Source organism: Quercus lobata, chromosome 2, assembly GCF_001633185.2.
Source record: "Quercus lobata isolate SW786 chromosome 2, ValleyOak3.0 Primary Assembly, whole genome shotgun sequence".
In the NCBI taxonomy this organism is placed as follows: Eukaryota; Viridiplantae; Streptophyta; class Magnoliopsida; order Fagales; family Fagaceae; genus Quercus; species Quercus lobata.
Window position 1 is genome coordinate 102,988,919 of NC_044905.1, and position 71,596 is coordinate 103,060,514.

The window sequence follows — 71,596 nt, forward strand, 5'->3', positions numbered from 1 at the left end:
CGAGAGTGTGCTGGTTTGCCGCTCTTAATAGATAGGGTAGCAAGCACCTTCAGAAGAAAGGATAACTTCCACCTGTGGCATGATGGATTAATGCGTTTGCAAAGATGGCGTAGTATCAAAGTCCAAGGCATGGATGAATTGATTGAGTTTTTAAAGTTTTGTTATGAAGATTTAGATGCTGACAATAAAAAATTTTGCTTTTTGTACACTGCATTATATCCTGAAGACTATGACATATATATAGATTATTTGTTGGAATGTTGGAAAGCTGAAGGTTTTATTCATGATGCTGATGATTTTAAAGTTGCACGTGGGAAAGGGCATACCATATTGGATGAACTTATCAAAGTATCTTTGCTAGAGAGGAGCAAGAAGATGAATCATGTATGTATGAACAAAGTGTTGCGGAATATGGCCCTTAAAATTTCTTCCCAAAGCGAAGATTTTAAGATTTTGATGAAAACCCAAGAGGAGCTACAAGAGCCCCACAATGAGGAAGAATGGCAGCAGGTAAATCGAATCTCTTTGATGGATAGCAAATTGTGCATTTTACCAGAATTGCCAGATTGCAACAATCTTAAAACATTGCTGCTACAAAAAAATAATGACCTGAAAGTGATTCCTAATGGATTCTTTAGATACATGCAAAATCTACTAGTTCTAGACTTACACGGCACTGGAATTGCGTCATTACCATCATCTGTGTCTTGCTTGACGTATTTAAGAGCATTGTATCTGAATTCTTGCATCAATTTAATGGGGCTTAAGTACTTAGAAGAACTAAAGCATCTTGAGGTGCTTGATATTCGACGAACTGGGATTAATCATTTACCAATTCAAATTGGATATTTGATTCAGTTGAAGTGTTTACGTATGTCCCTGTCAAATTTTGGCTTGGGAAAATCAGGGGATGTTGAATGTCATCAAAATGTCTTTTCAAATCTTTCTTTATTGGAAGAACTAAGAATTGATGTAGATCCGAACAATCGAAGGTGGGAGGGAGTTGTAAAGTCTATTACAGAGGAGGTGGCTACCTTGAAATGTTTGACTTCTCTTTCAATTTACTTTCCCGATGTGGACTGCCTTAAGAGTTTTATCTCGACAAGCCCATTGTGGAAGGAAATGCACTTCACATTCCACTTTTCTGTTGGTTATCATGGCTCATCAAGTTATCATATTCAAGATTGTTTTGAATACCAAATAAGGAAGTGTTTCAAGCTTGCAAATGGTGAAGGTGTAAATCCTGCAATTTCAGAGGTTCTTGCAAATTCTGAAACATTAGAATTGATTGGTCATAAAGGAGCTTCAAGATTATCAGATTTTGGTATTGAAAATATCAATAAAATGCGAGGTTGTTTAATTGAAGGCTGCGATGATATTGAAACAATTATTGATGGTGATAGTGAAAGAAGAAGTGCATTAGAAAACTTGGAAAAGATGTACATAAATAATGTCCCAAAATTAGAAAGCATATGGGAAGGTCCAGTACATAGTGGAAGCCTAGCTAACCTAACAAGTTTAATCTTAATGAAATGTCCGAAGTTGAAAAAAATATTCTCCAATGGTATGATTAAAGAACTCTGTAGACTTCAACACTTAAGAATTGAAGGAAGTCTTGAAATCAAAGAGATAATTACAAAATTTGAGAATAATGAGTTTGAACCCAAGGTGCTTCCCAAACTGAAAACGCTTGAGCTCTATGATCTTCCAAAAGTGAAAAGCATTTGTACTGATGACTCATTGGAGTGGCCATCTTTAGAGAATATTAAGATATCCATGTGCCAGTCGTTGACAAGATTGCCTTTCAACTGTGAGAACGCAGTCAATTTGAGATGTATTGAATGCCAACAATTATGGTGGAGTGCGTTGGTATGGAATGAAGATACTATTGAACAAAGATTACGGTCTATATGCATTTTCAACTAGTCTTTTCGGCTTCAGATTTCTTCACGGTAACTCTTTTGTGTAAGGTAATGGTAGAAATGTTTGTTCCATCAATTTTTTGGTTTGTGAGATTTAAAATTTTTATGTTCTTCCTTTTCAAGATATCATATGAATATGAGTCTATCAATTATCTTGACATGTGTGATTGTTTAGTATATGTGATACAAGAATGTTAGAAAGAAACCTTTGTTATGGGTGGTCATGATTGTCTCAAATTTGTAATGAAAACTTTTGAACTTTTAAATTATACTATTAAAGGGATAGCCAAAACTACCTTAGGTATTTTATCAATGATGATATTGTGAATAATGGAAAATTTTCTCTTATGGAAAATGTTGCTTCCATAAAGCATTTAAGGTCATGTATGTTGGATTTGGAAGCATGGTTTGACTAACAACTTTAACTTTATGCAGATGTCCAAAGTTGATTGAATAGCTTGAATTGAATGATGTCCTGAAATCTGAGAGAATACTGTGGGTTGGAACCTGGTGTGCTTTCAAGTTTAAAGATGCTTGTGCTTTCTCATCTTCTAAGAGCAAAAAGCGCTTGGATCAATGACTCATTGAAGTTGCCAACTTTAGAGAGAATTACGATATCCGTATGCTAGTTATTGATAAGATTGTGCTTCAACAATGAGAATCCAATCAATTTGAGATGTGCTGAAGGCCATCAGTCATGGTGGAGTGCGTTGGTTGGCAAGAGATGCCATTGAACAAAGACTATGGTTTATATGCATGTTCAACTAACCATTCTTCTTCGCAGCATTTCTTCTATGCTAGCTAGCGGTATAAATGTTTTCTCCATCAGCTTTTGGTTTGCTAGATTTAAAATTTTTATTATGTCCTTTTCGAGATAACATATGATTGTGAGTTAGTTTTTTATCTTAATATGTGTAATTATATCTTAATATGTGTAATTATTTAGTATTTATGATACATGAATGTTAGATTCAAACCTTCCTTATTGGAGTTAATGATTGTCTCAAATCTTTTGTGATTTTTTTTTTTTAACATTTTAAATTATGCCATTTAGATGGTAATCTGCCTTTACTTAAGTTTTGGGTAGCCGTTAGCAAAAAAGAAAAAAGGTTTGGGCAGCCAAACCTACTCTTTTCGCATATTTCTAAGCTGTTTAGAAAAGAACGAAATTTTGATAGTTCATGATCGCCTGATTTTGCCACAACTTCGACTTGCCTAAAATGTTAAGAGTATTATTTACACTAGTCGCAAATCCACGCGATACTTGGGAAAATATGATATGATTATTTTTTATTGGATAATTATTGAATTAATATATTAGATTGTATATTTTTAAAAATTCAATATATGTTATTTGAAATTATGTTTTAAATTAGAAGTTTTTTGTAGTGTAACAAAATATATTTTGTAGTTAGGTATTATATATAGTGAGATATTTATGAAAACACAATGCAATAAATTAAAAAAAAAAAAAAAAATTGATAGTGTGAGAACTATTAGACCAAGTTATAACTATATCGTCCTTCAAAAAAGTTATAACTATGTCTATTTTGTTTATTACTATACAGATGTATGTGATTCAACTCTTATAAATATATTTTTCTCCAAAACATAGATCAACATCTCTTTCTTCCTCACAATTGAAATCAGTGAAAAAGAAAATAAAGATAACTATGCAATAGATCATTATCAATACATCATATATCATAAAGTGGAAATTAAAATAAAATAAAATGCAAAAAGAAAAAGTTCCTTAAAGTATATATACATAAAAACATTAATATGTGAATGGAGAAAGGAAAGGAAAGGGTTTTGGAGAGGGTGGAAGGGTACCTTTTCTTTCTTTATTTATTTATTTCGTATGGTACCTTTTCCTTTTTATTTTTATTTTATTTTTTTAATTTTTGATAAAAACCTTTTCCTTCTTGAAGTTGAGTACTGTGTAATGTTTTTAAAAAATGTAAATTTGATATTATTAGATGGAATCGAATTAGACTAAATAGTTTCTGTATAATTTTTTTGTGGGGGAGGATTTTGTTCCACGCCCCGCAAGCTTATTGTCCTCTTTGGGGAGCCAAGCCCGCAAGGTTTTGTTTCTCGGCCCCGAGTATGGAAGTCCAGGATTTTCACCTCAGGCCAAGGGCTTTGCCTTGTAGCCATGTGTGGTATACCACACATGGTTGCTCCAAGGGCTTATAAGCCATGAGTGGGGCGCATCTCCAACCGATGTGGGACAAAGGTGTCAAGCCAAAATGGCTACAAGGCAAAGCCCTTGGCCTGAGGTGAAAATCCTGGACTTCCATACTCGGGGCCGAGAAACAAAACCTTGCGGGCTTGGCTCCCCAAAGAGGACAATAAGCTTGCAGGGCGTGGAACAATATCCTCCCCCACATTTTTATTTTAGAGAATGTGTATATTTTTTTTATTGATTCAATGAGCTATCTCTCCTTTTGGAATTTTATTTTTGGTAATTATTAGTTACTCTATTGTCAAAGGAATATTATTATTATTTGTAATTCTTAGTTGTTAAGCATTTAATGATAATTAATTACCAAGCGGTATTATTGAAGGAAATTAATGCCTATGTATTATTATGATAATAAATTTTTTTAATTATAAGTTCAATCTTCTTTGATTTTTTTTTTTAATGATTAGTCCATTGAAAGGACCGAATTGGATCAAATGAAGAGAATAGGACCGAATAGAAACAAGGAGGACCGAATAGGACCAAATAAGAACGAATAGACAGGCCAAAGTAGATAGAATGGACCGAACGAGACTATATTGGACCGAATAGGACTGAATTAGACAGACTGGACCTAAGTAGACCGAATAAGAGCTATTTGAACTAAATAGGACCAAAGTGGACAAAATGAACCGAATAGAACCAAAGTGGACAAAATGGACCAAATAATACCAAAGCAAACCGAATAGGATTGAAGTAGATCAAAATGGACAGAATGGACTGAATAGGACGAATAAGGACCGAATAGTACCAAATAGAACCAAAGTAGACATAATAGACCAAATAGGACCAAAGTGGACAAAATGGACGAAATACAACCGAAGTGGACAGAATAGGACGAATGTGGACCGAATAGGGCCAATATGGACTGAATAGACCGAAGTAGACTAAATAAGACTGAATGGGCCGAATTGGACTGAATAAACTTTAGTGGAAGGAATGGACTAAATAGGACCGAATGGACTAAATTGGACCAAAGATGATGGAATGGACCGAGTAGAACCAATGTGGACTGAATAAGACATTTGAATATTTATTATTTTTATTGCATTTTTGGGGCTCATATTTCTAATTTATAATGTCTATTTTCTTTGTATTTTTTAATGCAAAACTAAAGAGTTTAGCCCAAGTATAATAAAAGTTCATACTTTTCAACCCAAAAAATGAAGAAAAAAAAAAAGAAATTTTGAGTTAAACTTGAAAAGAAAACCTACAAAAAGAATCAATTTAAGGTTCAATTAGTTTAAAATGTACTGAAGGGGGACAGAAATTGACTAAGTGGACTGAACTGGACTGAAGTAGACTTAATTGGACCGAATTAAAATTGTTTAATTTTTAGGGAGAAAAATTAAATTATCTTCAAAAAATTTTAGAGAAAAAATTATACATTATATTATAATACAAAATAATTATTTATTCACAAGCATCGCATGGGTCTGCGACTAGTTTAATTATAACGAATAAGCCCAAGGGACACTTATAATTATAGGATTTTTTTTTTTTTTTTTTATAGAGTTTCAACCTATGACGTTCACTTTTGATAATTGTATCTTTTATCGTTAGACTAAGATACCATTATACCATTTAGTTTTTGGTGTCGATGAGAATTGAACCCCAAATCTCTTATTTAATCATCAGACTTTACTAGTTGAACAAATCGGAACCCACAACTATAGAATACATGGAATCATTAAACTGGCAATTATAAAATAATATCATAAAAAAAAAATATGATAGAGAAACCGTATGAAACAATCATGGGCAAGGCAAATTAAAGCTTTAATCTCTTCATAATATGGCCAGTGTGTAGTTAACTTTTGGTGAGACAAATTATAACTCTGGCTTTGTGTGCCTTTTCCTTTTACAAGTAAGAACTTGTTAAGTGCAGCAGCTCTATGATTGGCATTTTTCTCATTCAAGATTATTATTATTATTATCCAGTGCCAGTGGATTCCTAGTGCACTTTGGGTTTATGGTTGTATTTGTTACAAGCATATACGTAAGGGTATAGTTGCAAGATCCACCAGCTACTTATCAAAATTACTAATATTAAAAAGTTGCATGTACAACAATTTTGCTGTCACCAGGTCTAGTAGTAGTCAGTGATTCAGTGAATGGCAATGGCAGAAAAAATTAATTGGGAAGAGTGAAAGAAGATTATAGGAGAAAATGGGCAAATGCCCTTTTCTCCCAAACTAAGCAGCGTTTTGCCCCATTTTCCAAACTAATTAGGGAAATGTTCATCTTTTGTAGCTCGATTTGAGATAAATCGAGTTTAAAAAAATTAAAAAAAAAATTCTAGAGCCCTATAGCGGCGTTTTAAAGGACCTATAGTAACGTTTTCAGGACCTACAGTGGCGTTTTGTAATTCGACCTCTATGAAATCGAGTTATAGGTAAAAAATAAAAAAAAATTGCCTATAACTCGATTTCATAGAGGTCGAGTTATAAAACATCACTATAGGTCCTAAAAACGTCACTCTAGGCTCCTTAAAAACGCCGCTATAGGGCCTTACTCAATTTATCACAAATCGAGTTTCAAAAGAGAGACTTTTCCCTAATTAGTTTGGAAAATGGGACAAAGAGCTGCTATTTTTGCCCAAAAAGGGCATTTGGCAATTTTTTCCGAAGATTATAAGTTTCATTGGATTTTCCAACATCTAAGCTATTAGGACACCCCGTATATTTGTGCACAAGAGAGGGAGACTTGGAGCAAAAAAACGAAAATAAGAAGAAGAAAAATTGGATACTTAAATATATATATATATATATATATGTGTGTGTGTGTGTGTGTGTGTGAGAGAGAGAAGTTCAAGTTACACATGAGGTAACTCTTTAGACTTACACATTTGTTAAACTATTGGATTTAAGTAAATCCAACTGTTAAAAAAAGTCACTTATTAATGTTGATATTCTAATTAGAATTTCATTTATTATGTTTTATTTATGACAGTCCATACTTATCTCTAAACCCGAAAATAAGTATACATTTATCTGTGCTCTCTCTTTCCCATCCACGGCCACAAGTTGGGTAGCCAGCAGCCAAAAAAGCCATAGTCGGACACTGATATTAGAGGTCTTTGGTTGCATGAATTAATCCTATACATCCATTAGTGATTAGTAAAACTTTATCAGGAAAATAATTTTAGAAGATATCATGTATAATTAACAGGACATCCATTTTCGAGAGGAACATATATCCTCAAAATTTTCATCATTTTCAATTGTATCCTAGCAATAACTTTGATTCTTGTTGTGAACTAGGCCTGGAGTGACGATTCTATATCCTCCGCAAGTAGAGTACATCCATCCCCAGTATTTTACATATACCAGAAAACTAACTAAAAGGACGATAATGTATGACCACTACGATTTCGACATATATATGAGAGCAATTGAGAGTCCTATAACTCTAGACGATCAACAATTGCAATCTGAGTTTTCCTTTCTTTTCTAGTTGTGCGTGCACTTTTTTGCATTATCAGTTTGTTGTTCCAGAATAACTTGCTATTGGTTGTTTTTATATACAATAATAGATATAATGTATCAAAATTAACTGCTACATGCTTCAGTTCTAATGAATCAGTAGTTGTCACTAGACTTTGTTGTGTCAGATTTTTTGTATCAGATTCTATGTGGCTGTGGAGGTGGAACCCTATGACAAGGGAGGTGGAAGAGCAATGGAGAAGAGTGAAACGTACAATGGATGAGAAAGAGAGAGTAGAGAGAAAAGTTTACCTATTTTTGGGATTAAAAATAGATATGAAATGTCATAAATAAGATAATAAATGAGATCCTAATCAGAATATTAATATTAATGAAGAGATTAAATTCTATAAGGATGGGTTGTAAAACTCATGTTTTACACCATCTAATAAGTGATTGCCACATCAACATTTTACTTAAAATTCAATACATCATACCACATCTAATAATATCTCGATAGATTCTCAATTTGATTGGATTTATATATGAGTATTAGAATTGATTGAATGTGATTGTGTTTATTCTTAAATATGTGATAAGATGATGTGGCATGTTGGGATTGGAGGGGTAAAACATAGGTTTTACAACAAGTCCTTATAGAATTTAATTTCATTAATAAATGCATTTTTTTAACCGTTGGATTTACTTAAATCCAATAGTTTAGAAAATGTGTAACTCTTTTTTAGAATTACACCAGGTGTAACTTGAAAATCTCTCTCTCTCTCTCTCTCTCTCTCTCTCTCTATATATATATATATATATATATTAGTTGTAGACCTGCTCGACATGTGGAAAATTTGATGGTTTCTTTTTTTGTTAAGTGAAAAATAAAAATAGCAAATGAGATTTATAAGTGTTAATCTCAAATCCTTCTTAAAATGATGTGATTATTATCTAACAAAGTATAGTTGATGCAATATATTAGATTTTCTAAATTATTCTATCCATATTTTTGTTATTTGAAAGTGTTTAAATTTTGTAAGTAGTTTTTTTTTTTTTTTTTTTCTTTCTCAAGAAAACATAATGTATTTTACATTCAATAATTATATAAAGCGAGATATTTTGAAAATAATGTAATGTATGGTTAGAATTTGTTTTTAGTATTCTTTACAAATAGACCGAAATGTTATGCTAATGTGGCTCAATAGGAGCATATCAACTTTTAGATAAATATAAATGTATGGGTACTTTGTTAGAATTGAACTTCCTTTAATTCAACTTATGTTTTCTTAATCGAATTGGATGTAACAATTTATTGAAATCAAAAAATGAGGGAGGAATCATTCTCAATTTGTAGTTTCTTGGAAGGAACAAAGCTGACAGATTGGGGCACCATGGGTTCTTAGGTAAAATGGACAACTCATTGTCCATCTAGAAAATCTCTTTGGCATTCTCCCAATCCACATCCTTTGGCAGCTTGGTTAATCCTAAACTACCCTTCACAACGATGTGCATGGGTCGGGTTGGATTGGGTTGAAGAGAGCTTTCAACCCAATCCACTGTGGTAGGTTAAAAAAAATCCAACACAACCTAACTCAACCCAACACAACCTTATCACAAGGATCCAAACCAACCCACGTTGATCAGGTTAGGTCAGGTTAGACGCATGGGTTGGACAGTTTTTTTTAATTACTGTTATTATTATTATTATTATTATTATTAAATTGAGCATTAGAACAACACCACCACAAATAATAGCAAATTTATAACCAAATAATCATAAACATAGTACCAAATAAACACAAACTATATGAGGAGAACATGGTTTGGGTTTTATTTAGGAAAAGGGGTAAAAAAGTAAATAATAAACTTATATAATATATATATTTAATATATTTTAAAAATTTTAAATATATATTAAATTAGGTGGGTCAAGTCAAGTTAGGCAAATTTGTGAATCTTATAACCTAGACCCAACTCTACCCACTATAAAAAAAAAATAATAATAATAATAAATAAAATAAAAAAATGTAACCCAACCCAACCTACGAACTTTTAAAAACTGACTCAACCCAGCAAGTTGAGTGGTATTAGGTCGGTTTTGGTGGGTTGACAGCTTCACTGCACACCCTTTAGGTTAAGTTAGAACTACAAAGTTCTTGACCATGTTAGATTCAAACCTTCCTTATAGGTGATAATGATTGTTTCAAATCTTTTATGATTTTTTTTTTTTTTTTGAAATTTTAAGTTATACCATTTAAGATGACAATCTTACTTTACTTAAGGCATGTTTGGTAGACTGTAATAGGCGCTGTAATATAACAGTTATTCCTATGGTTTAGTTATTCTTTAGTTTGGTTATGTTTTTATTATAAGGAATAATCATTCCTTATGAATAGCTATTTTTCAAAATGAGGAATAACTATTCATCTTTAAAAAGTTGTATTAGCTATTCCTTAGTAAGAGCAATCATTTCAAAATTTAATATATTTCCAAATAAACAAACTTTCCATATACATCTAACAATTATAAAAATAAAAATAAAAATATCATAAAAAATAACACATATCTCTCTGAAATTTAAAAATAACAATTTTTAAGGAGATATAATTGTATGACTAAGAAATTTCCTAAAATAAATGTTAAATTTTATTCTAATGTTATAACTCACAACCAAACTAATGAATATGTTTAGTTATTACATTACAATACATTTTATTCCTAGTAATAAAGATTACAATTCCTATCGTAATTCTCATTCAGTATACCAAACATACCCTTAAGTTTTGGATATCTAAACCTACTTTTTTTCTTGTACTTCCAGTATGTTAGGAAAATCTTTAAAGCAGGAAGGTTCATGATCACATGATTTTGCCACAGTTTCATCTTGCCAGAAATGATATGAATATTATTTAATCTAATATGAAACACATAAAAGTTTAAGAAAATATGATATTTTTTCTCTTAGTTTTTTTTTAGATAGGAAATTTTATAGTTTTGGTAAATTATTAATAAGCATTTTATTCAACCTACCTCCTTCTTCTAGCTTCAATTTCTTGTAACCTATAATTTCATATATGGAATTATCTATTTTACTATTTAAAGAAAAATATGACATGGCAAGATTACAATTGAAGGTGTATATATATATATTTGATTTGATTTAATATATTTTATAAATTATAAATAATAGACGTATGGGTATTGGACTTCAATTAATGGAGGTAGGATCCACCACTGGTGGGGTTGGTTTAGGGTGACTCTCTCTTTTTGGGTTTAGTTTTGAATTGGGGAAGAACCCTTTTTTAACGGTCTGGGTTTGGGTCTTTGTTGGGTAATGGGTTTTTTTTATGTGACAATATTGATGTGAATTTTTTTAATATTAAAAAAATAATGACATGACACCTAAAAAAAAAAGAAGTAATATCAATAGTGCTCATATTTTATACTTTAATGACTAATAACGCTCAATCGCTCGTTTGAAAATTTTAAAACTAAAAAAACTCTCAATTACAAGGACCAACTGCCTATTTTGGGCACAAAATAAAGCACACTGAGAGTAAAATGAAGTATTCTATAACTATTAGTATCGTACAATACAGATACATATCGTATCATGTACAAAAAAATTTGTATTGTAAGGATTTATTGTAAGTGCTTTTGAATTACATAATAGTAACATATCGTAAAATCATTTATACCTTACGATACACAAACAGTTTAAAATGAGATTTTTTTGTTAAAATCTGTGATTTTATTTGAGTTCGACAAATTGTTAAACTTGTTTTAACACAAAATTATTCGGTTACTTAATTGAGCTTAATAAAATACCATGTTCATGAGTTTCTTTTTTCCTCTCTTTCTCCTGCAAAATTTTGACTTCACTTTTGACCCTTCACTTTTTTATTTGCAAATTTCTTTTGTATGCTAGGAAGAAATACGAAGAAAAAAATATGTTAAAATAAAAGAACAAAGAAAAAATATAGTAAATGTTGATGATAACGAAAGAAATATAATTGAAAGATGATGAATATGCCGAGCAATTCACATCTTAAACCCGCCACTTCTTACCCACCAAACTTCCAAAATCTCTGGTAAGATTAGAACAGAGCGATTTTGCTTTACATTTATGTTTGCAAAGAGACCCAAACCCCTCCTTTCGTTCCCAAAACAACAACTCTCAAATCCTCACTTCTTCTTCTCAGCACATACTACACTTCACTCACCTCTGTCTTCTCTCCCACCACGCCCTTCCATCAACCAAACCAAGCAAGCCCACGCTCAAATCATCGTTTCCGGCCTCGCCGCCAATGCCAGCTTCACGGGTCACCTCCTCGCCTCTCTTGCTCTCTCCTCATCAACCCCATTTGCCTATTCACTCTCCATTTTTCAAACGATTCAATACCCATCTCTTTTCGCCTCCAATAACATGATCCGGTGCCTCGCCAAGAGCGAGTCGCCTCGTGAGTCGGTTGTACTTTACTCGTGTATTCTGGGAAGGAATTTGATACCCAATAACCATACTTATACGTTTTTGTTGCAAGCTTGTAGTAAAGCTTTGGCTATATGTGAAGGGGCTCAGGTTCATACCCATGTGGTGAAACTTGGTTTTTGTGAGGATGTGTTTGTTAGGAATGCTTTGATTCATTTGTATTCTGCTTGTTGTAGGGTAGAATGTTCGAAACGGGTGTTCGAGGAGAATGGCCATTGTCGAGATGTTGTTACTTGGAATTCAATGTTAGCGGGGTTTGTAAGAGATGGGCGTATTGGTGATGCGGAGAAAGTGTTTGATGAAATGCCTGAAAGAGATGTTATCTCGTGGAGTACAATGATTATGGGTTATGTGCAGAATGGACAGTTGGAAGAAGGGTTGGAGTGCTTTAAGGAGATGAGAGAGAAGGGGTTGAGGCCGAATGAGGCCATATTGGTCACGGTGCTATCGGCATCAGCCCAAATGGGTTTGCTTGAAAATGGTAGATTAGCTCATTCCATTGTAGATTCGTTGAATTTTCCGATGACCATTTCCCTTGGTACAGCGCTAGTTGACATGTATGCAAAATGTGGGTGCATTGAACAATCTAAACTCTTGTTCCACAATATGCCCCAGAGAGATATTTCGTCATGGAATGCCATGATTTGTGGGTTGGCCTCGCATGGCCTTGGAAAGGAAGCACTTGCACTTTTTGAAAGGTTCATAGATGAAGGTTTTCATCCAGTGAGTGTGACTTTTATTGGGGTCTTGAATGCCTGTAGTAGAGCAGGTTTGGTCAATGAGGGCAGGCATTATTTCAAGCTAATGACAGAAAAGTATGATATTGAGCTGGAGATGGAGCATTATGGGTGCATGGTTGATCTATTGAGCCGTGCTGGTTTTGTTGATGAAGCTGTGGAATTGATTGAGAAGATGCAAGCTCCACCAGATCCAGTACTGTGGGCAACATTGCTTGGTGCTTGTAAGATTCATGGATCAGTAGAACTGGGTGAAAAGATTGGAAATAAGTTAATACAATTGGATCCAACCTATGATGGGCATTATGTACAATTAGCCAGTATATATGCCAAAGCAAGGAAATGGGAAGACGTGGTTCGAGTTCGGAGATTAATGGTGGAGCAAAACACTAACAAAGTTGCAGGTTGGAGTTTGATTGAAGCACAGGGCAGAGTTCATCAATTTGTTGCAGGGGATAGAGAGCATGAGCGTTCTTTGGAGATCTACAACATGCTTGAAACAATTGGAACGCGAATAGCAGAAGCTGGTTACTCTCCAAAGATCTCATCTGTATTGCATGATATTGGGGAAGAAGAAAAAGAGAATGTAGTTAAAGAGCATAGTGAGAGGCTAGCAATTGCTTATGGTATGTTAGTAACAAAGGTAGGGGATTGCATTCGAATAGTGAAGAATTTGAGGGTTTGTGAGGATTGTCACGAGGCGAGCAAGATGATTTCCAAGGTGTTTGACAGAGAAATTATAGTGAGGGATTATAGCAGATTTCATCATTTCAAGGAGGGAAAATGTTCTTGCCTTGATTATTGGTAATGCTTAATTTTAAACCATCAAGAGATCTTTTTGATCTTCCGATTCTTCTGGAAGCTTTCACTGATAAATTACTGATGCTGAGCTGGATAATCATCCAGCTCTATTAGCTGCTGCTGTTGTTGCTGATGCAAGGAGCACTTTGTGTCCACCTTCCTTGCAAACTCTTCTGGAGGATGTGCCTGAGTTGGGGATTCTGATAAAAGTTCCAGAAGTAGGAAGCCGAAGCATGATGTAACTCTGGAGGTAAATGAACTCATTCATGATATTGCCACTTGCCTTGAAGAGACTACCGAGCAAGAAGTAGAGCACATTCATCAAAATGAGGTAATATTAACTTTAGGAAGTTCAAGAACAGTCTTGGAATTTCTTTGCATTGCAAAGGTGAAAAAGAAATCATCTCGGATGTTTGTTGCAGAGGGTGCTCCAAGGTATCATTAGGGACATCTTCCTGCAAAAGAATTGGTCACAAGAGATCTACAAACCACACTAATTACTGAATCTGAAGTTTTTGCCATGATTTCCATGCAAACACGGTTATATTTGCAGCACTTGCTGTCATGGCCAGTGGCAGTATTACAGCATATTAGCACCTATTGGGTTCAAGCATTTAGAACTAGAAGCGAAGGTACATTGGACTCGGGGCAAGACAAGGAATTCGATTTAGATGGATTGTCCATTTGCATGGATGACCAATGACTACACCAATGAGTAGTACATGATTTCTAGAGAATTTCCCTACATATAAGTCGTTAACTGACCTGCATTTGTGATTTTTTGGCATAAAGAGATGTGAAATGTTAGTGCTGATTTATTAATCTCTTTCATTAAAGGTATGCTCATCATTCATCGAGTGAGCAATGAAATCATATATATATATATATATATAAATTTAAGTATCCAAGTTTTCTTTTCTTTTTTTTCGTTTTTTTGCTCCAACTCTCCCTCTCGTGCACAAATATACGGCGTGTCCTAGTAGCTTAGATGTTGGAAAATCCAATGAAACTTATAATCTTCTTTCACTCTTCCCAACTAATTTTTTCTGCCATTGCTATTCACTGAATCACTGACTACTACTATACCTGGTGACAGCAAAATTGTTGTACATGCAACTTTTTAATATTAGTAATTTTGACTAGTACCTGGTGGATCTTGCAACTATACCCTTACGTATATGCTTTTAACAAATACAACCATAAACCCAAAGTGCACTAGGAATCCACTGGCACTGGATAATAATAATAATATTCTTGAATGAGAAAAATGCTGATCATAGAGCTGCTGCACTTAACAAGTTCTTACTTGTAAAAGGAAAAGGCACACAAAGCCAGAGTTATAATTTGTCTCACCAAAAGTTAACTACACATTGGCCATATTATGAAGAGACTAAAGCTTTAATTTGCCTTGCCCATGATTGTTTCATACGGTTTCTCTGTCATTTTTCTTTTAATGATATTATTTTATAATTGCTAGTTTAATGATTCCATGTATTCTATAGTTGTGGCTTCCAATTAGTTCAACTGGCAAAATCTCTGATGATTAAATAAGAAATTTGAGGTTCAATCCTTGTCTACACCAAAAACAAATTGGTATCTTAATCTAATAATAAAATACACAATTATCAAAAGTAGATGTCATAAATTGAAATTCTATTTTTTTTTTTTTTAAATTATCCTACAGTTATAAGTGTCCCTTGGGCTTATTCATTATAATTAAACTAGTTGCAGACCCACGTGATGCTTGGAAATAAATAATTATTTTGTATCGTAATATTATTTATAATTTTTTCTCTAAATTTTTTTGAAGATAATTTAATTGTTCTCCCTAAAAATTAAATAATTTTTATTCGGTCCAATTAGGTCTACTTCAATCCAATTCAGTCCACTCAATCAATTTCGATCCCCGTTCAGTACATTTTAAACTAATTGAGCCTTAAATTGATTCTTTTGTAGGTTTTCTTTTCAAGTTTAGCTTAAAATTTCTTTTTCTTTTTTTCTTCATTTTTGGGTTGAAAAGTATGAAATTTTATTACATTTGAGCTAAACTCTTTAGTTTTGCGCTAAAAAATACAAAGAAAATAAACATTATAAATTAGAAATATGAGCCCAAAAAATGCAATAAAAATGATAAATATTCAAATGTCTTATTCGGTCCAAATTGGTTCTACTCGGTCCATTTTGTTGTCTTCGATCCAATTTAATCCATTCTATCCTATTTAGTCCATTCTTTCCACTAAAGTTTTATTCAGTTCAATTCGGCTGATTCAGTCTTATTTAGTCCACTTTGATCCATTCAGTCCACATTGGCCCTATTCAATCTACATCGGTCCTATTCTATCCACTTCGGTTCTATTTAGTCCATTTTGTCCACTTTGGTCCTATTCGGTCCATTATGTCTACTTTGGTTTTATTTGGTCCTATTCGGTCCTCCTTCGTCCTATTCAATCCATTATGTCCACTGTGTTCCACTTCATTCCTATTCGGGCTATTCGGTCTTCTTTGGTCTTATTTGGTCCATTTTGTGTACTTTGGTTCTATTCGGTTCATGCTGTCCACTTCGGTCCTATTCAGTCCAAATTTCTCTTATTTGGTCTACTTAGGTCCAATCTATCCACTTCAGTCTACTCGGTCCAATATAGTCCTTTTCAGTCCATTCTGTCTACTTCGGTCTATTTGTTCTTATTCAGTCCTATTCGGTCTACCTTGTTTCTATTCAGTCCTATTCTCTCTATTTGGTCCAATTCGGTCCTTTCAATTGACTAATCATTTTAAAAAATCAAAGAAGATGGAACTAATAATTAAAAAAAAAAAAACTACCAAAAAAAATTTAGTATCATAATAATACATAGGCATTAATTTCCTTCAATAATACCACTTGGTAATTAATTATCATTAAATGCATAACAACTAAGAATTACAAATAATAATAATATTCCTTTGACAATAGAGTTATTAATGATTAGCAAAAATAAAATTCCAAAAGGAGGGATAGCTCATTGAATCAATAAAAAAAAATATACAAAAACTCTTTAGTCTAATTTGATCCTATTCGGTCTAATTTGGTCCATCTAATAATATCAAATTTACATTTTTTTTTTTAAACATTACACAGTACTCGACTTCAAGAAAAGGAAAAGGTTTTTATTAAAAATTTAAAAAAAGAAAAAAAAAAAAAAGGAAAAGTTACCATACGAAATAAAAAATAAAAAAAGGTACGTACCTTTTCTAAATGTGAAATCTGCAACAATGTTAGTTGTTTCTTGCATGTTTTCTAACTATGTAGGAAATATTTTAAGAAAAAAAAAAACTATGTAGGAAATATAAACTTTATTCTTTCAATAACAGAGATTGTATACGTTACCAATTTGGTGCTGTTGCATTTAAGTAGTTCTACTTTTTTTTTTTTTTTTTTTTTTCACAAGATAGAAACTCAACTTTAATTAGCCTGATCTAAATGTATAAGTGTGTGAAACTTTCTCTTGGAGATTTGAACCTCGATCCTTACACCCCACATCCACAAGCACTTATACTTATAGAGTGATCATTGTATCAAGAGTGTACGATAGTAAGTAGTTCTACTTCTACCTAAGGTTGATGTAGAGCTTTTCTTTTTTTTGTGGATAGGATGATGTAGAGCATTTAACAACATGAAGATGCATGTAATTACACAAAGTCCAAGCGAAAGTCTCAAAGACAATAAGAAAACCAACTTGTTTACTACATTTCATAATTAGTTATTAACAATGGATAAGTGGCATTGGTTAAAGTTTTTTTTTTTTTGGGGTGAAAATACTTGCTTCACGGCCTTGACCACCACCTAGGAAATTAAGTATAGTAATTATGCTTATTTATTATGTTTATTTTTTCTATAATTTGTTTCTATAAATTTGGGAATGTAATAGTATATTGGATTATAAATAGATCTAATACAGAATGTTCTTGATGATCCATAACCAATCCTAAAAAATTTGGGAGTAAAAAGCTTTCTTGCTAGTTGTACTAGCATGTTGGACCAACCCAACCATATATATATTTTAAGCTTGAGTTGCACTTTTTTTTCTTGGTTTTCTTATTAAAAATTATCATGGAAGTGAGTTTAATTGATTTGTTTTATCCCTCTTCTTCGCATATTTCAATTAGGTGTGTTGTTGATGATGAATTTCAGGACTGCATCACAAGTTGGCAAATTGCCTCCATATCAACATTGACACCTGAAAGGGATTTACCCAGTCGGAGAGCATCTTTAGAATTCTTTTAGAGCCCATAGAGTTTTTAAAATATTCTATCAATTCATTTAAAAATAAGTTGGTTAAATTTTACCACATCATCAATAATTTAATAATTAAATAAATACCAAAATTGTGACGGACAATCTTTTTCTAAATATTATTAATGTGATAAAACTCAATTCACTTATTTCATAAGAAATAAAATTTTATAAACTGTGCAACGAAGTTACCTAAAAACTCTCTACCATAGAATTATCTTAAATACTGTAAAAGATCTTAATTAAGTAGTTGAATCCCCTTAATGAATTTGACTTACTTGCCAAGATTGGAAAGTAACAAATAAAAGAAGAAGAAATGTAGTCTGTCAGTGAGTCTTATTGCACTATTAAAACCCTATAATGAATCTTGGATGTCTTGAAAATATTAGGAGGTATCAATCAGCTAAATTACAGGACACTTGATGTAGCATTTTAAACTTTATTTGTTAAAGGTGGTATAAGATGATAGAATTTATGTGAAGTACTCATTAGCCACTTCGAGAGGATATATAATAAACCTGACATCGTAAGTAAAATCAAAATATTGGGAGGTGAAGTGAATTGAAAATAATTATTTTTTTTATAGAAATTTTTTTTTTTTAATTCAAATGTGTCTTTTTTAGTGTGGGCATTAATGATTCTCTAACCAAAAAGAGCGTTAATTTTTCCATAATTGTGCTTTGTAATACATTATAGCAAGTTTACAAGATGTGTTGAAACTGATTTCATGCATATAGATTCACCCCTTGTGTCCTTTGCAAGCTTTGACAATGCATGAGCCATTGATTTCCTTCTCATCTTTTACTTGGCAAGCTAAAACGATACCATCTCATGGTTTATGGCTTTCTGTTTATCACGCCAATTGTAATGCATGCATTACAGTCAGAGCCTCGATTTCTTTAAAATAGAATTATTATATTGTGTAACTGACTAACGTTTACTCCTCTTATATGATCATGGGCTCACAATAAGAGTGACGTTACATACAATTTGTTATGCAAAATGCCACCTCAAACGACAATTAATAGTCTATTTGGAAAAGAAATTTACTTACTTTAAATTTTAATTAATGTTTCTCTTTTTTTACCTTTTAAAAAAAAAAAAATTTCTAGTTTTATGCTAAAAATTTACAAAATTTCCAAAACATGAAATCTTTATAAAGTTATTTTTTTAACATGTCTTGCTTTAAAAAATTTACCATATGAAACATAATGTATTATCTCATTTATTTCGATCATACTTATCAAAATTATACTCAATTTTCAAAGTTAAAAAGTGAAAATAGTTTAAGATGAGTGAAAATATAATCATCAAAATCTTGATTTATCATGATCAACATTTTTTTAATGAGACATGTATTGTACTCATTGTATCTCTAAGTATTCGTATGACACAATTTATTACTTTTTTGTTCACTTAAGGTTTTTTTATTTATTAAGTTAGCATGTTATGACTTGTGTATAATTAAAATAGTGTGTTAATAGGGAAACATGAAGAAATGATGTTACATTAATCACAATTTGTCACTTAAGTTATGACCAAAAATTGTAAAATTCATTTGTACATGTATCCCTAACATTGTTCAATAAATAACTAGATGAGTTAGATGTTGTTTATTACAAATACAATAGAGCAAGTTTACAAGATGTGTTGAAACTGATTCCATGCAGATAGATTCACCCTCGATGTCCTTTGCAAGATTTGTCAATGCATGAGCAATTGATTTCCTTCTCATTTTTTACATGGCTAAAACGATACCATCTCATGGTTTTTGCTTATTGCGCCAATTGTAATTCATGCATTATTGTTAGAGCCTCAATTTCTTCAAAATAGAATTATTATATTGTGTAACTGACTAACGGTTACTCATCTTATGTGTTTATGGACCTCACAAGGGGAATGGCGTTACATGCAATTTGTTACGTAAGATGCCACCTCAGACGTCACTTAGTTTCTCAAAAAAAAAAAAAAAAAAATTACCTACTTTAAATTTTAATTAATGTTTATCTCTTTTTTTACCTTTAAACAAAAAAAAAAAAAAAAAAACTCTTTTTTCTCTTGTTTTACATTAAAAGATTGCAAAATTTCCAAAACATGAAATTTTTAAAAAGTTATTTTACCCTGTCTTGTTTTTAAAATAAAAAATTACGAAGTTCTTTTTACCAGATGTACATAATGTATCATCTCATTTATTTCTATCATACTTGTCAAAATTATACTCGATTTTCAAAGTTAAAAGGTGAAAATGGTATATATTGAGTGAAAATATAATCATCAAAATCTTGATTTATGGTGATCAACTTTTTTTTAATGAGACATATATTGTACTCATTGTATCTCTAACTACTCTTATGATACAATTTATTTTTTTAATTTTTAAGTGATTTATTATAAAAGAAGGACTTAGAAACCAATATAAAAAATTAGGAGAAATTTTTTACTTTTTTGCTCACTTAAATCTTTTTTCACTTAAGTTAGCATATTATGATTTGTATATAATTTAAAAAGTGTTAATAGTGAACATGCAGAAATGACATTAGATTAATCACAATTTGCTATTTAAATTGTGAAAAAAAATTGTAAAATTCTTTTTGTAGGGACAAGGGGCCCAAAAATATATGTTGGGCCTTGGGCTTGGCTAAGGAGGCTCAGTGGTTCGAGGACAGATCAACAGTAAGGAAGATATAAGACTTTGAACTTCACGAGCAAATTATGACTGTGAAAGGTGGGGGAAGTATGCCGAGGAGGTGAATCTCCTTAATTAACGAAGTGGAGGTCAGAAAATGTGTTCTGCCATCCAAGGTGACGTTCTAAGAAGTTCTATTGATGAGGATATGCTTTGTGAACTTACAGGACAAATAGAAGCTGGGAAATATCTAAGGGAAGTTGCTACCATTGCATTGAATACTCTGCAGTTAACTCTCTAGCCGCATTAATGTGGAGGTGATACCTGAACTGTAATTTTCAGCCTTACAGCTACTACCATAAATTTCAAGAAGGTGCTGATAGGACAAGTATCAAGATCAACAATTTGCCCTACATGTGGAGAAAAAAGAGGAAAGAAGGAATGTAGTATAAAACAGAAAGGAGACCCTGAAGAGAGAGGATCGAGAAATTAAAAGAAAAATACTGTAGCAATCAAGAGTTGAACTTGTAATCAAACTTGAGAAGAAATATATAAAAACTGTTCTCCTCGGATTGTGCTGAGGATGATTTTCTTTAGGTTAAACTAGTCTATCTTCATTTTCTTGTCATTTGAATCCGCTTTGCTTGTGGTCTGATTCATTAAAACCCAGTTTTCCAACCCACTCTCTACAAATTTATTGTATCGGGCTCTTTGGGTCTAAGTTCATACATCCTTTGGGCTTGGGAATCAAATTGAGTCCTTACACTTTTGTATACCTAACATTATTCAATAAATAACTAAAAAAGATATACAATTTATTCTTTAGTTTTGTTTCAAAGTGAGTTATTTGAAAATTTGGACTTTGAACCAAATTAAAAAATAATAATAATAATAATAATTAGTTTAGGAGAAAATTTTCAGGTTTTTATCTTAAGTTAGCATTTTATGATTTTTTTTAAAATTAAAATAGTATCAATAGTGAACTATGTGAAAATGATTTTGCATTAATCACAACTTTCCACATAAGAAATTGTTACAAAATGTTGACTTTGTAAACAATTTTTTTTTTTTAGATGAGGTAGACGTTGTTTATTACGAAAACACCAGAGCAAGTTTAGAAGATGTGCTAAAACTGATTCCATGCACATAGATTCACCCTCCTCTTCTATTAAAAATAAATCCATAAATAAATGATTCACCCTCTGCCTCTTTTGCTAGCGTTGCCAATGCATGAGCCATTGATTTCCTTCTCATCTTTTGCAAGGCTAAACAAATACCATCCCATGGTTTCTGCTTGTTACACCTATTGAATCGCAAGCATTATTGCTAGAGCCTCGACTTCTTCAAAATAGATTTATTATATCGTGTAACTGTTAGTCCTCTTCTATACTACTATTTAAGAGCATTTCCAACAAGAGAGTTAAACACAAAATCTTCTCTACTATAGAGAGTAAACCCATAAAATAGGTTTTCAATGGACTCTTTATATTCAGAATTTTTTTTGGTTCATGAACAGTAGCTCATCAAGTCTGATGGGCTACTGTTCATTCTTCAAATGTTTTTTTCCTATTATAATAATCAAGTATTGAATAAAAAAATGTTAGAAGATGTATAGTTATTAAAAAAAGAATAAATAATGAATAAAAAAATAATATTTAAATGAGATAGAGAATCTGTTGGAAAGTATATTTGAAAAAGTGAGTAGTCAAAAGGTAAAAGTCACTGTTCATGACTTCATTATCCAAACAGTATAAAAATTTGCCACATCTGCTAGAGATGCTCTAAAGGGCTTCCCTGTTTAGATTCCTCATTTTTTATGTCTAAAATACCCTCATCATACCCACTTACAAGTTTTCAACTAACGAGGATAAATATGTAAATTAAAACTCTTACAGTTTAAGACCCACAAACTCACACACTTTGCAGTTTCTATCTCACTTTCTATCTCTCATTCTTCTTCAAATTGAAGATATTTAGTTTAGCTCTACATCTTCATTTCTTTTTCTTTAGATTAAAGACATTTACTATCAGAAACTTCAACAAATTTTTAGGTTCTATCTTTTGCAAGTTCCTCTTTGTTTTCTTTTCTTTTTGTTTATGATTGACTCTCTTTAAGTTTTATTTTTATTTTTTATTTTTTATGTGTATCACGTTAACTCCTTTTTTTTTTCTTTTTCTTTTTTTTTTTAAATGTAATTTTGAAATGAATGGTTCCTTCATATACTCTACCACTGTACTTCTTAATGAATTGTCATTTCATGTTGTAGCTATTGTGATCCAAAGACAGAGCTGTTTTATACTACAAAAGAAGTATTCAAAATCATTCGTAAATAGTTAAACAGTATGGCTTCCCTTACCTGCTTTAGTAGCCTTTGTTTACATTTTATTTAAAATTTTGGAATTGAAATAAAAATAGTTACCACAATTAATACTCCTTGATTAATGATCAAAATATAAATGATCAATTACTATTTCCTTCTCCTTCCTCAAATTTTTTTTTCTTTTTAAGGAAGTTTTTTTTTACCATCATTGTATATGTTTTTGGCGTTAAATTTTTTTATTTTTTTATTTAGGTATGTAGCAACCTTGAGTTCTAATTTTTTTTTTTTTTATATATATATGTATCACGTTAACTCCCTTTTTTTCTTTTTCTTTTTTTTTTAAATGTAATTTTGAAATGTTAACTCCTTTTTTTTTTTTTAGATCTCCATTAGTTATTTATTTAAATAGTTGATGATGTGGTGATAAGATTTTAAATTCTAAAAAATCTTTATCTTTATTCTAAACAATTTTAATAGGATTTTCAGGAAAAATGATCTCATCAAAATTTAAATCAAACACAAACTCTAACAAACTTATGCTATTATCTTTAATAACACGCATGCTAACTTTGGTTTTTGATTAAAGTTTTTTTTTTTTTTTTTTTTAAAAAATACTTGATTTAACCCTAATTCTTTTATCTCTCTCAGGTTTACGTACGCACAAATTTTTTGGATTGCATTGAGGAGTCATTGGAATGGAATATTAGATAAGTTCGGATGAGAGATTTTACAAAAATTATTATATGTATTAAACCTCACATAAAGTGGTTGTTATCTAAGAAATTGTTGTAAAAAAATTTCTTTTGTAATAGAAACTATATTTATCATTTGTATAATTCTATGTCAAATTCAATTTAAATTTTTTATCATTTAAATTTCCGTAAAATTTAGCCTTTTATTTTCTTTCAAAATCAGATATGTTAGTGCCTAAATATAAGATGTAAGGACTGAATTTGGATTGGACCCAATATAGGATTGGGTTTTAGCCCAATAAGCCCAAACAATGAATTTGTAGAGCGTAGGAAAAAGAACTAGTTCTACTCCAGAATAAAGACAATAAAAGTTGCTGGTTTAAGACTATTAAACACAAATAGGATAAGAAAATTTGTCATTGGCACGGCCTGAGGAACTTATGTTATAATGTCTTGGATATGAACAAAGTTACAAGAGTTCACAGTATTCTTACAAAGATTTCTTGATTTTTTCCCCTCCTGCGCCTTTAGGCCACCTTCCCATGCTATATACTGCAATCTTGGTGTCATCTCCACCATACATGTGTAGGTTAGATGCAAGGAACTCTTTCTTATCCCATCCAACACCTCCCAGAACAATCAACTAGTAGCTATAAGGCTGCTTGGCCACTGTTCAGATATCACCTTCACATTAATGCGGCTAGAGAGTTAGTTGGGAGGCAATGTGGAGGTAGCAGCTTTTGAAGATATTTGTTTCTTCCCTTTACTCATCCCTTGTCCAACGTCCAACGTCCAACTCCTTGTTGTGATGCAACCTTGAAGAATGTTTGAGATGATAGGACATTCTTACTGACCTTGGATCCCCGTTTCCAAGATAACTTTTCTCCTCGAACGTGTGTTGGACTTATCACATACTATCTTTAATTTTCTTCTTATACCATTTCCATTATAACCTTATTTGACTATCCTCGGATTGGTTAATATCCTCAGATTGGGCCATAGGCCCAATTCGTACAGTTTTAATAATACCTCCTGACTAACTGACCCCCACAATAGCCCCTCAAAATCCTCATTTCCTCCCGAGGAGTCGAAAAGCAAGTTTTTTTTTTTTCCAAAATATGGAAGAGATTTGCCAAAAAAAACAAAAAGAGGAAAACGTGAATTTGGGTTAAAAAAAGGGTGGTTGGGTAGTTTTTAAATGTGGGATAGAAAGTGGGATTTTTTTAAAATAGTTCATGGATAGAACATGGGATTTTTTTTTAAAACCTATAGTTTTTCTTTTCTTTTTTTGATAAACTTTTAAATGAGGATAGCGTCACACCAATTCCCCACCTTAATCTTTTAAATTTCCCTAAAATTTAGCCTTTTATTTTCTTTCAAAATCAGATATATTAGTGTCTAAATATAAGGATATGGATGGAGAAGTTATAGTAGTGGTTTTATAGTAGAAGTCTTTTTTTTTCCCCCAAAATATGGAAGAGATTAAAAAAATAAAATAAAAGGAAAACGTGAATTTTAACTTAAACGTGAATATGGATGTTGTTCCTGTTGCTATGAACTTAAACTACATTTAGTGTACTTTTGTTCAATAAAAAATTTAGAAGAACAGCATTGATGAATTAAAATAAAAGTTCATTATTATATTGGGTTTTTGTTAAACCACCTTTAATAATACTTTATGGTTTTTTTTTTTCTTCTCAACAAACAATCATGAAGTTTTTATACAATTTTTTTTCTAGATACTTCTAATCATTAATTCCCAATTGTATTAGCCTTTTGTTAAGGTTAAAGCACCATTTAATACTTTATTAAAAATAAAAAATCTCAAAATACAATTGTGGTTTTATACAATTAATGTGTATCTCTTGCCATAAAATTTTCAATTTAAGGTTTTATTTACTTATGTTATGGATGTGTAGTAAATGGCTAAATTTTAGGATTAAAAAAAAAAAAACTACATTTTAGGATTAGACAAAAAATGACAACTGTCATACATAAAATTTGAAAAAAAGAACAACATCAACAACACCAAAAAGGAAAAAACACACAAAAAAAAAAAAAAAAAAAACGTGGATGGGTAGTTACTAAATTTTAGGATATTTTTAGGAGCATTTCCTTTAACAAAAATCTTATTAATTTATTACTCCATAGAAAATGTTATGTACCTTATAAAATATAATATAAGTATTGACTAGCCTCTGAGCATGCGCATGAGAACGTGCTCAAAGGCTCTTCTATTTTTTGGGTAAGGGTTAATTTAGGGCATTTATTATAATTTAGGATTACTATATTTCTAATTACAAAAAAAATCTAGGGGTGTGATGAAAAATTATTTTTCCACACATAATACTCATCACACCCCTAAGTTTTTTTGGTAATTGAAAAATGTAGTAATCCCAAATTATTATAAATGCTCTAAATTAACCCTTATCCAAAAGATAGAAGAGCCTCTGAGCACACGCATGAGTGCGTCATGCGCGTCTCAGAGGCTAGTATATGGTTATGGACCTCACAACGAAAATGGTGTTACATGTAATTTGTTACGTAAGATGCTCCCTTGGACGACACTTAATGGTCTATTTGAAAAAGAAAAATTACCTACTTTAAATTTTAATTAATGTTTATCTCTTCTTTTAAATGAGACATATATTGTACTCATTATATCTCCAAGTGTTCGTGTGATACAATTTTTTTTTTTTTTTTTTTGCTTTTTTAAGTGGTTTATTTTTTTGAAAAAAATGACTTAGAAATATAAAAAAAAAAAAAGTTTATGGGACAATTTTTTACTTTTTTGTTCACTTAAATTTTTCTTTCCAATTAATTAGCATGTTATAATTTGAGTATAATTACAATAGTGTTAATAGTGAACTATGCAAACCTGATATGGTATTAATCACAATTTGCCAATTAATAAGTTGCGACAAAAAAAATTATAAAATTCTTTTGTACCCCTAACACGTAACATTGATTGTTCAATAAAAGGTTGATTTTGAAAGTAAAATTTCTTTTTTAGACGAAGATATAAGTTGTTTATCACAAATACACTTAAGCAAGTTTACAAAATGTGTAGGAACCAATTCCATTCAAAATTGATTCACCCTCTATTTCCTTTGCAAGCTTTGTCAATGCATCAGCTATTGAATTTTCTACTAATCTTGCATGACTAAATCGATACCATCCCATAGTTTTTGTGCAATCCATTGTGGTTATTTACGATCATAGATGATAAGATGAGCCTCCTTCAAATTCACAAATCCCAAAGTCCAATCTTGCATGCAAGTTTCACCACACGTCTTGCTGCTAGAGCCTCGATTTCTTCAAAACAGATTTATTATATTATGTAACAGTTACTTTTCGTATATGGTTATGGACTCATAATGAAAATGGCGTTACATGCAATTTGTTACAAAAAAAACCCATCTCAGACGACGTTACATAGTCTAAGTGCCTACGAAAGATGTCATCTCAAACGACGTTAAATAGTCTAAATTCCATTTAGGAAAGAAAAAATCACCTACTTAAATCTTAATTTATCAACATTATATTTTTTTACCTTGAGATTTATATTGAAAAGGTCAAAATTTATTTGGCCTATTTTTTGGCAATAGAGTACTACTATTACAGATTCTCAAAAAAAAAAAAAAAAGAGTACTACTATTACTAATTTACTATGTAAAAACAAAACGAAAAAAGAAAATGCAGATTTTTCAGAACATGAAATTTTTTTTTATTTTAATAATCCAGAACCTGGATAATGATATTAACGTCTGACACTTGACGCAAATCCTCTGACATAAACGCTGAAAAGTGAAAACCCACTATAAATACAATCCCAATGCCACGGTTGCCACCCAACATTGTTGTGTTTTCTCGCTGGCTCAAGTCTCAAACACAATCTTTTTAGCTCTTCATTACACAAGGGTCTTCTACCCAAGCTTCATTGCAACATTTTTAGCTGTTTGGTTTGCAAATTTGAAAGGTAAAGGTCTGTGCTTTATTCTATTTTTTTGGTCTTTTTTCTCAGATGGGTCTTCATAGAATTACCCAAATTAAAAAAAGGTCATTTCTGTGATGACCAAGTTTTAGAGAGACAAAAAAAGCGTCAACTTTCAGAGAAGGAACATCTTAAATTACTTTTCTGATTTTATAAGGTCTATCTCTCACAAGTTGGTTTTTTTTAATGTATAATAAAGAATTTCATATATTGCCCAGAATGCTGTTCTAGTATTTGGTTTAATATATCTTTTGTTTTGTTTTATATTATTGTGTTATACATATATTTTTAGGCTTTCATTCAATATTACTTTTTATGATTAATTCTCTTTTCCCTTAGATTTGCAAATTTATTGTTACATTCTTTGCTTCTTTTTTGCAAATGGGACTGTGATAATTTAGCATAAGTTTAGTTTAACTTGATCGTGGTGGGGAGAGAGAGAGATGGTGTATGTATATCTGATATTTCTTGTTTATTTGACAGGGTTTCTCAGCTTTTGAGTTTCAAGGATTTGGGTTGCCCTGCGATTAATTTTGGAAGTTAGATAGTGTTTGGTTCAAAGATTATGGCAAGGAAGAATAGGAGAAATAAGGAAGAGATTGCAGAAGATTACTGCTTCATCTGCAAAGATGGAGGGTTGCTCATGGTCTGTGAGTACAAGTGAGTTCTCAAAAAAACCACAACTTTTTTCATTTGGGCATGCCAATTATTTATTTTAAAAAATTCAAAAGTTGGTCCTCTCAATCTTTAGTAATAAGGGCAGTTTTGTCATTTACAATGCTATGGAAGAGAGAGTTGGATAAAATAAAATAATGGGGTGTCCAAATCAGTATCAAACATGTTTGTTTGTTGGATTTTGTTGCACGTGCCATGCATATGATTGAGTGAGGAATTTAAGGCACCTGTGGTGGAGGGTAGCTCATTGGCTTTGGAATTATTATTATAACTGTGATATAAAGCAAGGGTGTGGTGCCTGGATTGAATGAACAGTAAATTTGGATGAAATATTTTGGTCCTTTTATTTTATATGGTCACTTTTGTTTTTGTGGTATTAGAATGATGTTTAAATAATCTGCCCAAAATTTGGATAAATTAACTTGTCATTACCTGATTACCAACCCTTTCTGATGGTGGGTTGCTGCAGCTTAATGACTTCTGCTGCTAAGTGTTTACTGCTGCTGGTTTTCCACCTCTACAATCTGATCCATATGTCTAAAATAAAACTTAAAATGCTAGGTTAAGTCATCAAAGATATTGTAGGTGTAATATTGGTTTCAGAATTAAGAAACTTGTAATTTAATACATTTGCTTTGTGGTAAACAGTATTTAGATACAAGCTTGGCATTTAGGCACACGAGTATTACTATGATATATTACTAATGGCACCGGATGATTTGAAAGTCTGTTCAAATTTATGATTTTGCTAATATCTTACATGTTTGATCAAAGGAATTATATATCTACTTTTAGTTTTCAGAATTAAGAAACTTGTCATGGTGCATATTTGATTTCTGGTTACCAGTTCCCTGCTACAAACTTGGTCTTTGCTAGCACAAGCATGCTATGTTTCTAACGGGCTAGGTGATTAGTGATGCTGGTCAGATGTATAAATTCCTATATATCCTATATAACTGGATACTGATACATCTCTTTCTCCTAAGAACTTTCAAATATAATTGGAAATTATTATGTCTCTCTCCTAAGAACTTTCATATAAAATATACTTTTTGGTGTGGTGTCAAAAGACATTTTCAATTTTTTTTTTATAGCATATTCATTTCTTTCAGGGATTGTCTTAAAGCGTATCATCCTCATTGTGTGGGAAGAGATGATTCTTTTGTGAAGACTGTAGATCGCTGGACCTGCGGTTAGCTACTAAATTTTATCTATGATGATACTTCTGTGTAATATTCTGTCATTTTGAATGAATTCTACTGTTCAAGCATCATGCAGATTAGGTATATGTGAAATACATGGAGCCTGACAACACATCCCTTTTTTATGTATGATACATATGATATGCGTGCCACAACCTTTTCCCCATTTTGATTATCCTAGATGTCACACCTGCCACATTATCTTAATGGTTTAGGGAAATAGCACCATTTAAATCTGGACCAGATTTTTGCCTATTGGATATTGAATTAAGTAATATTACTATGATTTTTTACCTCAAATAATGAAAAATGCATACCCAACTTTGCAATTGATGGAGAAAATATGTTCCATCATATTATGTCAATGTTTTTTTCATCCTAAATTTGTGCAGTTACAGAAGATAGATCATCTTTCAGCTCCACTTCATCGGCAAATTACTTTACTTTCTAAATAAACTAAGCCTTTCTATAGTACTTTGTGGTGCTTTCTTAGTATTTTTTATTAGCCCCTCTATTTTATGCTTGCATCATTGTAGTTGTACCTGCTTATAAAAAGCTTAAGTTTTATATTTTAGGTTGGCATTCTTGCTTCATTTGCCAGAAAAACTCAAAATTTCAGTGCTTTTGTTGCCCAAATGCTGTTTGTGGACGCTGCATCTGTGATGCTGAGTTTGCATGTGTTAGAGGGAAGAAAGGATTTTGCAATCACTGCTTGATTCTTGCACAACTTATAGAAGAAAACATCGATGTCGACTTTGATGGGGTATGGTTGTCTGACTCTGGAAATACATCTCTAATTTGAATTTTTTTTTTTTTTATATAGGTAATATACTCGGTGTTCACAATGATGAACACACTGTACTTGAAACAATATTAACAAATCAATAAGAAATGCTAACAGATTGTAAGAAATCAAAAATAGAAATACATTGCGTAAAACCCCAAATACAAGACCACTCAAACAAAGTCCCTACTAGCAGAGACTTTACCAGATCTAAGGGCCTCTCAATATCTTCAAAAGTTCATTTTTTACATTCCTGCCAAATTAACCACATTAGACATACCAGTACCATATAAAACATCTCTAATTCGTTCTTTCTTGTATTCAGGATTTGTTGCTTCTTCAACTATCTTCTTATATTGTTTTTCCTTTTTTTTAATTCAACTAAAAGTCTAAAAGCCACCAAGAATCCGCTTTTTTAGTCCATAAGTATACAAGAGAGGAGCAACATAGAGTCTTAGACAAAGAAAAATGCTGAGAGAGAGAGAGAGAGCGAGAATGGCTGTCTTGACATAATGCTATCTTATCTCCTTTGTTTGATTGTTTCCATTTTTGTTACATTCAGAATTTTTCAAAATAATTTTTTTAAGGAAGTTCTCCCAATCATTCACAGAACTAGTGATTTAATAACAAAAGAAAATAGCTCTTCAGCCTATAGCTTGCCACAGTTCATTACAAGGATAAGTGGCTTGTAAGTGAAATGAAAAGATGAGAATTTAATGCTGATCTTTAGATTATGAAGGTTAAGTCTCAGGTGAACAAAAGGCATAATTATATTTTGCAAATAACCTAAACCTTATTTTCATCAATGGATTCAAATAATCAGTTTTCCTACTTTTGTTTCAGCTTCTTGAGGGTTCTTTTTCTTCTTTCAATAAGTGTCTTATTGGTTTGGCCAAATAAATTTAAGCCTTGTTACTTTTTTTCCCATTAGCTATCTGGTTATGATACAGGGCAAGATAGACTTCAAAGATAGAGATACATATGAGGGCCTTTTCAAGGAATATTGGGAGATAATCAAAGAAAAGGAAGGGTTAACTTCAAAGCATGTCCATTCCGCAGATAAATTACTGAAGAAGAATAAGAACTACAGGGCTGGCTATGATTCAAATGAAACTTGTGAAGGGGAAGAAGATGAAGACGATGATCAATTTGACGAAGAAAGTCACCTTATAGTATCTGATTATGAGGACCTGGATGATATAGTAGAAAACAAGGCTGTGGGAAAAAGGAAGAGATCCAAGGGAGATAAAAGTGCAATGAAAAAGAAGGCAAAATCAAAGAAAAAGGAGTTCATTGGATGGGGCTCAAGACCTCTCATAGAATTTCTTTCTTCTATCGGTAAAGATTCAACCAAAGAATTATCACAAAATGATGTTACGACTATCATTACTGATTATTGTAGAGAGAACAAGCTTTTTGACCCAGAAAAAAAGAAGAGAGTTCTTTGTGATGAGAGGCTACAATCTCTCTTAGGAAGAAAGTCGGTGATTAAAAATAGTATACATAACCTCCTGAAAGCTCACTTTGCTGTGAACCTTGAGCAATGGGAGGAATCTGAGTTTGGGTGTAGTTCAGAAGAAAGGGATGAAGGTGTTTTGTTCCCCTCTAAAAGGCAAAGAAAGTTGAGCTCAGATGGAATATCTCTGAAGGAATCAACTCCAATTGTAACTCCAGTTGTACAGCGAAGCTGTTTTGCATCCATAGTTGTTGAAAACATCAAGCTTGTCTATTTGAAGAGGAGTTTAGTGGAAGAGCTGTTGAAGCAGCCTGAAACTTTTGAAGGCAAATTAATGGGAAGTTTTGTGAGAATAAAGTCAGACCCAAATGACTACTTGCAAAAAAATACTCATCAGCTTGTGCAAGTTAAAGGTAATTTCCTTATTAATGGCTACAAATTATGAATAACTAATAGTTACAGGGATCTTTGCTGTCATAGCTGTTCCAGAGAGTTATTGTTACGTTTGTCACTTCTGAATTTACTTTAATAACATAATGTTGTTTCTGAGTAAAAATTATGGCAAAGCTTAATTCTTTATTATAACAACAATTTTTTATTTAATACTTTTAATCACTAAAACAACTTAGGTACAAATGTGGTGCGGAATTTTCTGCTTGGACCGAAAAACCTTTACATGGATCATACACATAAAAGTAGTACTAGATTCTGGGTTTCACAAATTTGTGGCGTTTGAATGCCTTAAAGATGTGGCTTGTCATATAGCAGTGGCTTGTAGTTTTAGGAATTGGTTCTGATAACATGAAAATCTAAGTGTCAAATAAATACTATATAACCTGAGGAAACTAAGTGTAAAAAAAAAAAAAAAAAAAAAAAAAAAAAAAAAAAAAACATAATTTACTCCCCATTATGAACTTTAATTTCAAAAACCATCCCGGTGGGAAATGTAAATTACTCTTTTAATGAAGTTGATTCCAAGTCTAGGCCATGTTAAGACAGCTTATGGGAAGATAGAGAAGAGTAGCTCAGAAGATCTAGGATTCATCTAATTATATATATCTCCTTACTATCACTTGCACTGGACATGAAACTAGATCAGTCTTTTGGCGAATGTTCTTTCAGTGAATGCTATAAAGTTCCTGTCTTGGATGACTAAACCTTCTTTTGTGTGTTGTAACTTTTATCATCACAGGCATAAAGAGAGCTTCAACAAATGGTGAAACACTCCTACAAGTTTCCAATCGTCCAAAAGATGTATCCATTTGCAAGCTTTCTGATGATGACTTCTCTAAGGTAACAACAGTGTTAGTGTTTTGAATGTCTTTATTTTCTTTTGTTTCTATAGTATTTTTGTCCTATTTATAAAGATATAAAAGCACAATAGTATAAAATCAAAAGAAACATGGGATGATTAATTTCCTAAGTCAATTATAATAATTAAATTTATATATCTACTAGTTTAATTTATGTTGATTTAGTTATGAGCTACCTATCAGAAAAAAATGATGGTTTAGTTATGAGCTTTGCTGGAAAAAGAAAATGAAAATCTTAGGACATGTTTCTACAGTGAGCACTGGGTTTATCCAGAGTTGATGTTGTAAAAGATTTTCTTAAATATGGTTTCTACTGATCTGTAATTGCAAAGGAAAAATGCTTTTTAATTTTCTGGTTGAGTAGAGTTTTTAGCCATAGTTCATCAGTGAAACCTTTCCTAATTACAATATTTTCCTCATCAATTGACATACCCCTCGCTTTCTAGCAGAAATTATTGTTTAGTTCCAAATATGTGCTGGTTTTAAATGAAAATCCCAATGATCAGATGCTGTCTTTTTTCAGGAAGAATGTGAGGATCTGCTCCAAAGAGTGAAAGATGGCCTGCTCAGAAAGCCTACTGTTGTAAGTAGTGTCACTTACTGTAAATTCAAAAGGCATTGTGGAAACTTCAAAGTCACTAGTACTAATATATATCAGATCTCAAGAAATTGATCAAGTGTTTTAATAGATTTTTTTCTTTTTTGACAAGTGCAAAAATTAATGTAAAAGATGCCAAGGGGACGGCACCCAGATACACTAGGGATTAACTATACTAATAGAATCAATATTTGATTATCTTTAAAATGGGAAACAATATGTAAAAGCACATTGCTTTCTTTGTGGAAACGAATTACAACTAACAACAGTCTTTTGCAAAGGACTCTTGATTTTATATATCTTGAGCCTTAGTCATTGGTAGGGTACAAACAATTGGAATTTTCTTCCACATGGTAGACATTATTTTATGAAGGTCTTGCCCTTCTTCTTTTTTTTTTTTAAGTTCTGTCTCCTTTGGCTGTGGGGTGAGTCTTTTAGAAAATCTGCTTTCAAACTGAGGTAATTTGGAAATGAAAGGATGGAACATGCATGAACCTCAAATTTTCAACTTTATATAGATTATAATTAAAATCCTCAGAAGCATTTTCAAGAATTTTCACGACTATTTATGGACACCATTTTAATGTTCTTCTGGGAAATAGCTACCTGTTACTTGGATATATCATGATTGGCTCTTTGCTTCAGAGGCTCAAGCATCTTTCTTTTGAAATTGAAACACTTCCCACTTTCTAAGTGGTGCCTATATCTGCTAAATTGTGTAATAATTATTCTTGAATAGCAGACCACTGTATTGTGGAAATAAAGTAACAAATTGGATGGGAGTGATTCGGGAAGCGTGAAGACAAATTTATTTTTATATAATTTTAGAAGTCATTTGCATTTTATTGGTCAATTAGATTTTATTTTGATTCTTAATAGTTAATTAAGTTATATATATTTTATTTTATTTCCTAGAGTCAAGAGTATATCTATAATTCATATAATTGGGAAGTCCTAAGTCAATTAGATATAGGGTTCTTCTCATAAAAAAGAAAAAAAGAATTAGGGTTAAGTCATAGTAATCTATATAAGCACGCTATTGTACTCCTACAGAGGCGCACTTAAACAATTTTCTCAAGTAATAAAATTAGTAGTTGGAGTTTTCCCTCAATAGTTTGGTGTTACTATAAGGTGACTCTAGGTGCATATTCCTAGGCTTTGCTTTCTTGCTTGGTACCGATTCCAAGCAAGCCTAGGTGTTGATTCCTTGGTTATTTTTATTTTTCTGTTCTTTAATTTCAGAGTTGCATCAGTTTTGGTTTTCCTTGAAAAATCTATCCCCTAATGCCTAGCTTTAAAATATTCTAGATAAGCACCTTTGTAATATTGGAACAGTCAAACAGGAATGATTAAAATTCTTGGAAGGAGACCTAGTTAGGAAATAATTGTCCACGTATTATGGAAACAATTTTGCTCGTAAGGAATTGAGGAACCTTCTCTTATGTTGTGCTACATCTTTGCTACATGATCTAGAAAGTATAATTAGTGGCCCATCACTTATCAAAAAAAAAAAAGTACAATTAGTGGCCTGCCTTTTCATGCTTAAACTGTTTTTTGTGCTTGCATAGTGTAATTATGTGTATTTGAGTGTTTACTGTTCATTGCTCCAAGAATATATTTATTACTTATGAGGATTCTAAACTAGCAGCCAAAAAAGAAAAGCAGACTTTAGATTGTAAATTTTATGGGGACCTTTTGTATTCTCCTCATATACTTAAGTTGTTCTTCTTTCTTCTTTCTTTAAATAAATTTAAGTTATCCAATAGAAAAGAAAAAAATAATTTTATATTTCATTTATATTTTTCCCTAATATTGGTGTATGTTGAGGTTTTTTACCTTGTGGGATGATATATTTCATTTATATCATGTATCTGGGATGATATGATTTTCACCTTTTGCTGTATTGGTTGTGAATAATTTTATGGTGCTTATTTAATACCTTGCAAGTAATGAATTAAAAACTGCTATTCCAGCTCCTTAAATAGTTTGCCTTCTTTTATAGGTGGAGTTTGAGGAGAAGGCTAGAACTCTGCATGAGGATATAATAAAGCATGTATGTATCGAGACTATATGTTCTCTTTTTTGATACACGTGTGTTTATTTTAATTTTTCTCTATCTACTTAAAAAGTTAGAAGATTATGTCATTTATAGTGTAATTCCAAGAGTACATATGGGCTGACAAGCATGCATGTGGAAAAGGAAGAAATGACATTCCATGGTAGAAGAAGAAAAGAAATAAAAACTTTTCTGGATGTGTCAAATATTAGGATTCACTATAACTTCTTTATGTTTACTTTGGGGCTCCTTGGCCTATTCTTTGCAGTCTTGGAGTATAAATTGAAAGACATTTCAGGTCTGGGGTGCCTCCCTGATTATTGTTAGAGACAGATTGATAACTGAATTTCTCATATTGGATACCCAAAAAAAAAAAAAAAAAAAACACTCAAGCAAGATAATGAAAGATCTAAAAAAATCATAATTTTGCGGACATGTTATATGATATTCATAATCATTTCTCTGGAGCAACTTGGTGCACATTCACCTATTCACTAAAGTTGTAGAGTTGAATTTGAAATGAGTTCAAGATATATTTTAGATTTTTTAGAGTAAGAAGAGTGTAACTGTGATTTTTTTGAAGTTTATGGATGGTTAAATAAATGTGGAGTATTAAGGATTCATATTCTTCAATTCGTTCCCTAATTCTTTCTTTGCACCCCTACCACTGAGAAAAAACGCGCGCGGGGGTGGCGGGTGGGGTTGGGGGTGGTGCATGGGCTAATTCCACCTGTACTTCTAATCCTTGGAAATCAAGTCATTTGACTGTCTTACATGCAGCATCTCAAATACAGTCAAAACTGTTTTCCAGCTTTAAATATGTTCTTCATTTTTTTTTTTTTGGGAATTTATTTATAAGGGTTCAGTTTGGAAGTTTTATAAGCGGTCGTCTCTCTATTTTCTCTATATTAATCTTGGTTATGCTAACCTCCTTGTGTGTTCAAACACAATCTAAAATTCCCAAACACCCCATTGTGTGTTGTGCCTCTCTATTTATTTTGATAGCTGCTATTCTCCTGATTTTGCTGTTATGATTTATATTATCTTGGAATTTTTATATGATAGTGGATTGTGCGAGAGCTGATTTTATTGCAAAGACGCATTGATCAGGCAAATGAAAAGGGCTGGAGAAGAGAATATCCTTTCTTTATGCAGTATATGAACTCAAATTCAGTATTAATGGACCATTCTGGGAAGCTATGGATTCTCAAATATGATTCTTGTGTTATTAAAACACACCATGAGATTAAGGTTGAGGTGATCATGTAAAAGATGATTGGCCAGTGTTGGTCCCACTTAAGTGGGATCCTGAACTGGTGGCTTGAATACAGTCTTACATTTCAGCATTTTTTCTTTCATGCATTAAGTGACTGCTCTCAAGAATCATATTTGCACTTTTGTTTGGTAGTCGAAGACTTTACCATTATATATATGGGAGTTGCTATTTCAACTCCAGATTGTTGCTTGAACATTGCCCCTCTCATGGGATGGGACCCACCACCATGAGAGGTGGGAGTGTGAAAACAATTTTTGATTTGAAATAACAACTACCTATAATATGTGCGTATGTATTGTTATGTTTGTTTATAAGGGGTTTTATTTCAACTCTCCTCATTGTTGCTTGAACAGCCCCTCTCTCATGGGATGGAGCCCAGCCCCATGAAAGAGGGGATTGTTGAATCAACAATTCTTGTAGTTGGAACATAAAATTCTAAATTCTAAATGCAGAAAAATAAAATCAATAGAAAGCTAGTGATGTGTATACTTCTTACATTAAAGACACCTTCTACTGGGTCACAAGCTCAGAGCTTTCTTCTATTCATGTGATGACAAGTCCATTCGAAACCTCATATCAATTGGAAGTTTCTGTTGATTGGCATTTTCATATGTTCAGTATAAATTTTTAGTGTCTTTATTATTTCTTCCAGTTTAATTGATTTCTGTATTTGTAGTGTCCAGAATTAGTCTGGTCTATATATTTCTTGATGAAAAAAAATGTGATGCTTAACTTGCACATAAGCTTTCTGAATACGTGGATAGAAAGATGCTGCTTCAGAAACCATCAGAACAGTCACGGTTGCTGCATGAGGTTCCAGAAGTAATTGCTGATGTAGTAGAGGATGAACTCACTTTTGAGGACTCTTCTAGAAAAGATAAACAAGGATGCTTGCCAGAATTAGCCCCTGGGACTTCTGAACTCCCCTGCACTGATTTAAAAGGCAAAGGAACTTCTTGCTACCCAAATGGTGGAAAATATCCTGCAGGTTTGCTGAGTTTTGACTTTTATGATAAAAAAATTATATGTGCATAATAAAGACATGTATCTGTCTGTTTGAGTTGTGTACTCGTGTCTATTACTATGGATTTTGCAGATTGATCTTTGTTTGAAATTTCAGTAGTTTTTGTGTCCAATAATTGAATGGGAGCTGGACATGTATGAATGCAGAATCAAGGTTTCTAAATTCTGACAATACTTCAAGATTCTGTTCTTTTTTTGCCTTTTCGAAATCTAATATGTCAAACTAAATCAATGATTCTTCTGCAAAATTTTGAGTATCTTGATGGTTGCAAAATATTATAGGAAACTGTCTTCCAAGAATCAGCTTCTATAAGTCTGGTCTTTTCCAGAGTCATTTGTGAATTTAATTCTACTGTTTCTCTGCAATCTAATTGTGCGTCACTAAAAATGGCTAATCTCACCTTTGATATTTTCATAAAATTCTTAGCTAGTAAGTCTATTATTTTCAACATCTTTGTATTGAGTATGAGAATAATTATCAAATAAGTTGACTAGCTTTGTTATTGTCTTAGCTTCTTTTTGCAAGATCAGCTGTTGTTGAACTCTAAATCACTTTTCTACTAAACTCTACAATGCCAACACCCTGTAGAGAAAATAGTGAAGCAGAAAACAAGCAAATAGCTTTGGTCTATGCCCACTAACACACACAACATACACATTACTGTTGAGAAGTTATGAACCACACTAATTGGAGATATAGTTTACCATCAGGGCTTCATATCCTCCTTGATCTTTGTCTAAGGAGGTATAGTTTACCATCAGGGCTTCATATCCTCCTTGATCTTTGTCTAAAATTGGACTAGAGGTACCAATCAAGCATCCTTTTTATTTTCATTTAAGGGACCTGCATTTACTGCAGAAAATGCATGCAATACTTTATTGCCAGCGCATGGAGTTCCCTCATGGGAGCCGTGGGGGGTTTTCAGCAGACTGTACAGTTCAGTTGTTGATTCGGCCCCAATTTGGATAATGAAATGCTCTGTAATTTCAATTTAGCTTTTGATTCAGTCTGTAGATGTTCTTTGATAAAGTAGAAAGTTTAACCCTCTATATTGTGTGTTCATTTCCATGGCTTAGCTTTTGTTGCCCCAGTAAAGGCAGTCCAATTCCGTGTGCCTATCCCAGAAGAGAAGCAGCAGTCTGAAGGATCTCTCTACAAAAAATCAACTGATCAATTTCATAAATTTGCCCCTGATGTTAAAGGTGACGACATTCTTCAAAGAGAGCAGCACTATTCCAGGGCTTTGCATCCTGAAGTTTTGCCACAAGGATCTCTCACTTTTACTCCTGAAGTAAAGCAGCGCCGTTCAAAGTCATTGCTTCTTGAAGAATTGCCACAAAAATCACGCACTTTTGCTCTTGAGGGCCATTGCGATGTTATTTCTCCAAAAATAAGTCATGAACAGACAAATGAGAAAAAGCAAAACATGTCAACAGTTGAGTTTATTGAGTTAAGTGATGATGATGAACAAATTCTGAATCATGCACCTAGAAAGCAAGCAATTGAGAACACTGGATGCTCTATATGGTATTGTGTGGGTCCACATGGTGAAAAAAGGGGTCCCTTTTCGATGTCGGTGCTCAAACGTTGGAGTGATACTAATTCTCCATTGAACTTCAAGGTTTGGAGGAAAGATCAGAGTGAACAAGATGCAGTCTCTTTGACCGAAGCTCTTAGCCAGAATTTTCCCCAAAACTGAAACTCTTTGCCAGAGAATTTTCCCCAAGATCTGAGTCATGCACCTAGAAAGCAAGCAGTTTAGAATTGTGAATGTTCTTTATGGTATTATGTGGGTCCACATGGTGAAAAAAGGGATCCTTTATCAATGTCATTGCTCAAATGTTGGAGCGATACTAATTCTTATACATCAAATTTCTAGGTTTGGAGGACAGTTCAGAATGAAAAAGATGCAATCTCTTTGACTGAAGCTCTTTGTCAGAATTTTCCCCCAAACAGGAGAAAAAGTTAGGTTTTTGTTACTATGATGTCTGTTATATTTGAAGTCTATGGAGTAGGAAACAGGAAGAGTCCATAAACTAGCTATGAACTTGTTAGTTGAAATGCATCATGTGTATATCTTCAAATGGAACTAGAATGTAAGTATACTCAAGAAAGAATCCTGTAGATAGAATAGATGTCCTGATCTGAAAATTTTAGGTTGCAACTGCTGCTATTTGCAGTGTGATGTACATGACAATAGTATATTACATGGATGTTAATTTGTTCTAGAGGTTATCTCTTAATTAATCTTTTTTACTAATTCTGTTATTTCTTGAGGTAAGTTTGACTTTTGAGTTTACTATTTTATTTCTCTTAAAGTAAGTGTTAGCCCAAAATGAAGATGTCAAAATGATCAGTTCATGACATGCAAGAAGCCAAGAAGTCAAATGAGTGATTGAAAGTAAGGGTGTGAATGGGTGGGGTTGGAAATTTACTTTAGAATATGCAGGATTGAACGAAAGTTCAGAAGTATGTTTGAATACTCAAAATTAGATTCATATTGCAAAGACTCCCAAGTCCCAACTGGTGTGAATTTTGAAGAGCACTACCCTGTTAAAATCCATCCACTTGGGTGTGTCAGACCCACTTGCAAGACTCAATCTAGTAGACATAGAGTAATGCTGACCATTTCAAGTGTTAGTAAGTGGCTGCATAATACCTCTTTTTTGGAGGAGATTCTTAGACATTATGATATTGAAGAAAGGTGTTTCATAATGAATGAACACAGCCTTCATATTGGATTAGAAGATGTGTTGTATATATCCGGATTTCCAAAAAGTGGCAAAGCCGGTCATAAGCAATGAAAAAGATGCAAATAATTTTTTTTACTTTGTACTAGGGTGGTAAGATGCAAAATATGTATAGAGACAGAGATGGAAAAGTTGAATATATCACCAACTTAAAATTAGCTCATCTTAGGAGGACTTTTACGGTAGCTCCTCCAGAAATAAGTGAAAACAGTGACGAGTTTAGGCAACACGTTAGAGCAGCTGTATTGTATGTAATTGGTTATATAGTGATGCCGGATACATCAGGATCTGCAGTTTGAAGCTCCTGCCTTGGCCTTCTGGAAAACATTGAAGAAATAAAATATTATTCTTGGGGTGCTGCATTGTTGGCTCAGACACATCATTCATTAGATATTTGCAACCAATAGTTCAAACATATATGCATTGACCAAGCATTGTTTTTCTTTAATCGTAAGCATTGATATTTCAAATATAAGGGTATATATTTATGTTATTTTTTCTAACATTGGATTGAGAATTACAGATTTTTTTCTGAAAGAATATCCCAAGGCTTCTTGAATGTTTAACAAAAATCAACAAACTTGGGGTGCAAGGCCAATAATTTTCCTTTGTTGACAAGTTTTCCTGATTTTTTATACCGGCCATGCAAAAACACATACCATTACAATCCTCCGGAGCCAATCCATGTAATCTTGGATAATTTACAAGCGTAGGAAGTAGGTATGCCTTCTACTTTATCCCTTGAGTTGAGTGTGTGTGTTTGGGGGGTGGGGAATGAATGATTTTTTATATTCATGTCATGTTGTCTTTGTGTGTGCCTCATGTTCTATTTCCATCATTGTAGTATGTCTTAGTACCTAATTTGTCGAAGCCTGTGATCCTTTGTTTTCCAAGAATCAGCTTCTATACTCTTTAGTCTGGTCTCTTCCAGAATCCTTTGTGAATACAATTCTACTTCTGCAATCTAATCATGCATCACTAAAAATGGCTAAAAATCTCACCTTTGATGTACTCATATAAAATTCTCAACTGGTTTGTCTATATAATTTTCAACATCTTTGTATTGAGTATAACAATAACTATCAAATACATTGACTAGCTTTGTTACTGTCTCTTAGCTTCTTTTTGGCAAGAATCGGCTGTTGTTGAACTCTAAACCATTTTTCTACCAAACTCCACAATGTCAACGTCCTGTATATAAACTAGTGAAGCAAAAACAAGCAAATGGCTTTGGTCTATGCCCACAAACACACAGCATACACGAAACCGTTGAGAAATCATGAACCACACTAATTGGAGGTATAGTTTACCATCAGGGCTTCATATCCTCATTGATCTTTATATAAGATTGGACTAGTGGTACCAATCTAGCATCCAATTGATTTTGGCCTACGTATGGCATACTCCATTTAGGGGAGTTACTGCATTTACTGCAGAAACTGCATGCAATATTGATTGCCTGTATGGGAGCTGTGGGGGGTTTTGCAGCAAACACTGTCCAGTTCTATTTTTGATTTGGCTCCAATTTAGATATAATTAAATGCTCTGTAATTTCAATTTAGCTTTGGATTCAGTCTCTATATTTTTTTTTGATAAAGTAGAAAGTTTAACCCTCTATGTTGTGTGTTCATTTCCATGATTTAACTTTAGTTGCTCCAGTAAAGGGAGACCAATTCTGTGTAACTATTCTAGAAGAAGTGAGGCAGCAGTCTGAAGGACCTCTTTTCAAAAAATCAACTGAATAATTTAATATATTTCCCCCTGATGTTAAAGGTGATGACATTCTTCAAAGTGAGCAGCACCATTCCAAGGCATCCTGTAGAACTGCCTCGAGAATCTCACTTTTCCTCCTGAAGTAAAGCAGCACTATTCAAAGTCATCACTTCTTGAAGAATTGCCACGAACTAACGTACTTTTGCTCTTGAAGGCCATTGTGATGTTGTGTCTCAAAAAATCAGTCAAGAACAAACAAATGAGAAAAAGCAAAGCACCTGAGTTTATCGAGTTAAGTGATGATGATGAACATAATCTGAATCATGCACCTAGAAAGCAAGCATTTGAGAACAGTGAATGCTCTATATGGTACATGGTGTAAAAAGCGGTCCCTTAGCGATGTGATCACTCAAACGTTGGAGCTATACTAGGTCTTATGCATCAAACATCAAGGTTTGGAGGAGAGATCTGAGTGAAAAAGATGCAATCTCTTTGACTGAAGCTCTTTGCCAGAATTCTTTTCAATACAAAAGGTTAAGGTTTTTGTTACTATGATGTCTTTATATTTGAAGTTTATAGAGTAAAGAAGAGAGAGCCCATCAACTACATATGAACTTGTTTAAATGCATCAAGTGTGTTCACATGGAACTAGAATGTAAACATACTCAGAAAGAATCCTTTAGATTGAATAGATGTTCTGATCTGAATATCAAGGTCACTACTGCTGGAATTTGCAATGGGATGTACATGACAATAGATATTTTATGGATGTTAATTAGTTCTAGCAATTTATCACTTAATTAAATTTTTTTTTTTTTACTTGTTTCTGTTATTTCTTGTGGCAAGTTTAATTTTTTCCCCATCTTAAACCAAGTGTTAGCCCAAAATAAAGATGTTGAAAGGATCAATTCCGTGACTTGCAAGATGCCAATAACTCAAATGAGTAATTCAAAGGTTCCTTGAGTACTTTTTTTTCTGAATGAACAAATTGGCAAAATGAGTGTGTTTAGTTTGTTTACATGGTGAGTCAATGTGGGAAGAAAAGTTGGCTTATGCGATGGTTTAGGAGACTAGATGTCTATGTATATATCATCTCTCGCACATCATGTGAGTCTTACACAATTGTGATGCTCACGTGTTGTGAGACAGATAATGCATCTGCCAAATGCATGAGGTAATTAATTGCTCGAGTTCAACTTCCCAATGCTGTAATTAACTAATTATGTTGATGGCAAGCGACAAAATGTTAGTTGTAAAAATGATTGGGCGAGAGTATAAATTCGAGTGCAGTTAGATTTACTCATTGCTGCTTGAAGCAAGGTCTAGAGCAGGCTTTTCTGGAACTAAATATAAATTGTCATAATTTAAGATAATGGAAATGTTAATAGTAAAGACCTGCGTTCTCGAGCCATTCATAACGATTATGCACCAAATCTAAACTTTACATTAAGCAGTTTACTGAAGTAGGTTCACTGATCATATAATAAAAAATAAAAAAATGGAACTATTACTTTCATTTAAAATAAAATAAAAACTATTACTTTTCATTTAAGAGTGTATTAGATAAATATATCCTATACATATCTGTATCTATTTAGCAATCAGCCCTTTCGTTTCTTTGATACCTCCTAGTGTTCTGATCAAAGTGTCCTACCGTATTTTCAGTGACTTTTCTGAACATCAATGCTTCTTAAATTTCCAAAGTGTTGTTTGTTTACCAGGGAATCCATTTACTGAACAGGTCAAAAGGAGCATTTTTGTCTCCTGAGATGCAAGTAAATCAGGGAATTGAAATGTTGTCTGGTGATAATCTTGTTGCAAAAACAGAACTGAGTGAAAGTCATTCATGCATAATTATCAAATGTTCCTATTACGCAATAAGATCAAATTCTTTTTTACAACAAATGTAAACAGTTCAAAGCAGGAAATACATAATTTTCATATTGATTTCGTTCTCAATATATCTTTCTGATACCATATTGTATTGATGATGCCTTTTAATAGACAGAAAACCTCACTAAATATCGTAATGTGCCAACAGAACACAAATAATACATCTACATTATCCAGAAGGAGGCCAAGACAACTAGAAAACCCAAGAGGAGTTTCCCATAAGTTATTGATCTTATTCGGAATACAAGTGTTTAAATTAACAATTCTTTGGAGGAACAAAATTAAGATTTTCAAGAACCTTTCCATGTTAAGCATCCAAGGTCTAAATTAATAATTCTTATACAAATAATATCTTATTTTCCTCATAGTTCAACGGAACGAGTAAACATCTTGACAACATCACATGCAACAAAATATCAACCAAATTGCACGATGCCAGCAAACTATAGTTTGTTCCTGCAACATTATATTCTTGCAGGATTTTTCTAGAAGGCATCATGTCAAACCTCGATTTGGTAATGAAGACAATTTCTCTCACTTGGCCATTACGATTGCACAAAATTATTCTCCTCAGAAGCTTCCTTCCTAAGAGCTCGTAGCCTCTCTTTCAATATCTTACTCTGTTCAAAGTTTGCTTTCCGCTTTATAGCTTTCTGTCAAAATTTTGAAAGATCTTAATACAAAGGAATTACAAAATAAAGACCTAAACCAAAGAGAAACTGAGATCCATAAAAACTCACTTCCTCCCTGAAACAACGATCAAGCTTTATTTTGAGATTTGTACATTCGCCAAAGAATTTTCCAATAGGATGGTCTATATGGCACTTCTGGAACTCTTCAATAATCTGCACAAATCAGATGATATATCAGTCAGACCAAACACTTATCCGCTTCTTTGCCATCTTCCAACACCACTTGATTTGAAAGAATGGAAAGTTTCCAATGAACCAAACATGATAATCAAAATTATAACACAAACTTTCATGGTTAGTGATGCAAAAGACAGGTCACTTTAAAAATGTTCCCATGCAAATTATTTTGACTTCTCCTGCTCACAGTTGATGATAAGGTGTTCATCACAAAATCACATTCCCCCTTATTGAACTCTAGCCATATCCCAACCATTCATATATATATAGCCCTCAGAGGTGGACACCACCACCTTGCCTGGGCTTTGGAAACCCCATTGAAGTAGAATTCCCATTCCAAGCCATCCTGTTTGCTGAGTGCCTCCCTATAAATATATATATATATATTTTTTTTTTTCAACCAAGCAAATTTAGCCTACTGTATGGTGGTGGAGGATTATGTGGTTTCCAGGTTTGTTCCCAAAACGTCCTTTCAACTTTTCCAGTGATTCTAGACAGGATAGGGACTAAAGAGAGGCATTAAAATGGGGTTATAATGTATCCATTCTATGATAATTCTGAAGAAGAATTATTGAATCAAGGGACCATCTGTTTTATGAATGTTCTGTAATCCAGAGAATTTGGAAGCAGATTCTTAAAAAAAGCCTCATTGGCAGACCAATAAGTGGATGGAATGATGAGCTAGATTGGGCAGTTAACAAGTTGAAAGAAAATGGTTTAAGATAGACTATCTGCAAAGCATGGCAAGCTACAATATATCACATTTGGAAGGATAGAAATGAAAGAGTTTCACAATGGTCAAGTTAACAGTGAAGAGATGCTGCTGAAAAAAATCCGTGCTGATGTGAGGGGCAGAGCGGTGACAAAAACAAGAATGAAGAATTCAATCCAAAATGGGATTTGTGTTGTGTGTGGAGGCTGCCTTGCATTATTCAATGAATTGAATTTAGCTTGTCTGTTTTCTTTTTGTTAATGGCTGTTTTGTTTGGTTTAACTGTAATGCAGCCGGGCTGCTTTGGTTAAATGAAAAGTTAACTATTCATCCAAAATAATAATAATAACCAAGAAAATGCACAAATGCACAAATGCATCCAATCATTCAAGTTAAACCCACAAAAATAAATATTAAAAACAAGAAACTTATAAGCATAACATATACTTAGTTGTGAATAACAAGTAACAAGTAAAGCTAGTAGGCGAAGATGGACTCACTTCAGTGCACATTGGGTGCTTGTGTAGCGTTAACGGGGGATGCATTCTCCCTTCTTTTTATCTTTCAATTAAAATCAAATTCAACCTGTAGCCCCCTGCAACAGCAACCACCAACAAAAATATTTGAACATTCAAATGCAACTTTCACCAAATGAAAACAAACCATATACATCACATTCCGCCTTCATTTTCTTCCTAAGAAAATTAAAAGCATAAAAAAATAAAAAAAGGTAACATACTCCAATTTTTTTCACATAGCACAAATTAACAATAGAAAATCTGGAAGTGCACATAAAAATTGGGAGAAAAACACACACACACACACACAAAGAAAGCAAAGCCCAATTTATTTATTTGTTAATACATATAGAAGCAATAGAAATGGAAAGGTCAATTATTCATCAAAACCCAATGAGAAAGCAAACACACAAATATGAACAAAGCCCAGATTTTTTAAGAACATACACACACACATAAACAATAGAAATGGAAAAGGATACATCATACACCAAAACCCAATAAGGAAAAAAAAAAAAAAGGAAGCAATTGTGAGGAGTAAAAAAGATTTGTTGCATCATCGAGCAACACACAAAGTTTCAAGCAATATAAGATGTTATTGACGAGCCAAAGCTGTGAGAGAGAAGAGTGTATACCTGGCAAATGGAGGTACGGTGAGAGAGAAGGAAATGGTGAGAGAGTCTGAGGAGCTAGACAATGAGAGACGTCAGAAACGAGCAGAAAGAGAGAGAGAGAGAGAGAGAGAGAGAGAATGAATGAGAGAGTTTTTTTTTTTTTTTTTTTTTTTGTGTTAGTCTATGTTTGAAAGGAATAATAAATTTACAATTTTTTGCTTAAAATATTTGAATTTATAATTGGATAAAATTATAAATTTATTACCGGTGTAAATTTACATTTATGTTATTTATTTTGTATTTAATTTTTTATTATTTTATTTTGCATTTAGTTTATTTATCGAAATGACAAAGGAAGTGAATAGATGATGGTAATTGCATGTGAAGGAAGAGAAACAAATAAAAAAAAGATATTTTAATGAAATGTTGAGTAAAATAAATAATATAATATGAGGTGTTTAGAAAAATGTTTATGTAAAATAGAAAAAGTAGGTTTTTATATTAAAATAGATAGAAATTTTTACACAAGTTAATGCAAATGCTCTTAAGTTCATCTATGTTGTTTGTGTAATTATAATTTATAGGCTAAAATATTATCTTCTTTCCTAAACCTTGTCAAAAAGTTCGTTTTTTGTTATTAAACTTTGTAAAATGCTTTTTATCAATAGTTTAGAGATAATAATAGGGACAAAAATCAATATTTTATGAATGAGAAAAGAACCTTTTTTATTTTTAGTTCAGTGACAGAAAGTGAAATATTTTCAATAGTTTAGAAATTTAAAAAAAAAAAACAAATTTTTTAAACTTTAGGAATGAAAAACAAAATTCATACAAATTTTAAGTACCAAAATAATATTTTATAAGCAAGAGAAAAGAAAATTGGTGTATTTTCTTAATGTTGAATGAAAAAGAACCCTGATTTACCTTCTCTAAAAATTTTGGAAGTTTAATTTTATCTAAAGATCCATTTTTAAAAAATGAAAATTTGAAGGACCGAAATGTGTGATCTTAAAATTTTTTAAAAAATAAATCATACTTCTTTGAGGGAAGAAAAATTCAAAGGGATCAAATAGGGACATAGTGGCCCTTATGGGCTTGGCCATGCATATTACAGTGGTAATTACAATGAGAAGGTTATAACTCATAAAGATTGCCTTTATTTGGATTGTTCTCTGTAACTCATAAACACTGAGTCATAGATGGATTTGTTAATGATAGCAGATTCATTAGTGTTAGAGATATATATTAGTAATATTAGCAGCGTGATGTGTTATACCATGTTGTGTATGCTAGAGTGGATGCGGAAGAGGAAGCATAGAAGAGGAACACTGAGAACACGAGGGTTACGTGGTTCAGCCTTACGGCCTACATCCACGGAGGAATCCCTTAAGGGCTACATCTTTATTGTATGAGAGTGTAGTACAATAACCTATGTTACAATAAACCCTAACATGAGTATACATAGGCGACTAAACCCTAGACTACTAGTACATGCAGGAACGGGTTTGGGCCTATTACATTGGGCTAATATATCTAATATATATCTCTAACACCCTCCCTCAAACTCAAGGCGGAAGCTCGATGAAGGCTTGAGGTTGGATAAGCATGAGAAGATCACTTGGAGATGCCTTGAAAAATGCCTTTGAAAAAACCACAATGAAGAATGTGCCAAATGTCCAATTTTGGAGCTTCAAATGAAGAAACGGAGGCCAAAATTGGAATCTACGCGAAAAACTGAGCAACATAGGCCCTTTTGGAAATTTTGACTTTTGGTCAAAAGTCAACGCAAAAAGTCAAAGTCAACTGGTCCAGAGTCAAAGTCAACAGTCAAAGTGCTCACGGGTCAGATCCGGGTGGTCCGGGTCGGGTCGGTCCAGGTCAACGCTCAGCAAGGTGACGTGGTGCTGACGAGACGACACTGCTGACGTGGCTGATGACGTCATCCAATGACGTCAGCCACATCAGCAGTAGTTTTCCCGGCGCGTGTAATGCGCGTGACAGCGTTACCGGCGCGTGGAGGAGAAGCCAGAAATCCTGGAAGCGCGTGAGAGCGCGTCTAATCTCATATGAGGGCCGGAATCGCAGGTTTTGTAGATCGGCGGACGAGGAGACCGATTGGGCGGCGCGTGCGCCCAGAATACGATCTAGAAGTCAGGATTCTATGGCGGCGCGTGGGAGATTTTCCAGAGGCTACGGTGGCGCGTGGAGGCGCGTGGAAAGGCTTCGGGTGACCGGATTTCTGGGTTTTGGTCGCGGGAGATCTTGGAGTACGTCTGTGGTGTTGGTTTCATCAGGCGAAGCTTGAAGTTGCATAGATCAGAGATTGATGTCACGGGTTTGCTTGAGTTTGTGGATCTTGGACACAGCACTGCGCCACGGTGGCTGCGAGATGCCGTGGAGTCTAGATCCAGCAGAGAAGCATGCGTGACTTCTGTTGGCGGTGTGCACGTGAGAATCTTCTTTGCTTGCTAGAGATGTTTGTTTGATGCTAAGAACGAAGTTTGGCTCTGATACCATGTTAAAATATTAATTAGTAATATTAGCAGCGTGATGTCTTATACCATGTTGTGTATGCTAGAGTGGATGCGGAAGAGGAAGCATAGAAGAGGAACACTGAGAACACGAGGGTTACGTGGTTCAGCCTTACGGCCTACATCCACGGAGGAATCCCTTAAGGGCTACATCTTTATTGTATGAGAGTGTAGTACAATAAAGATGTAGCCCTTAAGGGATTCCTCCGTGGATGTAGGCCGTAAGGCTGAACCACGTAACCCTCGTGTTCTCAGTGTTCCTCTTCTATGCTTCCTCTTCCGCATCCACTCTAGCATACACAACATGGTATAACACATCACGCTGCTAATATTACTAATTAATATTTTAACAATTAGCATGCCTCAATGAAGATGTACTCAGGTCATGTACGCACTGCCCATCATACGCCAAGAATTAGTTTCGCTCAAAGCATATCATTTGCATGCTCAAGAAAGAAGTGCAATTCAATTTCTAACATATGGAAAGAACACACACCATATCATTTGCATCTACTACAAATTATTAATGGGGAATTTAGATTATATCTCTGGTGCATTAATATACACTTTTTTTCCATTTTCATTTTGGATTGAAAAGATTGATAATAGGAGTATCAATTAATTCCAGATCAAACAAGTAGCTAGTAAATGTTGGTTCTTCTATAAGGCCAAGAAAGACCCTGAATTTAGGCCACATATGGCATACCAATGATTTTGGAAGTTGGATAATTCGTGTGAAACAGCATCAAGTAGAAGAAAATGTCATAGTCAAACCATTAGATCCATTCATATTAAACTCACTCGATTGGAAGAAAAACTTTGAAACATGTCTTTTGACTTTCTTAAGTACGTGAGAACATTAGAAAGCCAAATAAAAAAACTCATAAAAAGAGTTAATTGTATATCCGATACTCAAAAGCAAAGAAAAAACAAAACCTCTGGCAAATGAAAGGGATTTTGTAGAAGAAAACCAAATTCTCCTCAGAAAAATATGTTGCAAAACTCTAATGCTATGCAATCAAAACTCCTACTGCTCTTTGCCTTTCTTTTCCATCTATTGTATAGCCAAGTTTAGGAGTGTTCGTGGTACAGTGCGAATTTAGGCCATTTTTAGAACCGTACTTTACGGTGTGGTTTAGAGTTTAGCCAAAACCATAACCATACCACACCTCATTTTTGCGGTCACATGTACAGTGAAATATATAAGATGCAATTTGATCAGTTTGAAACCAATATATTTTTCAAATTTTAAGCTTTTCCTACCCAGCCCAAAACTGATTTTTCCTTTTGTTTTGGGCCAAGTTTTAAACTATTAAACTAGTTTTTCTTTATTTTGGGTTGGCTTTCCCAATCAAAACTTACTTGGATTATTAAACCTTTTTTTTTGAAAACTAGTGTTATTAAATTATTAATATATAGAGAAGGTGTGGTACAATGCATTGTTACATGTAGTGCGATGTGGTTATGTCATTTTACGGGTGGTTTTGGTGCAATTTTTGAACACCCCTAGCCAAGTTAATGGAAAACTAAGCCAGCACTGTCAACTATCAACCTACTCCAAGACAACAAAAAGATGGATAAAATAAATAAACGAATGCTTGCACTCTAAGAAGAAAAGAACCATCTTCAACTCAATCCTTTAGCTGCTTCAAAACACACTACTTTTTTTTGGATGAATTACACACCACTTCCTCTAATAATATATTTTTCTTGTATACCAAATGCCAAAATGAGCTAATCTTTTAACCAAAAACACAACAATATTCATACAGACACAAAGTTCTTTCAATCCTTCAGTTGCATCAAGACACACTACATATTTTGGGATGAATTACACACCACGTCCTCTAAACATATGGTTTTCTTGTATCATAATTCTAAATGCCAAAATGAGCTAATCTTTTTAACCACAAACACAGCAATATACATACAGACACAAAGATATTTCTATATATTTTGTACATATTGGAACCCTCGTGAAAACACCATGCAAAGGAGAGGCTTTTTATATGATGTCTACAAAAGACAACTTGTATCAATTATATGTATGTACCAAAACTCTCAAAATGCCATACAAAGAACCTCAGCCCCAAGCCTTCAACAAAAGAAGCTTTCCTCTCAAATCTTGCTATACAAATCCCCAAACTTGCTTTCTGTGATAATTTCCACCGTGTTTCCCTCTGCTTTCCACGAGAATTCAACACTATGCTAACTATTTTTGGTATATTCTTGAATCAAAAACTTCATGAACGGACGACACATCTCTCATACCTTGTAATGAAACTGGCTGCTCTTTTATACGAGATAAAAGGATGGAAATTTGCTCATTTGCAATATCTAGCCTCTCCTTGGACTTAGCGGATTCTGTTACAAGAGTTGATACCATACTTTGCAATATCTGAATTCTTTCTGCATGATCACTTGGAGTACTCTGAAAAAGCTTTGCAGAAGGTGTACTGATCCTGCGCCAACGGATAGGAAGATACCTATCTGGTATCTGAAAGCAGTTTCCTGTTGAGAAAACTCGAAGAGCATGCCGGCAGAGAATTCCAGAAAACTCAAAATGATGGCAGCTGCAACTGATGATGCCTTCCCTAGGAGCCCAATAGACTTTCCGGCCTCCCTCAGCTTTTGTGTGGTGTCTTACAAGAAAACCATCATCCATCTGAAAGGATGCATAGTGGGCAGCCAGAACAAGTTGTTCTTGTAGCTTAGAGAAGGCAAAAGGAGTGAGGATAGTGGCAGCATGGGATTCCATGGGGGCCCCTGTCTTCAAGCAAATATTTTGGAGATTCTGTTGCATTGTTTGTTGTTCTCCAGCTTGATCTCTGAAATCCACAGCAACTGCTGCCTGCTTGTGCAAGTTTTAATTTAATAAGGAAAAAACTTAACTAAGCCCAAATCCCAATTAATAAGGAAAGAAAATTTTTTCCAACCAATAATTTTGAATCATTTTTACTGTTTAGACGGTTTTTCATCACTCTAACAAACCAGAAACAAGTTGCGAATTTCATACATAATGAATAGCCCATAACCGCATCAAAAAGGGGAGCAAAGTGATCCAAATCATGGAGATCAATATTAAAATCAACTTTTCAATAATGTGGCAATTAAGACTTTATTTAATATGATAGTCTTGGTATGACAAACACTTCAGGTTAAGGACAAGTAGGCACTATTTAGAGGGATTAGGATAAATTGCACATCAATTTAGCCAATACTACCTTTGGTGAATGGCAAAAGAGTAGTTCTTTTTGCTCACCATACAGCCTTCAATACAACTTGTCTGTTTGACATGATTCAGTTTCTGAAGGGCCCTACGTTTTGGCATCTTCAGATTCACTAGGTTACACGTGCATTCACCACAATAAGGCAGGGGCTAACAGGTTCAATATAATTTTTTAGAGCTTAATTAGGAACATTAATAACTATTCCTTCCTTTCTTTGTAGTTGTTACTATCTTTCTTTTTACTTTTCTTTGATAAGGTTGTGTGGAGAAAAAAACAACAGGCCAAAACCTTGTGAACATAATAAGTAAAGTGCTGGAAAATCTCCAAGCATTTCTGTTTCACCAGCATCTAGGTAAAAGGGACAGAACACTGGGGCTTGCCTAGATAAATTTCATAAGAGCCTACACAAAAAGTATAATCAATTATAGGACCTTCATATGCTAATACTCTTGTAAAGTTACTCCTGAATTAACAGCACTTCAAAATCTTTAAGTGAGACCAAGTAAAATGTGGAACATTGTACTCACTACGCACTCTGAATCATGACCATGACTTGAGAATACAATAAAAAACAACAGCAAAATATTAATATCTTAATCTAAATAAATAGCAATAGGCCAATAGTAAAAGAGATAGCATACTTGTTCAACAAAGTGTGCAAGCCGGGTCTGTGCACTCAAAAATCTTTGAATGAAAGCGTTAATTGACTTTGACTGGCCATTCGTTGTCATTCCCGCAAAGAAATGGGTTCTCAAGAATGGTAGTGCCCAAAGTAAGCGCAACCCATACAAGTTGGCTATATGCCTATTAGCGTGCAACCCAAAGGAATTTACCATCTCCATCCAACCAAGTTCAAAATCCTCAATTGACTCCAGATTATAGATTCGAAAAAACTCTGTCTTCCACTCATTGTAACGTTCTCCCAGTACAGCATTAAACCACGACGGAAATTTCCCTACAATCATCCATATGCAAAGTGCGTGTTTCGTCATAGGCAATTCAAGGGCTACTGCTTCTTTGAGACACATATTTTGATCAGTTAGAATTGTTTGCGGAGCCTTCCCGTTCATAAACCCCAAGAATGCCTTCCAAAGTTCCATATATACAATACAACACATAAACACCAATGTCAAATTGGGATCAGTGAAGCTATTTAAAAAAAGGAAATGCATGTGAGCATGTGCAATATATTACCCAACAGTGAAGAGAAATTTTCATACTAAATATAATGCCTTGTCCAATTAGGATGACAGGAACAACAGACCAATAGGCATTGAACAATACCAGGAGGTGCTCACTGAGCATTTATTGGGGAAAAAAGAGAGTCCCAATTTCATACAAATTGTCCACTACCAATCAGACAAGTAGATGCTCAGTGACCATTTGGCCTGGTCCCCATCATTTATAATTGTAACATAAAGAATATCAAGTCCCAATTACAGAAGTCCCTCATGTGAAAACTCAATCGACCAGCATTATTTTGTGCATGGTCCAAAACCTAACTGGCTATCCTAAACATCCAGCTTCAAAATTCAAATTCTATGTTCTATCCTTCAATTAGCCCTTTGATTGGTTATGCCTCATACGAGAAAAGCAATTGATTGAATAGTTCAATTAAGATTTACAGCAGTCACATGTGCAATATAAGGTGACAGATTAGGGGGGAAAACCCATAATTACTTTCAGTTATTACCTTCAATGCCCATGAAAACGACCTCAAATTTTCCTCACGCAAAAGGACGCAGCCAAAGAAGCAAGGCATACCATAATTATTCATTCCAACCCATATCCCAAGCGGCATGTCAAATGCAGTCAAGCGATGTGTTGTATCAAACACAACTGCATCACCAAAGATCTCATATGACTGGACAGATGAGGCATATGACCAGGTGATGTTCTCTAACCTATTGTTTGAATCAAGTGTATACTCAAACTTGAAGTTGGGGTCTCTCTCTTTAATGTTTCTGCACATTCTTAATAAGTCTATGCTCTCCTCTTCTGGATCTAATTTCCTAAATGATTGGAGCAAATTCCTAACATCCTTTTCAGTGAAAGGCAAATATCCTGGCTCCACACACTTCTCAAGCTCCATAAGTTTTATCATCTGGTGCACAGAAATTCCTGTTTTGGCAAACATAAGGATTCTGCTCTTGTCTGTGTCTGAAATGGTCCGGTATGCAGGAAGGAAACGAACTTGATTTGGTTCTAAGAGCTCGTGATTATGCTGGTTTAGAAAACCTGTGATACGCCATTCTGAAGCCCCTAATTCTGTTGACTTGCTTATTCGCATGTACGCTTGACATCCACAACGAGATGATTTTCGGTTTCTTTGAGGTTTACTTTCATTCGAGGCTTTGATGGGGGTGTTGCCAGCACGGTGACAGACAAAGTAGCGTCTAGTGAGTCCTTTACCAACCCCATCCTTCCCCTCTGTGCGGTGACGCCGGATTGAGAAGCCACATCGCTTTGCAAATTCACTATAAAATTCATAAGCAGCATCATGAGTGGCAAATCTTTGCCCCATATATGGAATTGCATCATTAGTGGTTTCTAGGGAGAGCCTAGTTTCATCAGGTGATTCCTCAGTGCTACTGGTATCGTCCAAGGACAAAGATCGTTGATCTGAGGGATCATCATAAACCACCAACAACGGTCCAGCCTCTTCAGACATTATACTTTCTCATTAAACCACTCAATACCCTATGTCTTTTTAAAAAAGGAAATATAAAAAACAAGACAAAACAAAAAACCAAAAGCCTTGATTAGCCAAACCAGTCCCAACAGATGGAAAGATGCATCATAGAACAGAGAAGAAAATAAAAAATTGAGCCACACCAAATATAAGGGGCATAACAACATATGAACACATGTATTCACAGTAACTGGCAACTAATCTAAATGCTGGTCAACAACCAAGAAAAAAGGGAAAATAATAGAAAAAAACCAGTAATGATGATGCTGATGATTAAATAATCAACCCAAAACAGTTTTCCTACACATAAATTCCAGATTTTCATTGGAAATAAATAAATAAATAATAAAAGGCATGTTGTTGGTTAAAATAACAACACTCATTATACAAAAATAATAATTCTTGAGATTTCTCAGATAGTCAAGTCACCAATTTAGTATCACACTATTCTTTTTCAGGTTTTAAACGTTAACATGCTTCCTCAAATCCTACAAAAGTGAGGAATATGGACTTTTAAGTAATTAAAGGCTATAACCTCAGCAAGGTAGAGGATTTCTCATATGTACCAGAAGTTTAGAGGCGCTTCACATTTCAAGCATCCACCGACCATCCACTTTTCCATTGTAATTCAATACACTCACTGCTTTGTTTGTTTGGAATTACAATCTCAGTGATTGTCAAAGCTAGCAAATTGAAACTGGTAGCCCTAAAGGCACAAGTTGTAATCTTCCTATTCACACAATTGTATTGAGAGATCGGGTAAACAAATGCAAGAACTTGGAAGTTGATTATGTCATATGCCCTCACAAATTCCAAATATGAGTCAAGTTCTTATTTGAACAGACTCAATATTTATGTTGGACCTATTCAGAGGGCAACGAGGTTTTATAATAATTATAATTTAAAAAGTAAGCTGAGTTCATTGCTTGTTGATCAACTTTCAAAAACATATCCGCAAATGTTACTTTGCAGTTCAGGTTTCATTCAAGCTAAACTCTTATCTTATCGTTACATCTTTGAGTTCCTGAAGAAGGACCAAAAAACATCAATCGTTTGTAATGAAATTTCCATCTATTGATTTCTGTGCAATCCTGTCAGACTTTTCCATTTTACCTCAGAATTAGATTGCCACTCTAGCTCTTTTTCACATGCATTATGTACATGTACAGCTCAATTCAATCACATATCTGATGCATTATGCGAGAGGATAATTATTATCAATAATGGGAAACCCAAAATGGGATTTGTGTTTACTTACAAACAAAATTACGTAAACACTTTATTTCTAATAGACTCTGACTGTAAATATTGGATACAGACACAAAAAAACATATACACATTCAGCTCAATCAATCATATTCCTAACACATTCTGCAAATTTGAGGACAACCCATTACCAAAATGGAAAAGCCAAAATGGTTTTTGTTTTTATCACAAAATTCAAAATGAAAATTATTTTTAAGAGATTCTAACTGCACATATCATATATACATACAACTCAAGTCAATCACATTCCACAAAATTGAGGATAACCCACTATGAGAAATGTAATACTCCAAAATGGGCTTTGTGTTTCTCACAAAAATTTCAGATGAGCACTTCATTTTTAACAGACTCTGTCTGCACATAATGTACATAAACACACACAAACATATACAATATAAAACTCAATTCAATCAAATTACTAACACATTCTGCAAAATTGAGGACAACCCATTATCAGAAATGGAAAATCCAAAATGGGATTTGTGTTTCACACAGAAATTCACATGAAGACTTCATTTTTAAGAGTCTCTGGCTGCATATATTGCTCCAAATTAGAAACAGAGACAAACATTACTTTTATAGATATAATAACCATGTCTATTCACACACATATACATAAAGAGAGAGAAAGAGAGACTGTTTTAAGAGGAGGAAAATATTAAAGAAAGATAAGAGAATGGTACCAATTGAATTCATGGGAGCAATCCAGGTGAGGTGGATTGGGAAATTGGGAGTTGCCCTAAAATGCGCTGGGAGGTGATGAAAGCCTTTTTATACTCCCTGCGCACTTTACTATCTGACGCCTCCTTCCTTTGTTCCCAAACATCTTCCTCCACTTTTTAGGACTCTATAATACGCATGTCCAAACACTTTTCTTAGTTTTTTTTATTTTTTTTATTTTTTTTTCACAAAGGTTTGGTTGATGTTTCAAAAAAAAGATGCACTACATCCTCAACATTTTATAATGTCATAAAAAATCATAAGTAGTACGTTATTATTGGTTCTAATCAATCAGTAACTATCTACCAAAAATATTATGGACATAGCATTTATCTTAAGAGAATTGTGACTGCTTTGTTTTGTTTTGTATTATTCATCAAAAAAAAAAAAAAATTTGTTTTGTATTTAGACCAAAAAACAAAACAAGATAAATGTTATATCTATAATTTTAACAACAAATGCTAAGTAGCAAGCTATTACCATCTAAAATTTGTTGTAAAAATATTATAATTGTAGCACTTCTCAAACAAAAAATAATAATAATTACAAATGAGTTTAATGTAATTTAGGCTAAGGTGGATAACTTAACCAACTATAGTGTTGTATTTAACCAACTGTAGTGCTGTATTTAAGCTTTGCATTTTTTTTTTTTTTTTGATAATTTAATAGTTACAATAGAATGAGGGGATCTAAACCATAAATTAAGAGGTATCAATTGAGTTACAAGAGTCCTAGTAAACACTTTTTTTGTTTTTATATCTTAGAATAATTACATTTTAAACCTATAATTTAGAGATGTAACAAATTAAATTTTGAAATTTCCAAAAAATATTAAATTAAAGTATTAAACTATGAATTTTTTTTTTTTCAAAACTTAACAATTTAAGAGTTTTTCTAAGGCATAACAAAAAAATTACGATATTCTCAAATTAGTCTACTACCTCACACGTGACACGTGAGCTATTAAAAATAAATAAATAAAAGATTATGGTGAGCTCATGTGAGAGTGGGTAGGTTAATTTGGGAATATATATTGTAAGATTGTGATATTTTTTTATCCCCAACTTTATTGCAAAATAAACCACGGGTTGTGTTTGGAGTTTAATATAGGCTAAGAGACAAGTTTGAACACTCCCTAAGATAACAATTAATTAATTTCTGCATTTATATATAAAGACCTCCAGGGGAGTGCCATTTCATAAGTCCTCTAAGGGTGATGTAATTTATATTTTTTTATTATATTTAACAATAGAAATAGTTTGATATGTCTTGAGAGCCCATAGTTTTTGGTAACGTATTAGCAAAAGATATATATATATATATATATATAACAAAAATTTAAAAGTTAGTTTATTTATTGAAGGCTATTTATAAAATTTAAAAAAAAAATTTAGAACTTGAGACAAAAAAAAAAAAAAAAGACTAAATAAACTAAAAATTTGTGGCCAAAAAGACACCATAGCATTAAAAAAAAATCTATAAAATTCATTCTAAATCCTAAAATGAATTCCATTTAAATAGGAACGATCATTTTCTAAAATAAAAAATAAGAAAAATAAAAAGATTATTTTGTGTGGAGTTTTTTGGGCCTTGGAGTTAGAAGAGGGATTTGCTTGTTATATGCCCGCCCGTTAGATCTTTCTAGAGCGGGAGCCATGTCACACAAAAATTCAGGCCCAAACAAATACTTTTCCAATATTGTTTACATGCTTCTTCTTCTTCTTCTTCTTTTTTAATAAATATATATAAATACACAAACATACTTATCAACAAATTATAAATATATATATATATATATATATATATAAACTTGTCAACAGTAAACAGACTCAACACTCATACGCCCAAAAAAAATTTTAAAAAAAAATTATCAAGAATTATTATTTGAAATTACAAAATATGCCTAAAATTTTATTTTGAATATAAATGTTTGTCTGGAATCTGCTTATTTTGTTAAAATTGAAAATTTTTTACTAAAAGTATTATAAATAAAAATAAAATTTAACTGAAATAATACAAGACTCATAAATAATACAAAAAAATATAATAAGACCTATAAATAATAATAAAAATAAATTAAATAGTAAAATAAATTGAAAAAAAATAAGCAATCGAAACGCAACCTAAGTATGACACTTTGTTATTAGAAAATTCTTTTATTAGAAAATTCTTGTCCTCTTCTTACTTTATGTAAGTTCTTTTACAACACGTACAAAAACCACTTTTCATATAACTTTCTAAACTTTCAACACGTCGTGAAGTAGAAGATGGTGGGAAAGTAACTAAAAAAGAAAAAGTATTCCAACAAAAGATCAGATCAGATAAGCACATTTTTTTTTTCCTTTTAGTTTGATACTGAAGAATAGAACAAAGTGTCATAATCTTGAAATTTCAAAGATTTCTTTGTAGTGGTTTATAAATATAACAAAACTTACGTATAGTTTCTGTTCCTCCACATCTCCATTCTGTATTGTTCGCCGACTATGGCTGATTTCAATGATATTTACAGTCTTCTTTCTCAACCAAAAAAAAAAAAAGTTTAAATATATGGTTATTTCTCAAAAAAAAAAAAATGATTGTATTAATCAATGAAGAATAAACAATGTTATATTTTTCAAAAATAATTAAATTCAATATATTATATGTTTGAATTTAATTGAAAATTCAATATAGTGTGCATAAAAAATTGTATTTTTCCCTAATATCTATTAAAAGGTAGAAAATTTTGGAGATGCCCTTTTCTATAACAAAAGGAAACAAATTGAGTTGCTCTAGTGGCTTCAACATGGTACCAGCCTCGTTTGGTTGGCTATATCATTGGCATTATAAGTAAATAAACTATTTGACATATATGCCTCTTGAGTCTTGATACCGCAATCACAGTCACAAGTCTAATTCAATCATCATATCAAACTGTGAAAAATTGTGTTTGGCATTTTGACTTGGACCCTCCGTTAGTGTGTCATGATGGTTCCAACTAAAATGCGATTATGGGTGCCCTGTCATTAACAACTAATACTAGTATTCCTTGACTACTATCATAATATTTGTTGAAGAGTATGTTCTTAGGATAGTTTACTAGATCCATTGATTTGATAGGAAAGATAATGGGTAAACTAAGCAATCTTTTAGGTATAGTATATTCGATTTTCTAATTAAATTCACACACATAATTGCAATGAAATTAATTATTATTATAAAAAAAAATATTTATATTTTATTGATCAATGCAATCGTATGTTTAAATTAAATTAGAGAACTTAACGTATTGCATATAAGAAGGTATACCTCTAAGTTCTAACCGAAAGCAATAATGCTTCTTTATTCATATGAGTATTTCATATTTATGTCATGCTCAGCCAAAAATGAAAATTAAAGAAGGCACATACTTGCAGTTGTTGGAAGTAAATGGATAAGATTGCTAAGATGAAAGTTATATTTTGTGTTTAGTTCTATTCTATGAGTCATAAATAATATCAGGTTTGTAAAATAGGGGATAAAATTAAATAACATTCTCTAAGTTTAATACCATCCCTAACCAATTTAAATATGTGTTTGAATGGGGTTATTTTCATTTGCTTATTTTATCTAAAATCTAAATTCTATTTAAAAAAGAAAAAAGAAAAAATGAAAGTTTTAAGAAGTTGTACTCATGTAAGTCGAATAAGTCAGGAAATTTAATTATCCAAACGTAAATATCAGTAGTATATAGCAAAGAATTTATTTATTTTTGCTGAAGAAGAGCTCATTTTGTGTTGAAATTTCAAAAGCAAGAGAGAAGGAGGAATGTCATAATTCAGATAATTAAAATAAGGTGACTTGACAAGTTTGCCATAATAATTATGGGTGTTATATATATTTTGTGATATGTTTGATCTAACAAGTAATCATGGGGTGTTATATGTATTTTGTGATATGTTTGATCTAACAAGTAATCATGGGGTGTCATACATATTTTGTGATAAGTTTGATATAACAAGTAATCATCTATTATTGGTTTAGGATTTAAAATTATGAGGCCAAAATCGATTTTTGACCACGTCAAATTCTTCAAGCCCGAAAGAGTGTAGCCTAACAAAACAAAAGAAGCTTTCATGGAGAATAATTGAATCATATGGCTCTGACGTGGGTTATAAATAAAATCTTTTGCCTTGTCTTCAGCGTACAAGTTTGGTTGATTATTTATTTATTTTATTGTTTTAGTGAACCTGCGAATTTTATTGAATTAATAAATATATGATTTGATCTTCCTCAATAATGCCATAAAGTCTTCTGCATATAAAATAAATAGATAAGGATAGAGACTCTAGTAGGCATTATTTATTTATTATATTGTGTTTGATCATACGATTCATGCCTGACTCTATGATAACATTAATTTTATAATTAGCTTTAATTTATTATAATATCCCTACACATTATCTTGCTCAATAGTGAAATCTAGGGGCTATTTGGTTTTTTGAAAACCGTCACCCATCACTCCTTGCTCAATTTTCGTTATTCATTACGCATCACTTAAAATACTCAAATTCCCTAAACCCTATACGTTTGGCACCCATCACTTAGTTATGTTTTCAACCATAAAACTAAAAAAATTGGAACCACACACTGACCCAATGTCATAAAACTTTTCTCTCTCTTTTTTTTTTTTTCTTTTTTTCCTGACTCTCATCTTTCTCTGCCTCTCCCCTTCGTTTTTCTCTGCTTTTCTCTTCGTTTTTCCCCAATTTTTCTCTGCTTTTATCTTCATCCATGTTAACACATATTCTAACCATACACTTTGCACACCTTATGACCTGATTCATATATCTTTTATTATTAAAATTGAACTCTACATATCCATTTTTTAATGTTAAAATATTTTTCTTTTATTTTCTTGATTTCAAGAACTAATAAAACTAAAATTTCAGTGATTTCTCATCCTTTTTATGCCAAATACATGATATCAATTTGTGTAATATAGTATACACTCAAAAACATATACTCCCTCCGTCTTAATTTGTTTGTTCTCTATTCCATTTTGAAATGTCCCAAAATATTGTCATGTTTCTAAAAATAAAAGTTATTAGTTTACTAATGTTTCTATTATACTCTTTCTTTATTTTCAAAACTATTTGAAAAGAAAACTAATAAATATTTTTAAAAAAATCAATCTAATTGGGACACCTTTTTAGTTGCCTCATTAAAAATAACTTTTTTTTAAAAAAAAACTGATAAATTTATTTAAGGGTAGTTTTGTAAATTTATACATTTCTATAAGATAGACATGACAATAAATTATATTCCTTTAACAAATTTAACTTTTCAAACAGGACAAATAAATTGAGACGAGGGAGTAACATCAAAGAGCCATGTTATATAGACGGAAAAAGTTAATAAAAAATATATACAAATTAATATGATGATGACTTTACGTTAAAGTGAAACTCACATCATGAAACACCTTTTGACATTTACTAATCATGCATATAAACAAACAACTACCTCCTCAATACTCATTTTCAAATTTCAACCTAGTTGGTACGAATAATACACGTGTGGTTAATCTTGTCGATAATCATATATACACTCCTACCATACCAAAATTTTATTATTTATTGCCCTTGGATATATATATTGTAGTATGTTTTGAGTGATCCAATTATCAAAAGTTACAGGATTTGAAAATAATTTTATTATTTGTTTAGATTTAATAATTTGCTATAATTTTTGGCTTTGATAAAAAGCTTGGTCTAGTATAATATACTTTTATAATTTTAAGTTTTTTTTTTTAAGGGGTAAATTTAAGCTTTTGAGCTAACTTAATACTTTTAGAGTAACTTCTTAATTGAAAATAATCACCAGATAAAAATGCTTGTGGGGTATTGGGGGCAAGAACCGAGGTTCAAGTTTTCAGGAGAGAGTTTCACACACATATACACTTAGATTAAGTTAGAGTAGAAATTCTCTCTTGTATCCAAAAAAAAAAAATCACATTAATGCAAAATGCTTACACAAATAAAATTTCAAGTATCAAGTATTACTTGTGGTCATGTTCCTACTAACGTGTGTAGTATTATAATTGTACATTTATTTAATACACTCATACAAGGGCGACGCCAAGTACTAATGAGGTCTAGAATTTTTTTTTAATATACCTTAAAAAATTTTGAGTTTTAACTTAATATAGGTCTTTTGACCACCCTAAAAAAACTTAAACACCCTTAATAACAATTGAGCCCTTTAAAAATAAAATTAAACCTCTTCAAAATTTTGGTCCATTGAATGTTAAACAAAAAAATTACTACAAGAAATTCAATGTTTACAATATTATTTGCAATATTTTCATAACAATCCTAAATAGTAGGTTGTTACTGGTAAACAAAAAAAATAATTTCAATGGTAAATTCAAAATAGAACCAGTAAAAACTTACCATTTAGGTTTTATTGTAAAAATGTTGCAAAAATATTGTGGACCACTTCTCAAAAATTGCCCAAACAAACAAATTAGCCTAAAATCTCAAATCAAACGTTTAATTGTGATTTTTTAAATTGTGTTTTCAAATGACATATTTTAAAATCGCTATTTTTTTATATAAAAAATGCATACTTTTTTAAATAGCTAGTATGTTAGTGCTTGTTATAGTCTTGAGCCGAATTTATTGAATTTATGTAATATATTTTTTCAAAAAAATAATGCATTTTGTTTATATTAGTACTTATTTAGAAAATACGTTAGTAATTGAATGAGAGATCAGTAATTTCTTAGTTGTGTACATTGAAAAAGATCTAGCTGATAACATTGATATTGAAATTATCATATCACACAATGATTTCAAAATATGAAAACTTGTGAAAAGAAATTGTAAAATTTAATGTATTTGCGTATGTTTTTATTTTGTGATGTTAATATATTCAAGTTTTATTATTATTAAATTTTTTTTAATTTAATTGTTTTTAATGACCACTATGAAAAGAATTTCTGAAGCCGCAACTGTTCTCATAGTAATATTTCCACATAAATTTGAGCAATACCATGGATTCAGTTCATCTACAATTATGTGAGATGACTGAAAATTACTCTCAAGCTATTGAATATTATAATTATGCCTTATGTGAAGCATACGTTAAGTAAAAATAAATTTAAAAATTAATAATATTTTAAGCTAGTTATGTTACATTGAAATTCATTTTAATCATCCTCTTAGATTTCTCTCCTACCTTTTAAATGTTAAAAGGCAAAAAAATTATATTATGAGATGGCATTAAACATCCCTCTCACAACATGTGTGGGTTTTATATCGTTGTAAGAGAAATGCCTCATGAGATACCTTTTCTTAAAATACTCATATTTTAGACTAATACTGCCTCCTTCCAATCTTGTAATGTACCTGTATTATTATTTTTTTTCCAATATATTGAAAATTGTTTTTAAAAGTGGAAACCAAACACACATAATATAAAAATTATTCTCTAAAAACTAGCTTCACATTCAATTTTTGAAAATTATTTTCATAAAAACAAAAACCCTCCTACCAAAAAAAATACTTAAATTTTTTTTTAAATAGAACTTAAAGGACCAATTTGAAATCAAATTTATTTATTTATAGAAACGAAAACAAATTTAAATTAAAGGGTATTGTAACTTTTAATAATTAATAAATAGAAGAAACAAATGTTGGCCAAGCAAAGCGAGTACCAAAAAACTTTAAAGACTCTCGAATCTCTCGCAAATTTTACACTCACCCCATAAACCTAGTTCCTAACATTTCGCGTGTAACTGGGAACATTAGTTAATGCGTTTCAAGTCAAGTTCTCTTAGCCCGAAGTAAACACAACAAACAAGCAAGAAAAAAAACAGTAACTCTTAAAAAAAAAAAAAAAACACTTTTTTTGATTTGGAACACAGTACTAAAAGACAACAGTATCACTTTCTTATCTTATTCTTATCTAACTCTCTCTCTCTCTTAAGACCCATAAATCAAAGTAAAGACTCTAACTTGGAACACAAATTAAACACCAACCAAAGATAGTGTTTCTGTCTCTTTCTGTATCTGTATCTGTCTCTGTCTTTTACTGGTTTTCTTGACATTTACTTAGGACACGGTTGATTTGCTTTATTTTTATCCTTATTGAATACGGCAACATGTTGACGTTACACCACTGAACCAACTTGTTGAACATCCTCTGCATTTTCTATTTGCTTAGCTAAAATGGGTTTTAGTTTAAGTAATATAAAAATATGGTTTTTCTTAATTAATACTAAAAGCTAGTACTTATTCTTCTCTGTTATTATTCTCAATGGTTTTCATTACTTTATAGTTTCCATTCCTTTCTTTACTTTCAAACTTCCCTTCCTTTCCTTTCCTCCCCTTTTGTAATTTCAAAAGGCGGACTCTCTCTCTCTCTTATTATTCGTATAAACACTTTCTGTGCATGCTTTTGGTTTTCCCAGAAAGCAAAACAGCAAAAGGAGGAAATGAAGAAGACTTTCAACCCTGTAAGCTTTCCTTTTCTTTTTCTCTCCCTCTACATGTGTATGTGTATGTATGTATACCTTATGTGTTCGAATTCATTGCTCTACTACTTCTTTCTGTGCAGTTTTTCTTTTTCTTTTTTTCTTTTTTAAAGATGAGCTTTATATATTTCTTCTTCGTGGGGTTTCTAGAAAATGATATTTAAACTGTTTTAGGCTGTGTTGGGCATGATTGGTGGTAATTTTCTATTTTGGGTTTCCTTTTTTGTTTGAGTTTCTCTCTCGGAGTCCCGGTTGGTTTCTGAGAAAACAGAGGAAACAGAGAAGGGGTGTGTTTGGAATCTGGAAGCGGTTGTTTTTTTCATTGATTTTCTCTCTTCTTCTTCTTCTTCTTTTTTTTTTTCTGGGGAGTTTGAGTTTCTATTTTCTTGGTTTCCCGTTTGGTTGCTGAGAAAACAGAGGAAACATAGAAGGGTGTGTTTGGTTGATTTGGGTTCAATTATACAATTCTTTTCAGTTTAGGCAAAAGGAAGGTCTTGCTGTTTCGTATAATTTAAGTTAGTTATTTTAATATTATGTGTTTGATAACTGACAAAAAGAAAAGAAAAAGGAAAACAGCAAGAATTTAGAAGTTCTCATGGAGTAGTATTTGAACAGAGTTAATGCTTCTGTTTGGCTGGATTAGAATCTGTTAAGAGTTTTTAAGGTAACTCCATCATAGAGTTCCTAAAATCCTATCCATCCATTGAATTGGATTTTACCATGTCTTCAACATTTGAACAATAGTTGACTATCACTAATTTGGTATTTATTTGAATTTTTGATGACATGGAAAAAATCAGCCCACTCATTTCAAAATGGATGGATAAGATTCTATAAACTCCATGGTGGAGTTATTAAGTGAAGAACTCTAGAGGATCTTAATCCTGATTAGCTTATTTACTTTTCTCAATCCCTCCTTTTGTCTTCTTTATCTTTTTATTCCTCCTTTTAGTTTGGTTGAATTTAAAATTTAAATTCTTCAAATTAGATGTTGAGCTTATCTTATCTATCATAATAAAATAAATAAATAAATCTCATATTTTTGCATTTTTTTTTACCTCCATGTAATAGTTTGCAAAGCCTAATGAAAAGAAAAGAAAATTAATATTTTGAGTATTATTTTTTACTCAATTTGGTAGACATTCTTGTTTCCATGGATCGCAAATAATGAAAATGATTTATTATTAAAAGTTTTAACCTTTCAATTTCTTATGTAACTACTTTCTGGAATTTTTAATATTTTAAACCAAAAAAATGATAAAAATAATCTATTATTCAAAGTTATACCCTTTCAATTTCTTATGTAACTAAACCAAACAAATAAATGATTTTTCATGTTGTTTTTGCTACATACAGTTTTACGTAAAACACAATTTTCCGGCCACTATACTAGATACTCTCACAAATATGTCTATTGAACTAATGGTAAGAATGTAAAACTGTGCATTTGAAATATTCTGTTTGGTGAACTATGTGGTAAAATGCTAACTTAATGAGGTAGCATAAGATGGCATACTGACATAGTGACATAGTGATACGAATACAACACGGGTTAGTAGATACATAGAAAGGAGGACATGTTCATGGATAATAATTGACACTTGGAAATTTAATTGAGTAAGAATTTTGCATTAATGTGATTCTCTTCAACCGAAAAGCCAGTACTGGTTTAGTGCGCAGAAATTGGGGAGAACGCTTATGATACTACAACTGGGTTTGATTTATTTATTTAATTTTGGTGTACCTGTCGTTTGACATCCTTTATTACTTGATTGTTGTGCAGATGGATTTTGATGAAAACTCCTCATTCTATTGCTCATTTGTTTTTGTTGTCAGGCTCCTGTACTCTCAAATCTAAAGAGTAGGCCGTGTGTCTGCGGTTTCTTTGTCACAGTTACTTTGATTTGTGGTGCTTACTTCATTGGTAATGCATTTGTTGCAAAGGAATACAAAGAAGTATGTACGTCAGACAGAATAGGCTCTTTTTAAATATTACTTACTGGTCATATAAATTTTAGTTTGTGAGGGCGATTGATGTTCCTTAGAGAGAATATTCTTTGAATTGTTGAGGATGGAGTTTGTATGTTTTGATGGGATGTATATTGAGCTGATGTTAACTATTTAATTTAGAAAATATTTTGTACCTCACTTTTTACATTTAATTTAGAAAATTGTTCCTTTACACCTAATGATTATTTTAGTTCTTCTTCTTCTTTATTGGTTTAAAGTGTCAGAACAAAATCTGTCATATTGTTTGAGTTTCCTGGCCTTCATATCGTTTCAAAATCTGTCATTTAACTTAAAATTCACATTGATATATGGAAAAGATTTGTGTGATGATTATACTTTACTAGATTACATACATCATAACTCTTAAAATCACACATGCAGAGATTCACAAGATGGGGAGAAACTCCTACCATGCAGAATACAAAGTCTAATGACTCTAATATGTGCAAGGTGTGTCTTATTAAAATAATAAAAGGAATTCCTTTCTATATTGGCACATTAAGTTGAATTTTTTTCCCTAATTTATCTTTTTCTCTCTTTTTCTTGTCCCCCAAAATACTGTAGAGTCGATGCAGGCCTGTTGGGTGTGAGTCATTACCAGAAGGAATTGTTGTCAAGACATCGAACTTGGAAATGCGGCCATTATGGGGTTCCATTCCAGAAAATGTAAGTGAAGCCACTGATCATATTCTCAATGGTTGGATGGCAAAATCATCAGATATTTTATAATATTTCACTACATTTTAGTTGTGATTTTGTTAAATTACATGATAATTAAAATTTGGTATTACAAATTGCTAAAGAATCATCCAAGCTTTCCTTTAGTTGTGATTCAGGACCAGTGTATGACTGACAAAATTGATGTTCTTTTTTGTTGCATCAAGTTCCTTGTATCTTTGAAAATAAATTAAAATTTTCCAAAATCCTTTTTGAATTATAGGCAATCAATTATATTTGTCTCTGATGCATGAATTGTTTTGGGGATGCCCATGATGGTAGCATCACCAAGGGAGATCATATTTTTCAAAGTAAACCATTCTTTGTTCCATGACAAGCAAAAGCTGAAAAGATGGCATTATTTAACTATATTTCTCAATATTAGCAGGTAGGGTGACCAGACAAAAGAATTATACTGATTTTCCAAAATCTATAGGATATGTAGCAAAAGTTGCTTGAATGATTTTATTATCTTGCCACTACCTGCTAAACCCACTGAGATGCCCTGTGGATGCCTATGCTTATATAGTAATTGTGCCAAATTGAAATTTCCTGAGAAAAAGATATTCCAAACATTTTATAGTTAAGAGACGTACATTAAACCATACACTTTTGCGCTAACGTGTTGATCTTCTTGGCTTTTTCCTTTTTGTTATCTTCCCCATTGTTTTTAACACATATAAGGTGCACATTTCAATGTTTTTCAATGTCAGAAGAATGCAAAGCCTTCACTTAACTTGTTAGCCATTGCAGTTGGAATCAAGCAAAAAGATTTAGTGAACCAAATTGTGAAAAAGGTGGGTCTTGCTCACCTAATTCCCTTGTATTCCTGATTTTTTTTTTTCCTCATATTTTTTTGTAATGTCTTTTCATCTTTTTGCAGTTTCCTTTAAGTAATTTCGTTATAATGCTTTTTCACTATGATGGTGTTGTGGATGAATGGAGGAATTTTTCATGGAGTAAACATGCCACACATGTGTCTGCAGAGAATCAAACGAAATGGTAATTTTGATTCTTCCTAGATTTTTGTTTCTGTTTAAGTAATAATGGGAGGTGGACGAGTCCAAGTCTCAATGCATAAGGTTAATATGAAACAATACCATGTCTTGATGTAGGTGGTTTGCCAAACGATTCATGCATCCAGATATAGTTGCTGAATATGATTATATATTTCTTTGGGATGAGGACCTTGGAGTTGAGAATTTTGACCCAATACGGTAAGTATGGCTTTGCAGTTGCTTTATCGGAATATTCTTGACCGTCGTATACTGTTTACTCTCAAAGTCCACCACCAGCTCTCACTGCATCAATGCTTTTGACAAAACATGTTAAGCTAAATGTTGAAATAAAAATCTGGTGTGTAATAGGCAAATGATAGGATCCTTAGAAATGTAAAACTAATGACCATTCTCATGTTGTGGGAATAATAACGTTTATATCATTTCTCTTTTACAATAGAACATTTTTGGTAGTATGCATAAATCCCTTTTTTTGTATTGAAAAATGTAGTCCTTATTCCATAAGAAGAGGTGCTTCTGTAGGAGATCATAGAGGAAAATATATTGTATTGAAAAGAAAATCAAGCATAACCGATAATAATAGGAGAAATAGTTCCTAGCTGTAGACCTTGGAGATATTAACAGCATTATATAATTCCCCCCCACCCCCCCTTTTTTTAATGAGCTCAGATTTAAATTCCAATCCTAACTATGGTGAATCTGTTGCAGATATCTATCTATTGTTCAAGAGGAGCAACTTGAAATATCACAGCCAGCACTTGATCCTTATAAGTCAGAGTTGCATCATCCAATTACTGTACGCAAAAAAAGATCAAGGGTACATAGGTCAGTGTAAAATCTTTTCCAGAACTAATTGGATACTGCATTAATAGACGTTTACTCCAGTTATTCAACAAAGATTTGAGCACTCATATAGAAGACTTACTGCCCCTTTTCTTGGATAAGTAATACAGCCTTTCTTCAATGGAATAATGTCTGTTTTGTGCTCGCTTAGTAGTAGTATCTTTTTGAACACATGCCACATCTTTTGCAGTCTGTGAATCATTGGCTTGTGCAGATTCAGATTATTATCAGTTTCTTATAATTGTAATGGAAGGCATGCAGTACAATTGAGTTTGACACATTTTCACTTTTTTTTTTTTTTTTATTTATTTTTTTTATTTTTTTAATAACAGAAGGTATTATAAGTTCAAAGGCGGTGGACGGTGTGATGCCCAGAGCACTGGTCCTCCATGTGGAGGGTATACAATCACCTGCTCTGTAACTGTTTCATTGTTATATCATTTACTTTCTCATCCTCATCAATTTTAATATTGGATAAAACCTGTTATACAGTTGGGTGGAAATGATGGCACCTGTGTTTTCAAAGGTGGCTTGGCGATGTGCATGGTATATGATCCAGGTATAGAATACTCAAACCATCACTGCATAAAAAATTAAAAATAATGGTCACCGCCGGTGCTTAACAATATTGAATTGCATAAAGAGGAATTTTACAAATTAACACTAAATGAATTAAGGTATCAAAAGGATTTCATTCTCATGTAATTAACCTTATCAAATTGAATCGCTTAAGTAAGCATCATGGATTATTTTCCACCTACATTATGTTGATTGCAATTTTTCCCCCAGCTGTGTTAGCCTGAACAGGTCAACCATATTTGTTTTAAATGATTTAAGAATGTTAATTTTGAAATAGGATAAGATTTTTTCTATCCAACTGATATCAGGATCTTGCATCAAACAAATCTCTTTCTATGGGCAGTTGGGCACCATGTGGACCTGGATTGAAACTGACCTTTTATAATTGAATTAAAAGATTCAATCAGCATGAACCATGTGTTACAGGTCAACCTGAATCCACACTGAAAACTTAATGGCAATGGAAACACGCTTTTAAAAATATGTATTTGTCTTTGAAGAATCTGTATTTTTT

General features: G+C 32.5%; 6 protein-coding genes and 1 pseudogene across 12 annotated transcripts in view; 5 read left to right on the forward strand and 2 right to left on the reverse strand.

The window, feature by feature from the left end:
• Positions 1–2,825, forward strand: part of LOC115974098 (probable disease resistance protein At4g27220) — a 3,839-nt gene extending 1,014 nt beyond the window's left edge. Inside the window, exons 1-3 of the mRNA XM_031094314.1 lie at positions 1–1,564; positions 1,655–1,970; positions 2,358–2,825. The exon at positions 1–1,564 is cut by the window's left edge and continues 1,014 nt beyond it. Coding sequence (XP_030950174.1) covers positions 1–1,564; positions 1,655–1,926 — 1,836 coding nt within the window. The 3' untranslated portion in view covers positions 1,927–1,970; positions 2,358–2,825. The remainder of the gene's footprint in view (positions 1,565–1,654; positions 1,971–2,357) is intronic.
• An 8,832-nt stretch (positions 2,826–11,657) lies between these two features.
• Positions 11,658–14,444, forward strand: LOC115977629 (pentatricopeptide repeat-containing protein At3g62890-like). The gene is made up of 2 exons (XM_031099609.1): positions 11,658–13,953; positions 14,045–14,444. The coding sequence occupies exon 1, from the start codon at positions 11,722–11,724 to the stop codon at positions 13,627–13,629; it is 1,908 nt and encodes a 635-aa protein (XP_030955469.1). The 5' UTR covers positions 11,658–11,721; the 3' UTR covers positions 13,630–13,953; positions 14,045–14,444.
• On the forward strand, positions 13,697–14,444 carry LOC115974099 (annotated as a pseudogene).
• Positions 14,445–28,090: 13,646 nt separating this feature from the next.
• LOC115977630 (uncharacterized protein At5g08430-like) lies at positions 28,091–40,152 on the forward strand. Its single transcript, XM_031099610.1, has 10 exons — positions 28,091–28,185; positions 29,313–29,392; positions 29,978–30,165; positions 31,137–32,055; positions 32,835–32,935; positions 33,479–33,538; positions 35,556–35,606; positions 36,675–36,763; positions 37,650–37,873; positions 38,986–40,152. Exons 1-10 carry the CDS (start codon positions 28,091–28,093, stop codon positions 39,606–39,608), a joined length of 2,430 nt encoding a protein of 809 aa, XP_030955470.1. The 3' UTR covers positions 39,609–40,152.
• Positions 40,153–44,451: 4,299 nt separating this feature from the next.
• On the reverse strand, positions 44,452–47,109 carry LOC115965254 (COX assembly mitochondrial protein 2 homolog). The gene is made up of 4 exons (XM_031084428.1): positions 47,000–47,109; positions 46,347–46,441; positions 45,006–45,110; positions 44,452–44,918 (listed from the first exon to the last, which is right to left on the reverse strand). The coding sequence occupies exons 2-4, from the start codon at positions 46,389–46,391 to the stop codon at positions 44,811–44,813; spliced, it is 258 nt and encodes an 85-aa protein (XP_030940288.1). The 5' UTR covers positions 46,392–46,441; positions 47,000–47,109; the 3' UTR covers positions 44,452–44,810.
• A 4,130-nt stretch (positions 47,110–51,239) lies between these two features.
• On the reverse strand, positions 51,240–57,488 carry LOC115977631 (protein FAR1-RELATED SEQUENCE 11-like). Of its 2 annotated transcripts, none has more exons than XM_031099613.1 (4): positions 57,381–57,488; positions 54,433–55,445; positions 53,381–53,824; positions 51,240–52,360 (listed from the first exon to the last, which is right to left on the reverse strand). In XM_031099613.1, the coding sequence occupies exons 2-4, from the start codon at positions 55,408–55,410 to the stop codon at positions 51,722–51,724; spliced, it is 2,061 nt and encodes a 686-aa protein (XP_030955473.1). In that variant the 5' UTR covers positions 55,411–55,445; positions 57,381–57,488; the 3' UTR covers positions 51,240–51,721. The 2 variants fall into 2 exon arrangements, with proteins under 2 accessions (XP_030955473.1, XP_030955474.1); XM_031099614.1 differs by having other exon boundaries at positions 54,433–55,439; positions 57,381–57,478.
• Positions 57,489–65,711: 8,223 nt separating this feature from the next.
• The window catches only part of LOC115977632, a 7,054-nt gene continuing 1,169 nt past the window's right edge, over positions 65,712–71,596 (forward strand). For 2 of the 6 annotated variants that reach the window (XM_031099615.1, XM_031099617.1), the window contains exons 1-10: positions 65,713–65,896; positions 67,751–67,870; positions 68,306–68,374; positions 68,489–68,590; positions 69,355–69,438; positions 69,525–69,643; positions 69,757–69,858; positions 70,369–70,485; positions 70,836–70,901; positions 70,996–71,062. In XM_031099615.1, coding sequence (XP_030955475.1) covers positions 65,876–65,896; positions 67,751–67,870; positions 68,306–68,374; positions 68,489–68,590; positions 69,355–69,438; positions 69,525–69,643; positions 69,757–69,858; positions 70,369–70,485; positions 70,836–70,901; positions 70,996–71,062 — 867 coding nt within the window. In that variant the 5' untranslated portion in view covers positions 65,713–65,875. Of the gene's footprint in view, positions 65,897–67,750; positions 67,875–68,305; positions 68,375–68,488; positions 68,591–69,354; positions 69,439–69,524; positions 69,644–69,756; positions 69,859–70,368; positions 70,486–70,835; positions 70,902–70,995; positions 71,063–71,596 lie in introns of those variants that run through there. The other 4 variants (XM_031099616.1, XM_031099619.1, XM_031099620.1 and 1 more) reach the window with 4 other exon arrangements.

Bases quoted from the DNA above. Each gene is read 5' to 3' on its own strand.
- LOC115977630 (XM_031099610.1), top strand. From the start codon at position 28,091: ATGGCAAGGAAGAATAGGAGAAATAAGGAAGAGATTGCAGAAGATTAC. The intron at 32,056-32,834 runs GTAATTTCCTTA...TTATCATCACAG, and splicing joins TCAGCTTGTGCAAGTTAAAG to GCATAAAGAGAGCTTCAACA. The intron at 37,874-38,985 runs GTTTGCTGAGTT...TCCATGGCTTAG, and splicing joins TGGTGGAAAATATCCTGCAG to CTTTTGTTGCCCCAGTAAAG.
- LOC115965254 (XM_031084428.1), bottom strand. From the start codon at position 46,391: ATGCATCCCCCGTTAACGCTACACAAGCACCCAATGTGCACTGAA. The intron at 45,111-46,346 runs GTGAGTCCATCT...TGATTTGTGCAG, and splicing joins AGCACCCAATGTGCACTGAA to ATTATTGAAGAGTTCCAGAA. The intron at 44,919-45,005 runs GTGAGTTTTTAT...AAATTTTGACAG, and splicing joins ATCGTTGTTTCAGGGAGGAA to AAAGCTATAAAGCGGAAAGC.
- LOC115977629 (XM_031099609.1), top strand. From the start codon at position 11,722: ATGTTTGCAAAGAGACCCAAACCCCTCCTTTCGTTCCCAAAACAACAA.
- LOC115977631 (XM_031099613.1), bottom strand. From the start codon at position 55,410: ATGTCTGAAGAGGCTGGACCGTTGTTGGTGGTTTATGATGATCCCTCA. The intron at 53,825-54,432 runs GTAATAACTGAA...GAACTTTGGAAG, and splicing joins CGTTTTCATGGGCATTGAAG to GCATTCTTGGGGTTTATGAA. The intron at 52,361-53,380 runs GTATGCTATCTC...TTGCACAAGCAG, and splicing joins TTGCACACTTTGTTGAACAA to GCAGCAGTTGCTGTGGATTT.